Source organism: Schistocerca serialis, chromosome 2 (genome assembly GCF_023864345.2).
Source record: "Schistocerca serialis cubense isolate TAMUIC-IGC-003099 chromosome 2, iqSchSeri2.2, whole genome shotgun sequence".
NCBI lineage: Eukaryota > Metazoa > Arthropoda > Insecta > Orthoptera > Acrididae > Schistocerca > Schistocerca serialis.
In genome coordinates, this window is record NC_064639.1 from 1,050,946,887 (window position 1) to 1,051,018,975 (window position 72,089).

General features: G+C 44.2%; 2 non-coding genes across 2 annotated transcripts; one reads left to right on the forward strand and one right to left on the reverse strand.

Moving 5' to 3' along the window:
- The first annotated feature begins 33,209 nt into the window (after nt 1-33,209).
- Nucleotides 33,210-33,282, forward strand: Trnav-aac (transfer RNA valine (anticodon AAC)). Its single transcript has one exon. It is a non-coding gene; the product is annotated as a tRNA-Val (tRNA).
- Nucleotides 33,283-36,202: 2,920 nt separating this feature from the next.
- On the reverse strand, nt 36,203-36,277 carry Trnap-cgg (transfer RNA proline (anticodon CGG)). Its single transcript has one exon. It is a non-coding gene; the product is annotated as a tRNA-Pro (tRNA).
- Nucleotides 36,278-72,089: the final 35,812 nt, after the last annotated feature.

Here is a 72,089-nt window from a genome sequence, read left to right on the forward strand (position 1 = left end):
CATTTCGGAGGCGGAAATTCCACACTGCGCTTCTCCTGGGCGCCATGGGGTTGGTCTTTCAGTGACTAAAAAAAGGTAGCGAAAGTTTATACCCGCTTTTATGTTTGACATTAGAATGGCACGGTCTGAAACATACGCAAAGTAGCTCATACTAAAGACTTTTGATACGTTTTGCAATAAGGTCTAAAAACACTTTCAACGATTTTAATCCCATTGGCTTCAAAAACAGTCAGCTCCTGGTTCTTACGAGGTAATTTTTTTTAATACAGCTCAAATCTTTTTAACAACAATGGCGTGAAGAAAACATCGATGATGTTTTGTTTGTGCGGCGCTCAACTGAGCGGTCATCAGCGCCCGTACAAAGTTCCAATTTGTACACCGTCCAATTTGTACACAATCCAATCTAGCTACTGTCACGAATAATGATGAGGATGAAATAATGAGGACAACACAAACGCCCAGTCTCCGGGCAGAGAAAATCCCCAAGCCGGCCTGAAATCGAACCCGGGACCCCGTGATCCAGAGGCAGCAACGCTAGCCACTAGACCACGAGATGTGGACAGAAAACACGGAAGACGAAACAGACGAAATGGGAATTGTTGGAGCAGATGTGATGCAGTTCTAATATGTCATAAAATGAAGGATTTAATAACGAGCTCGCCAAATATGAAGCGTTAATCCTGCCTGAAAGTTATTAAGCCTGTACAAAATCTACTTAAAAATTTGCTACATGCCACAAGATTGAGGAGAAAAGTGAATGATGTAAATTTTTAAATTTTATTCCTGCTGTGGAATTCCAAGCAGGATTAAATTTTTCTTATATTGCTTGTAAAATATTCAAAACAACTAATACAGCAGAAATTGACAGAATACTAAAAATAGAAAGAAGAATAATTAGGACATGTATAAATAAACAGTATAAAATAAATGGACATTGGAGAATAGAATCAAATGAAACAGTATATAAGAAAGTAGAACCAGTCATGAGCACAATCAGAAAGAAACGCATCTCATTCTTTGGACATCTGATGAGAACTCCAGAAAACAGAATTAGTAAAAAATATAATAAAAAAATTGTGGAATAGCAAGAGTGACATTAAATGGACCACAGAAATTAAGGAAGATATAAAAGAACTTCAAATTACAGTAGATGACCTAAAAAACAAGACAGAGAAAACCAGAATGCTGCAAGACCCGCAAACCAAAAATGGAGTACAGGAAGAGTGGTCTCAGATGAAGAAAGAAAGAAAATATCTGAAAGAATGAAGAAATATTGGGCAGACAGAAGAGCAAAACACCTTTCATATAAGAATAGACTCTAATAATTATATTACCTAAATATCATATTAAGTTATTGTTGAACCAAATTGTATCCCTGTGTAACAACTTGTTTACAACTTTATATTTTTGACTAGAGTGGTCCAATGAAGGCCATAAAATAAATATTAATAATAATAATAATAAAATGTGAAGCAAAACCACCGGGAATATATAATAAAGGCAGCTTCTTCGTGGTCGCTGAATGTGAACGTGCGATTCTAAATCAAATTCAAGCCTTTTCGCATTATTCCGTCTCAGAATGAAAACACCGTACACGGTAGTTTAGCCTCTCGTGGAGGTCTGCTGATTAAGCGTACTACTCTTTGCATTATTTCGACGATGTTTCCACCACATAATGGTTCAAAAGGGTCTGGGCACTATGGGACATAACATCTGAGGTCATCAGTCCCCTAGAACTTAGAACTACCTAAACCTAACTAACCTAAGGACATCACGCACATCCATGCCAGAGGGAGGATTCGAACTCGCGACCGTTTCCACCACATTTCTTTGCTTCCCGTGCATTAGTCACTTGCCAGTGGAAGTGAGTGTGCGGCACTTTTGCCAGTGGAAGTGAGTGTGCGGCACTTACCAGGCACTAAACAGTCAGTGCTTTCCAGAAGCCAAGTTCCGACAGAGTTACTGGGAATCTTAAGCTCCACAGAAGAGTGCGCAGCCAAGTACTCTCGGCGCAACATCCCGATCTCGGATCCTGGATATCCCCTTCGCCTTCCCTGACTCAGGCGCAACCGCAATGCCTGCCTCCATAATAAGCGTGTTTCACTTCAGCTCTCGGGAACAGAACTGATAAACAGTTTCCTCACATCCGCGTTGGGCAATAGCTTACTATGAATCATCAGCAACATTGGTACAGTACCCGCGTAGGACGTGGGATGACACAGTGCATCTCCTCTCTCAATGCGAAGTCGGGCAATGGGTCTACGGGCGGGAGGGGGGGGGGGGGGGGAGAGTTAGGAATCGGCCATGACTTTTTTTTTTTTTTAATTGTCCAGGTGCGAGGGGGACACGCGCGCTGAGGGCTTCGTAAAAACATAAGTATCTATGTCGACAGTTCATCCATTCGGGGAATCGAGAATGCCCACCATTTTTGCCTGTTATCGACACTAATACTGGCGAGATAGCGTTTCCTGGGATTCAAAGACCTTCGAGTACGTTTTAATTGCCATAATATAGATGTGGCATAAAGTCGTGCAAAAGGCAGCCCATCATTGTTATAATAGGCTATAGTTCTGTGAGATCCCCTGCTATATCCGCAGGACCGGACAGCTAGTTTGATTTGTGGAAAGGTGCCAAAATGAGTGGCTGTCAGTTGCACTCTAACATACTACTTTATTCATTTGGCAAACATTACAAGAGTAAAGAAAACATTAGATACAGAGCAAGCCAAACATTAATTTTAGACCTTAATTCCCAGCTAAATGCGCCATTCAATCTCACGCCTCAAGGGCAAAACAACTTTAATTTTAAATCGGCTAGAGGCCATACATAAACAAACAACAAGGACAAATAAGAAAAGGCGGCACACCAAACGGCGCTCAGAAGTTTCCGAGGGTCGGCCAGCGATTCAGACACTAACGCTCGCTTAGGTGAGATAGGCAGTCGGCCCAACAATTCTGAATCCGACGGCAACCCAAATGACAGACAGTCAACGGACCAAGCGACAGGATAACTTCCGCTCCACCTGACCAGAACACAACAGGGATTTCAGTGGAACAACAAATGGTTCAAATGGCTCTGAGCACTATGGGACTCAACTGCTGAGGTCATTAGTCCTCTAGAACTTAGAACTAGTTAAACCGAACTAACCTAAGGACATCACAAACATCCATGCCCGAGGCAGGATTCGAACCTGCGACCGTAGCGGTCTTGCGCTTCCAGACTGCAGCGCCTTTAACCGCACGGCCAGTGGAACAACACAGAAGGTACTGGCGCCCACAACGAATTACACATTCAGTTGTCAAACAACACGCCGTGCTGGCCAGCCACAACACCACGAGGAAAATACACTCCCTGAATTTATGTCAACGGCCAGCGCAGGTAACCGGAACGTTAGCGGCCACAAGACAGAAGATTCCGCTGGTGCACTTCAGTTCAGAAATAATCAAGTTAAACTCCACAGGAGGGCGGCTATAATTTCGCCAACTTGAAAACACGCGTTGTTGCTCGTGGGAATGTCCCAACAGCCCACAACGAAATTCAAACGACATACTGTGAACGGGTCGACAGAAGCGTCCGATCCAACGCGTCGGCTTTGACCCGTGACGTAAGGGTGTTGTCGTGTGTGACATGACGGCGCGGAGTTTGGTTTGAGTGTGGCTGTCTCCAGTTCCGTTTTATCTTATTTTATTTACTTTTTTGATCTGTTCGTTCTATCTCGTGAGATTTTTTTAAATTTAAAAACACTTACTACTTATTTTAATTATGTTTCCTCGAATTTCTGTTTTAGTTAACTATATTTATCTTTCTGATCTGTTTGTTCTATCCCGTGAGATTTTTTTTTTAAAAAAGACAAAAAACACTAATCAACTACTGAAGCATATTTATCTTCTATGGGTTGCAGGGGTTACGACCCCTGGGGAGGTGGGTGGGTATTCATGCATGGCTGTCTTCACTCAAACGTTGTAGCTATGCAAGGCGTCTAAATTTGTTTATATTTAGTTTGCCCCCCACCCAAAACACCCCATTTCCCGCTCTTGTCCCGTTAGTGTCATTAGGGTTCTTGTGGAAAGTGTGTGTGTTTGTTTTTGTTTCCGCCATATTTGTGACGTCATGGGTCAAAGCAGACGGGTGGGATCGGACGCTTCCGTATTTCCCTGTGAACAAATGGAGCTGGCTGGTGGATTAAGTACGGTCTCAACTTTCGTGTCTGGGATCGGTGAGCCACGGACCTCGTAGCAATGGGAACAGCCCCTCACACTCCGACCGCTCGTGGACGCCGCCAGCGGCCCCGGCCAGACTTCGTCGCTGCTCCAAGCCAACCGACCAACAACCCACACACGGCACAGCCAGAAATTACAATCGCGAGGCCAAAGATAGTACAAGGGTGCGAATATCGATACACGCTGCTGCTGCGACTCATGAAGAGAGAGGATAATGCATAATCGCGATAATCGCGGGAGACTAATTACAGAATAGGAACGAAGGTTTAACGCAAAGCATAACACGAGCCAGCCACGGCTCATTCTGCATTCAGGCTGAATCTGCGATAAAGGTAAAAGTCGAACAGCAGGCACTGTCCATTCCGTTAACGGCTGTCTGACACAACTACATTAGCATCGGCAAACTTCAAAGTTTTAATTTCTTCTCCCTGAACTTTAATTCGCTTTCCAGTTTTCGTCCTGGCTTTCTTTGCTGTTTCCTCAATGTACATTGAATAACGTGAGGGATAAGCCACGACCTTGTTCCACGCCCTCTCAATAACTTCGTCTCTTTCATGTCCTTCGACTTTTATAACTGGAATCTGGTCCTTCTACAAGTTGTAGATGAGCTTTCGCTTCCTGTTTTTCTCCGTACTACCTTCAGAATTTCAAAGAGTATGTCCCAGTCAACACTGTCACAAGCAACATTTTCTAATATAGATATTAGAGACGCAGAGTCAAATCAGTAGTGATGAGCGTCAGTGCCATGGAAGGTGATGAACATAACGTAGAACTTGCTTGGTGACCACCGCTAAAAGTTCTACTATCACCTCTCCTAAGAGGGTCAGTATTTTCTATCGGGGAATCACAGGATGCGAGTCTGTGATGTTGTCCATACGCCTGCGTGTCTTCACCAATAATTATGGACCCATCTGGGAAATGCACTGCCGGAAAAAAATAGTACTTCTCGAAAGACGACGCCGGTTTTGATCCGATGACGGCATATGCCACTTGTGGGATAGTAGATGTACTGTTAACGGTTTCAGCGTCGTCCGCCAACAGACAGAGTAGTGGCATAGGTACCAGAGCGCCGTCTGTGTCTATGCTTTAACAGGGAATGCTCACAATCAGAAGGTCCAGTGTGGTGCGGACGTATGAAGCAAGCAGCCAACCATACCAAGGAGACGCACTCAACGAGATTGAAAGAGGTAAAACTGTGGTCTTCCGAGTGGAGGGATGGTCCTTTCACAGAACAGCCACACAAGTCGGACGTGCTGGGTCAGTCGTGCGACGAGTGGTCAAATGAACAGTCTCACACCCGTAGACGTGTTTCTGGACGTCCACGCAACACAGGCCCGCGCGAGGATTGTCTTATTGTAAGGGCAGCAGTGGCAGATCGTACATATACGTACTATATATACAGGGTGTTTCACTAAATGTGTTTGCCTCTGTAAGTTACGAAGTAATAGGCGACGGAAATATTTATTGCAGTAGGTCACCATAAGAAACGTTACACTGTCTGTGGAGCTATGAACACAGTTTATTGTGTTATTATCCAAAGAGTTACAGCAAAAATATACAATTTTTAAATGGAACAATCGTTGTTTCTATCATGCACTGGAATCAGTAACCCCAGCTGTGTATACATCAATTTAAATTACATTCCTATCACTTTTAGTTTGGCAGCTACAACCCATCAAAGTTTCAGGGGCAGATACTACACGCTGTAAATAATACATGGCTGTGTGGTGGGTGATGGATGTTCTGGCGGTAGGAAGTTGATTTAAATGAGATGCTCAAATGTGTGTCCATGTTCCTGAATGCACAATGCAATGCGCCTTCTAAAGGATCTGCGGACGAGATGTAACATCGCCGGTGTCACGGAGCAACATGCGTCCTCGATGCGCCGCTTTAGATCATCTGGGGATGTGGGCTCAGTGACATAAACACGATCCTTTAGATATCCTCACAAAAAGAAATCTAATGGTGTTAAATCGAGCGACCTTGCGGGCCATGAATGAGGACCATGGTGCCCCAACCATCTTCCTGCAAACCTGTTGTTTAGTTCTTCCGCAACAGCACGCGCAGAATGGGTTGGGTGACCATCGTGCTGCATCCACATATGAACTGTCGTGTGTAGACACACATGATCAAGGAATACAAGGACTACAAACGCGCGATATAACTCCCCCGTCAGTGTACCTGGGAAGTAGTATGGACCGATGATTTCATCCCCAAGGATTCGACACCATACAATAATAGACCACCTACGTTGACGGTCGAGAGGTCGTACCCACCGAGGATTGTCTGCGGCCCTGTAGTGCACGTTATGGCGATTAACTGCACCATAATATGTCAACGTGGACTCATAACAGAAAATCTTGTAAAGACTCCAGAGTGAAATTACTCATGGCCCATGCACAGAATGTAACTCTCGCACGGAAATCGTTCCCATGCAGCTCCTGGGTCAGTGACAGGCGGTACGTGTGAAACCTGTGGCCGTGTACTATACGCCACACAGATGTGAGACTGACACCAGTAACTGCAGCAACTGCTCGTAAGCTGGTGTACTGCAGCTAAAACAAACACCTCCGTCTCCTCACTTCTTGAAGTTCTTCGTCTGTTACTGCGGTGCATTACCAAGCTGCCTGTTTCCCGAAGTCGTTGTTCTGCACGTGAGAACGTAATGGCTGCCGGAGCTCTTCGCCTAGGATATCTCACGGCGTACGCCATGGCTGCTTCAGTGGCATCGTGTCGGCACTCGCCGAGCATCAGCAAGATGTCAACGTACTCGTTGTTAGTGTATGCCATCTTCCTCCGATGTCAGTAACTGTGGTATATTGAGCCCCGTTTGTTTGTATGGTTCGAACCGTCGGGTATACGGCCGTGTGTGGCGACAGTCGGTGGTCTAACAACGCATCGACGAAGCTTCTCGCTCCGTGACACCGGCGACGTTACAACTCGGCCGCACCGCATTTAGAATGCACATTGCGTTATGCGAAGCGTATGCTGTATCTGTCCCTGAAACTTTGAAGGATTGTAGCTCCCAAACTAAAGGCGATAGGAATGTAATTTAAATTGATGTATACACAGCTGGTGTTACTGATTCCAGCGCATGACAGAAACAACTATTGTTCCATTTAAAAAATTGTATCTTTCTCCTGTACTCTTTGGATAATATATAGAACAAAGGAGAAGTGCCGGCCAGAGTGGCCGAGCGGTTCTAGGCGCTACAATTTGGAACCGCGCGACCGCTTCGGTCGCAGGTTCGAATCCCGCCTCGGGCATGGCTTTGTGTGACGTGCTTAGGTTAGTTATGTTTAAGTAGTTCCAAGTTCTAGGGGACTGATGACCTCAGAAGTTAAGTCCCATAGTGCTCAGAGCCATTTTTAACAAAGGAGAAGTCCTTTGTATAATTTGGTTCTGCAAAAGTAAGTCCGCAACCACGTACCAATGTAAAACTGTGTCTGCATTATTTTCCGCCAGGTGTAATGGCTTGGATCAACTGAATCCGATACGATTTGCAGGCGTTTTCTAAGCACTCTGCAAGCAGCTGGCTGTGGAGTTCATAGGCACCACGAGACGCTGAATTTTGTGGACTTCTGAGAAACGTTTCGTTGATCCATCCATCCTGGTCCTCAGATGTTGATCGTCGCCCAGTGCGCACTTGCAGAACTCCATCGAGCAAAATACCTTCGCCGTTCGTCTGGAAGCCATGTTGCTGGAGATCACTGAAAAAAAGAAAAAAAACTTCTTGAGTTGCTGTTTCCATACACATAATCATGTAATACCTTACCTCAGTACAAACATTTTTACAGTCACTTGAGTAACACTGTATTTAGAAACAAAAAAAGTAACTCATTGCCCCATTGGAACCAGTAATCAAAACATGCTGTATCATTAAACGCCTTACAAGAGAAAATAATTTTATCTAAATATTTGATATGTATCTATGCTGTGGAAATCCAGTGTATGACAATAGATCGCTTTACACTCACTTCCAATTTGTTTGACATATATTATTTGTCAATGACTCTTTAACCTAACATAATTTGCCAGTAACCGTTCTATGTATAATAAATGAGACTGTAATTCCACAATCATCTAACATTTTTCATTTTCGTAATTTGTAATTTTTTATTGCAATGTAAACATGTTGGATGTTGCGAGTTCATGTCTTATATACAGTTATTAACGTCTAAAGTGCCATTAATGTGTGCAGTTCAAATAATTACTCTGGTGGGAAAAGCGCAGTTGATGTACAAAAATCAAAAACCTGTTTGCATAAAAAACATTTTAAAAAATATGACAAATGTGCAACTGCGATTTGTGTACTGCAGCTACATGTAAGTACACTTGAGAGGCACCCACATGCCTTGCTCATACTGTGGCATCAAGCAGTCAGGCCTGCAAGATGAGTGGTCTGCCAAGCGAGTGGATTCATTCTTATTTATCGAGTAACATGAGCTCTAGTACTCACAATTAAGTTACAAATTATTCTCCTGTTTGAATATTACGCAACGGGAACGGATAACGCACGTCTGACTATTAGCAATTTACACCACTCTGACTGTTCACTACGCACTGGCACATTTTCTTTCTTACCCAACGGCTTTGATCAACATGTGGCCATCACACTGAATATGAATGGCGCACACATTATAAATTCTGGATATCATGGCAACATACTATTCGAAGGAAAAAGCCACGAATCTTTTTCTTTTCACTATCTTTTTTTATTCCGATAAATTCTGTAACTTAAACACACCATTACATTTTCTACAACAATTACACACGAGAAACTCTGCCCAGTGGGCATGGCTTTACATTGGCGATTCTCTATCTTATGGTCTCGTAATTATCTAACACTACAGTGCACTTTCTGGATAGGATGGTGGATGTTTTGCTATTCTCACACTTCGACTCTCACACCCATCATCACGAAAATTTCCTCCAGACCGAGCGGTACAGAAAGGAACATGCATAACCCACTGCCTCTGAAACTATCTTGCTACTCTCCCATGCAAACCACACATACTTAAATTACATACACCACACTGGCAACATGGAATGCAACACAAGGAATAGTCACAACGTTGTAATCACATCACTTTCAGCTCTCCCACTTCAATTAGTATTCATCCCAGTTTCACACGTCACTGCCCCACTTCGTAACTTTTCTTTCCTACTACGACCTCTGGAGGATATATGCACGTCTTCCTGTGCAATGCAAGCCAAGTGGCGTTGCTGGATAGACGGCTGGCTCACCTTGCTTCTCTCTCAGAGTATTAGAGTTTGAATCTAGCGTCACACGGAAGCATAACACGCAAAGTAATATTAAGAACATATTCATCATACACGCGAGTCCTCAACTGATACCATGGACGAATACTTCTCTTTATCCTTTGTCTCATACACAGATTGAGACTCACTCAGTACTCACCACGTGGAAGTACTCGTCTCTAATTTCAAGTCCTGCACACGCCATTTCTTGCATATTTCCAACTTATAGTACACACGCTAGTAATTCAGCTTAACTTTAAGCACTCAGAAGTATTTCAACTTATTGCTACATGTGGTTTCATTGTGACCGTTGGTCACTTCCGAAGATTACTACGATCCCCTTAATATTACCTGCCTGTCATTTAATTCTCCCCCCAAAAGTTCCTGAAATAGAGAAATTATTATTCCCAGCTGCTCTTAAGTATTTCACATCCATACCATTCTCTCCACTCTTTTGTCTTTACGGAGCACACCTAAGACAGGTCTTACCAACGCAAGATCCAGCGCCAGAGTGCTGAAATATGGCCGTTCTTCAGGTCATCTCGCACCTCCTTCAAGGTGGAGGAGCACCTTGCTACCATATCGGTCAGCGACATTTCAGGCGCTCAAAGCTCAGGCAAATTTCATCTCTTTGGTTCCACAAAAGGTGACCAAAAGACCGTCCCAAAGATGATCATATATTGCACATTCACTATCTGCAGACCACCATACATTCACTCATTTTGCAGATCTCACCAAATTGGATGTAGGGATTTATTTTGTGGGAGTGCACATGTGATCAATTAAATAAATAAATTGTCATTCTTTCCTACACTGGTATCCGGCTTCGGTGTATTAAGTGAAATAGAGTTATTATTACAAAAAATATGTTGTTCAGACAAGAATAACGAAGAATGTTGTACCTATTTTCAATGTCGGGCGGTATTGTACCCTTTCACACTAATATTTTCAACACATGTTATTTCACCAACTCCACCAGTTCTTTCTGTTTTCGGTTATATCCGATCACTTTTTTCTTTTCTTTTTTTCAGTGTCAGTTTAACCAGACTGCTAAAACCGCTCAAAAATGACCGGTTTCTGAAACAAACGATTTTCGGTTTTTATTCCTACTATTCCTGTAATAACGTAGAAATCGAACAAACATTGAAATAGTTTGACACACTCAGTTGGAAGATCAATCATAATCATTAAATTAAATAGCCAAATAAAAGAAAACTTAGTCCTTCTACCATTTTCACTGCTTTTCTCGAAAAGTGAAGAACAGCAGTATTCTTCTATTGACTATTTTTTGAAACTTTCATCAAAAATCATGTTGTACCAGTAATAGGGAATCATACCACTATATGGACATTAAGAGTCGTCAACGCTAAAGGGTGAAAACTAAGGTTGTGTAGCTCTATTTTTCGTATTAATTTATGCGTTTTCAAGAGCTAAAAACAGATGAAGACATGTTGCGTAGACACGGGCAGCATACCAGTTGCATTAAATTTTTATTGTAAACCAAGAATGAACTACGAAGTTTTAAGTTTTCCCCTTACATTGTGTGGCAAGTTCATTTTGGCTCCACCATTTTCTAATTTTTTAAAGCAAATGGAGCATTGTACTTCATTTTAGGGATGGTGCCATTCTGTCAAACAGCTAATTTCCGACGAAGACAGTGAGAAACTAGCATAGAAGCGAGATGGAGCAAGTTTTGCCCACTGCATGTACATGCGTACCATCTCATAGGCCAACTCCACATGCTTAAGAGGTGTAAGGTTGTTGTTGTTGTGGTCTTCAGTCCTGAGACTGGTTTGATGCAGCTCTTCATGCTACTCTATCCTGTGCAAGCTTTTTCATCTCCCAGTACCTACTGCAACCTACATCCTTCTGAATCTGCTTAGTGTATTCATCTCTTGGTCTCCCTCTACGATTTTTACCCTCCACGCTGCCCTCCAATACTAAATTGGTGATCCCTTGATGCCTTAGAACATGTCCTACCAACCGATCCCTTCTTCTGGTCAAGTTGTGCCACAAACTTCTCTTCTCCCCAATCCTATTCAATACTTCCTCATTAGTTATGTGATGTACCCATGTAATCATCAGCATTCTTCTGTAGCACCACATTTCGAAAGCTTCTATTCTCTTCTTGTCCAAACTATTTATCGTCCATGTTTCACTTTCATACATGGCTACACTCCATACAAATACTTTCAGAAATGACTTCCTGACACTTAAATCTATACTCGATGTTAACAAATTTCTCTTCTTGAGAAACGCTTTCCTTGCCATTGCAAGTCTACATTTTATATCCTCTCTACATCGACCATCATCATTTATTTTGCTCCCCAAATAGCAAAACTCCTTTACTACTTTAAGTGTAAGGTGGCAGAATAAATGAAGGTCAATTTCGCACCTTACATGTTTTATATATCGCAACGGGAAGGTGAACATGACAATGCAAAAGGGATGACACTCAATTGACGGTATTAACACGCCCCTTCCATATAATGCATGTCAATGAGCAGAAGGTGAAAGCAGCGAGAGGAACGTTTTGTATAGCAGCCAGCGCGGGCAGAAGTAGTCGCACCCCGGCAGGCACTATGGAAAGCTCTTAAGTGGGGCGTCCCGTGGCGGGAGTCAGCGACCGGACAGGTGATGCATACTGCAGAGCGAGTAATGGACCGCCAGAAGTAGTACAGAAAGAAGCTTTAGAAAACTGCGTTTTGGAATTCCAAACGGATATGAACAAAACAGTGACGCAGTTGATCACATGAACAGTGAATGGTACACATGTGAGTGGGCACGAAACATCCGATTGGCGGAAACGAACTAGGAAAGAGTAAAGTACCAAGATTTCAATGCAGTTCAATGGTAGGGCCCTTGCAATTGGTAGAGAGAGTTTTCGCAAAATAAGAGCAACGCTCCTATTGATCGAAAAAAGTCTTGACGTGGGAGAACGAAATACCCAGGTGGGGAGAGAATTCAGCTATGAGAAAGATAAGAGCGAAATTTTCGGGAACTCATCTCTCAACTGGCGTCAAGTGCAGAACGGAGCGCATAACGCTCTGCACGACGCAGAGGAGGAATTTGAGTGAAGACTGCGTCCACTGTAGCTGACATTCAGCTAGATATTAGCTGAAGCGTCGTTGGCCTCCCACCGTCGAGAAACGAACCAGCCAGTTAGTTCATAGTCCTTGCGAGGACTGAGAGGGAATTTTAATATGCACGCTGCTCCAGTCATGCTCGTGCATATCGCCATATTCCAAGACAAGGGATAAGTGTATGGTTTCTTGCATCACGAGAAACATAGGGAAAATTTCTGCTGAAAGAAATCAGCAAAGGCTTCATTAGATTTTATAGGAATTTCAGCGGGCGAGAGCAGCCATGCAGATGACAGCTCATCGCAGCTAAGGTAAATACCGCGCACAGAGGCATAAACTTGTTGGTTCATCTGCTTGCGACCACTGCAAACTCGAGCGTCCTTGGGTAATCTTTTGCTCAATTTGTCACATCACTAACCATCCTCCGTAGACTTGATTGTCATCCGAAATAGTACCGAACTTTGAACCGGAATCGGATGATTTATCATAGTACTGGCCAACATCATGACGTAGTCGCAAGAATAACTTTGTAAAGAAAAGTCTAGTTAAAATTTGCCATTGTTGTGTTTAGGGTTATTTCACTTTCTGAGGACGAGATGCGTTCGTTTGACAACTGTCGTAACATTGTCACATTATAAACTGTGTTAATGAGTATATTTCTGTGATAAGTTTGCAACATAAAACAAAAGTTATTTACAGCTTACACAGTTGTTGTAGATCAGACGCGAACCTTGCTGAGGTACGTTACTGTCTCAGCAATGCTGTACCAATTCTTATGCCATGTGTTTGCCAAATGTTTCTGTCGGTATTGTTATTTAAAAAAGCGCTGATCGCTTTTTCCCATTTTCTAGAATAATGCAGCATTTTAAAGCAATGTTAAATTAACGAATAAAAATAGCTCGTTCTTCAGAAAAAATTCCTTTAATAACGAATATTTTTGACTCTGTTGCCGTGGCTAATTAGGTTCCTGTTTTTTATCTGCTAATTGATAAAAAATAAAAACACCATTAAAACCGAGACCAAAAAAATACCGAAATATACCGATTGTTCAAAACTAAAATAACTGTATGGGTTTTAACTGGTCGGTTTTTCCCATCCCTACCTCATGAAGACCAACAGCCGACACGTTATTATGTGACGTTCAAGTACTCTGAGGTGACGAAAGTCATGGCATACCTCCTAATATCCTGTCAGAACTCCGTTTGTCTGGAGTAGTACAGCAGCTCGACGTGGCATGGACTCGACCAAGTCGTTGGAAGTGCCTTGCAGATATACTGAACCATGCTGCCTCCATAGCCGTAAGCCGTCCATAATTTCGGAAGTGTTGCATGTGCAGAACTTTGTGCACGAACAGACCACGCGATTATCTCGCACAAATGTTCGATGGCATTCATAACGGGCGACCTGGGTGGCCAAATCATTTCAGAACTTCAAATTGTGGCCAGTGACAAGGTGCTCGATCATCCGTAAAAATGAAGTCCTTCAATAGCTACAGGTGGTCTCCAAGTAGCCGAACATAACCATTTCCCGACAATGACCAGTTCAGTTGGACCAAACGATCCAGTCCATTCTGCTTAAACACATCCCGACCATTATTGAGGCTCCACAGGCTTGCGCAAAGGGTTGTTGACAACGGAACCGTAGCTGCCACACTTGAAACCTACAGTCAGCTCTTACCAACTTAAATCGGGACTCTTTTGACCAGGTCAAGGTTTTCCAGACGTCTATGGTACAGCCGATATTGTCAAAGGCCCGGAAGGTGCGATGTCGTGCTATTAACAAAGGCACTCGCGTCGGCCGTCTGCTGCCCCAGCCTACTAACGCCAAATTCCGCCGGACTGTCCTAACGGAAACATTCGCCGTACGTACCACGTTGATTTCTGCGGTTATTTCACGTAGAGTTGCTTGTCTGTTGGCACTGACAACTCCATGCAAACGCCACAGCTCTCGGCCGTTAAGTGAAGGCCATCAGCCACTGCGTTGCCTGTGGTGAGAAGTAATGTCTGACATTTGGTATTCTCGGCACACTCTTGACACTGTGGATCTCGGAATATCGAATTCCCTAGCGATTTCCAGAAATGGAATGTCCCATGCATCTCGCTCCAACTACCACTCCGCGTCCATAGTTTGTTAATTCCCGACGTGGGGTCATAATCACTTCCGAAAACTTCTTACATGAATCTCCTGAGAACAAATGACAGTTCCGCTAATGCACTGCCCTTTTATACCTAGTGTACACGATACCACCGCCATTTGTATGTGTGTTTATCGCTGTCCGATGACTATAAAAAAATTGTTCCAAGAATGACGTCTTTTTATAAATTTGCAACGTTCCATTCCCTTGAAATGCCATATTTTCGTAACATGCGAGTTACAGTAAGAGCCGGCCGCGGTGGCCGTGCGGTTCTGGCGCTGCAGTCCAGAACCGCGAGGCTGCTATGGTCGCAGGTTCGAATCCTGCCTCGGGCATGGGTGTGTGTGATGTCCTTAGCTTAGTTAGGTTTAAGTAGTTCTAAGTTCTAGGGGACTTATGACCTAAGATGTTGAGTCCCATAGTGCTCAGAGCCATTTGAACCATTTTACAGTAAGAAATTATGGAATCCGATTTGGCTAAACATCCCACATGTAAAAAAGGTGGATGTCCAGTTGCATGACACTCTAAGGATGATTTCTGGAGAAATTAAACCCACTCCAACGCAATGGCTCCCAATATTAAGCCACATCCCGCCGCCACAAATGGTTCAAATGGCTCTGAGCACTATGGGACTCAACTGCTGAGGTCATTAGTCCCCTAGAACTTACAACTAGTTAAACCTAACTAACCTAAGGACATCACAAACATCCATGCCCGAGGCAGGATTCGAACCTGCGACCGTAGTGGTCTTGCGGTTCCAGACTGCAGCGCCTTTAACCGCACGGCCACTTCGGCCGGCCCGCCGCCACACCTGCGACGTACTGACGCCCTTGTACGTGAACACAAGAACAGCATGGGAAATCTAAGCCTGCCAATCCACCAAGACACTGAGGCTAAAACACTAATAGGCTTCGATATAGGAACCCGCCAACAAGAACAGCAAGGAACTGTGTCCAAGAAGGTTTCAGTATCACAAACGCATGGTCTGGAAAATGGAACGCATGGCAAAATCATAACATGCCTTGCATCACACAAAAAACACCTGGTTTTGACCCACCACATAAAACGTGGTCCACTCTAAATAGGATTCGAACTCGTCATGGCAGATGTGCTTACTTCCTGTATAACTGGGGTAAAATACCATACCCTCAGTGTGACTGCGGAGAAAGTCAGACCATCAGCCACATTGTTGAAGAGTGTTCCAGAAGAGCCTATAATGGGAGCTTCGACGACTTTCTGCTCGCAACTCAAGAGTCGATAGATTATATTAATAGACTTGATGTTTGTTTGTAATCCTTAAACTTTGTTATATTAGTAATGTTTGTTTGCAATTATTAACGTTTGGTATGTTAGTGATTTGTCTGTTTCTTCCTTATGTGTCTGTATTGCCATGTTGTTGTTGTTGTCTTCAGTCCTGAGATTGGTTTGATGCAGCTCTCCATGCTACATTATTCTGTGCAAGCTTCTTCATCTCCCAGTACTTACTGGAACCTACATCCTTCTGAATCTGCTTAGTACATTCATCTCTTGGTCTCCCTCTACGATTTTTACCCACCATGCTGCCCTCCAATGCTAAATTTGTGATCCCTTCATGCCTCAGAACATGTCCTACCAACGGGTCCCTTCTTCTTGTCAAGTTGTGCCACAAACTCCTCATCTCCCCAATTCTATTCAATACCTCCTCATTAGTTACGAGATCTACCCATCTAATCTTCAGCATTCTTCTGTAGCACCACATTTCGAAAGCTTCTATTCTCTTCTTGTCCAATCTATTTACCGTTCATGTTTCACTTCCATACATGGCTACACTCCATACAAATACTTTCAGAAACGACTTCCTCACACTTAAATCTATAGTCGATGTTAACAAATGTCTCTTCTGCAGAAACGCTTTTCTTTCCATTGCCGGTCTACATTTTATACCCTCTGTACTTCGACCATCATCAGTTATTTTGCTCCCCAAATAGCAAAACCCCTATACTACTTTAAGTGTCTCATTTCCTAATCTAATTCCCTCAGCATCACCCGACTTAATTCGACTACATTCCATTATCCTCGTTTTGCTTTTTTTGATGTTCATCTTATATCCTCCTTTCAAGACACTGTCCATTCTGTTCAACTGCTCTTCCAAGTCCTTTGCTGTCTCTAACAGAATTACAATGTCATCGGTGAACCTCAAAGTTTTTATTTCTTCTCCAGGGATTTTAATACCTACTCCGAATTTTTCTTTTGTTTCCTTTACTGCTTGCTCAATATACAGATTTAATAACACCGGGGATAGGCTACACCCTGCCTCAGTCCGTTCCCAACCACTGCTTCCCTTCCATGCCGCTCGACTCTTATAATTGCCATCTGGTTTCTGTACAAATTGTAAATGGTCTTTCGCTCCCCGTATTTTACCCCTACCACCTTCAGAATTTGAAAGAGAGTATTCCAGTCAACATTGTGAAAAGCTTTCTCTAAGTTTACAAATGCTAGAAACGTAGGTTTACCTTTCCTTCATCTATTTTTTATATAAGTCGTAGGGTCAGTATTGCCTCACGTGTTCCAACATTTCTACGGAATCCAAACTGATCTTCCCCGAGGTCGGCATCGACCAGTTTTTCCATTCGTCTGTAAAGAATTCGTGTTAGTATTTTGCAGCTGTGACTTATTAAACTGACAGTTCGGTAATTTTCACGTCTGTCAACGCATGCTTTCTTTGGGATTGGAATTATCATATTCTTCTTGAAGCCTGAGGGTATTTCGCCTGTCTCATACATCTTGCTCACTAGTTGGTAGAGTTCTCAACACAGGTAACACCATATCAGTTTTTTCTAACCTCGTCGGGTTTTGGAATACAGCGTCTGCAGCAAGAGGAGAGAGGAGCCGTTGCCGGAGCGTGTGACCCCTGGAGGTCGGCGTGGGTGACCTTGCGCAGGTCGAGGCCCGGCAAGCAGCCAGCGCTGAGCGGCCAGCAGGGGCGACGTCCGCGCGCCCCAACCGCGTCCTCCGTGACCGCTGCGCTCGCCTACCTACCTACCTGCCTCCCCTTACCTCACCTCACCACACCTCTCCAAACCTCACCAGACCTGCCGCCACTGACTCGCCTACTACTTGCATCTAAACCCCCCACACATCGACTCTCCTACATCACGCTCAACACAAAGGCAAGTAAGCACAGGGCGTTTCTAAAGCATTCGGACCATCATATGCTGCAACATGGTCACGCATAGAACAATCCTCCAGAAACTGTAGAATAAATTTCTTTTATTTTCGTTTACGATCACAAAATTGTTAGGCGCTTAGTGTATTCGCTCCGGTCAGCGATGGCCATCTTCAGATCTGCAGAAAAACATTGGAAAAAACACAAGTATTAGATTCTCTGCATCTTAAAACAAAAAAATAAGCCATAATGAAATGGTTCAAATGGCTCTGAGCACTATGGGACTCAACATCTTAGGTCATAAGTCCCCTAGAACTTACAACTACTTAAACCTAACTAACCTAAGGACATCACACACACCCATGCCCGAGGCAGGATTCGAACCTGCGACCGTAGCAGTCCTGCGGTTCCGGACTGCAGCGCCAGAACCGCTAGACCACCGCGGCCGGCCGCCATAATGAAAAGCATGACTGACATGTATGTGAAAATATGCGCTTAAAATAGGACGAGACGTACTAAGCCGTCTTAATATAATGAAGGCATAGTGGCCTCGCCACGAGATAGACACTTCCAATGTTATTTATAATCCGTCTTGATTGCATAAAATGTTTATTCAAATGTCCGGTTACGGTTCCTCAAGAACCATCTTCAGATCTGTAACGATAATGATACTAATTTACTATTTCACAAACGTAAATATTTTTTATTCTATCCAATCAACATCAAATGTACCAGAACGTACCTGCAATTTCGGTTACAGGAGTAACCTGTCCATAGGCAGCAACCTTCACACGCTGCGTCACATAAAATTGGTTGGCAGAATGCACGTCATTTATATTAATTATAAAACTATTACCGACAGGTGGCGTCTAGTACACCTGTTATATTACATATACACATACTGTATTAAGTAGATTTTTGTAATTTACTTTTCTCTCTAAAAATACTTAATTAAAATCTGTAGATGTCACGGTTGAAATCTGTGCTTGTCAATATTAAAATACACAGTAAAATTATCATTTTTTTACGTTCTAAAAACAAAGGGCGATTTCTTTAACCACGGCGCTGGTGTACACTTGTTTTCCTCCATGGTCTGCTTCCGTGGTTCTCTTGTAACCGAAATTGCAGGTACGTTCTGGTACATTCGATGTTGATTCAATAGGATGAAAAAGATTTGCATTTGTGAAATAGTAAATTAGTATCATTATAGTTACAAATCTGAAGATGGTTCTAGAGGAACCGAAACCGGTCATTCGAATAAACATTTTATGCAAACAAGAGGGATTATAAATAACATTGGAAAAACTAGTGATTGCGGTTATCCCATCAGACATTATGTCTGTTTTGGCAAAGATAGACACTTGTACTTTTGCGGTATTGTGCCGGCCACGACAGCAGAGGATGCAGATTACCTATTAAAGTTTGTTCTTTGAGGCATTTAGATTCTTTCCTATTTATTTTACCTTTTTTATATTATTCGATTAGCTCTGCAAACTTGTTCTTATGTGCACTGAGGTGTCAGAAGTCATGGGGCAGTGATATACACATATACAGATGGCGGTGGTATGGTATATACAAGGTATAAAAGGGCAGTTCATTGGCGGAGCTGTCGTTTGTACTCAGGTGATTCGTGCGAAAGGGTTTCCGGCGTGATTATGGCCGCACGGCGGAAATTGGAGCGCGGAATAGCTGTTGGAGCTAGAGCATGCGACATTCCATTTTTGTAAATCGTTATGGAATTCAATATTACGAGATCCACAGTGTCAAGAGTGTGCCGAGAAACCTAATTTCAGGCGTTCCTCCGACCATAGACAACGCAGCGGCCGACAGCCTTCGCTTAACGACCGAGAGCAGCGGCGTTAGCGCGGAGCTGTCAGTGCTAACAGACAAGCAACTCTACGTGAAATATCCGCAGAAATCAACGTGGGATGTACTGCGAACGTTTCCGTTAGGACAGTGCTTCGAAATTTGGTGTTAATGGGCTATGACAACAGACGACCGAATCGAGTGCCTTTGCTAATAGCACGACATCACCTGCTGCGCCTTTTCTGGCCTGACCCTGGACCACTGGAAACCTGTAGCCCAGTCATATGAGTCCTGATTTCAGTTGGTAAGAGTTGATGATAGGGTTCGAGTGTGGCGCAGACCCCACGAAGCCAAGGACCCAGGCTGTCAACGTCGTCGATCATTTACAGGGATACGGGTTAAGGTCTTATAGGACCAAACTGCAGAGGTCTTCGGTCCGTAAGCTCACACACTACATAACGCAACTTAAACTAACTTATGCTAAGGACGACACACATACACCCAAGCCCAACCTCCGCGGACCGCGCGGCTACCCCGGGCGGCTAGTCGAGTATTGATGTGAATTGATCGAGATGTTAGCTCTTACACGAAATGCTGCGCTGGAAACACTTTCACAATTATTCACGGCTACAGAGGCAGCACGGCTCAATATTTCTGGAGCCGACTTCCAACAAGTTGTTGAATCCAAGCCACGTCTAGTTGCTGCAGTACGACGGGCAAAAAGGAGGCCTGACGCGATATTAGGAGGTATCGCAACACTTTTGCCACCTCAGTATATATCACTATATCAGAATCGTTGTCGCTCATCCATAATATAAAAATGCAGTAAATGAAGCAGGCAAAAAGGAATACAAATGTCTCAAAAATGAGATCGACAGGAAGTGCAAAATGGCTAAGCAGGGATGGCTAGAGGACAAATGTAAGGATGTAGAGGCATATATCACTAGGGATAAGATAGATACTGCTTACAGGAAAATTAAAGAGAACTTTGGAGAAAGGAGAACCACTTGCATGAATATCAAGAGCTCAGATGGAAACCCAGTTCTAAGCAAAGAAGGGAAAGCAGAAAGGTGGAAGGAGTATATAGAGGGTCTATACAAGGGCGACGTACTTGAGGACAATATTACGTAAATGGAAGAGGATCTAGATGAAGATGAAATGGGAGATATGATACTGCGTGAAGAGTTTGACAGAGCACTGAAAGACCTGAGTCAAAACAAGGCCCCAGGAGTAGACAACATTCCATTAGAACTACCGACAGCCTTGGCAGAGCCAGTACTGACAAAACTCTACCATCTGCTGAGCAAGATGTATGAGACAGGCGAAATATCCTCAGATTTCAAGAAGAATATAATAATTCCAATCCAAAGAAAGCAGGTGTTGACAGATGTGAAAATTACCGAACTATTAGTTTAATAAGTCACAGCTGCAAAATACTAACGCGAATTCTTTACAGACGAGTGGAAAAACTGATAGAAGCCGACCTCGGGGAAGATCAGTTTGGATTCCGTAGAAATGTTGGAACACGTGAGGCAATACTGACCCTACGACTTATCTTAGAAGCTAGATTAAGGAAAAGCAAACCTACGTTTCTAGCATTTGTAGACTTAGAGAAAGCTTTTGACAATGTTGATTGGAATACTCTCTTTCAAATTCTAAAGATGGCAGGGGTATAATACAGGGAGCGAAAAGGCTATTTATAATTTGTACTGAAAGCAGATGGCAGTTATAAGAGTCGAGGGACATGAAAGGGAAGCAGTGGTTGGGAAGGGAGTGAGACAGGGTTGTAGCCTATCCCCGATGTTATTCAATCTGTATACTGAGCAAGCAATAAAGGAAACAAAAGAAAAATTTGGAGTAGGTATTAAAATCCATGGAGAAGAAATAAAAGCTTTGAGGTTCACCGATGACATTGTAATTCTGTCAGAGACAGCAAAGGACTTGGAAGAGCAGCTGAACGGAATGGACAGTGTCTTGAAAGGAGGGTACAAGATGAACATCAACAAAAGCAAAACGAGGATAATGGAACGCAGTCGAATTAAGTCGGGTGATGAGGAGGGAATTAGATTAGGAAATGAGTCACTTAAAGTAGTAAAGGAGATTTGCTATTTGGGGAGCAAAATAACTGACGATGGTCGAAGTAGAGAGGATATAAAATGTAGACTGGCAATGGCAAGGAAAGCGTTTCTGAATAAGAGAAATTTCTTAACATCGAGTATAGATATAAATGTCAGGAAGTCGTTTCTGAAAGTATTTGTATGGAGTGTAGCCATGTACGCAAGTGAAACATGGACGATAAATAGTTTGGACAAGAAGAGAATAGAAGCTTTCGGAATGTGGTGCTACAGAAGGATGCTGAAGATTAGATGGGTAGATCACATAACTAATGAGGAAGTATTGAATAGTATTGGGGAGAAGAGAAGTTTGTGGCACAACTTGCCTAGAAGAAGGGATCGGTTGGTAGGACATGTTCTGAGGCATCAAGGGATCACCAATTTAGTATTGGAGGGCAGCGTGGAGGGTAAAAATCGTAGAGGGAGACCAAGAGATGAATACACTAAGCAGATTCAGAAGGATGTAGGCTGCAATAGGTACTGGGAGATGAAGAAGCTTGCACAGGATAGAGTAGCATGGAGAGCTGCATCAAACCAGTCGCAGGACTGAAGACCACAACAACAACAACATCCATTTCCTTTCTAACAATTTAAATTTAATTTTAATTGTAGTCTTTTTTAAGTTGCATTTTATCATTGTACGAGGGTAATCCCAAAAGTAAGGTCTCCTATTTTTTTGTAAGTACATAGACCTGTTTATATCTACAATGGTTTACACCTGTTTACAGCATGAACATTTAGCTATTTTTCGATATAATCACCATTTCTGTCGATGCATTTTTGTAGACGCTGTGGCAGTTAGCAGCTTTCAAAGTTTTTTTTTCTTTTGTCCTTTGTTGCATATTTGATTTGTAGTGCATCAAAATGGTAACAGGCCAGGGTTTGTTGACAGATTTTCACTTTCAACACACACTTTCATAAGTGTAGAAGTAAATATCCTCGAAGTAGTGAAGCAACTTAAATCACTTAATAAAAGCAAGCGGTTCTAGACTGTATACCAATTAGGTTCCTTTCGGAGTATGCTGATGCATTACCTCCATACTTAACAATCATATACAACCGTTCGCTCCACGAAAGATCCGTACCCAAAGACCGGACAGTTGCACAGGTCACACCAATATTCAAGAAAGGTAGTAATCCACTAAATTACAGGCCCATATCGTTAACGTCGATATGCAGCAGGGTTTTAGAACATATATTGTGTTCGACCATTATGAATTACCTCGAAGAAAACGGTCTATTGAAACACAGTCAACATGGGTTTAGAAACCATCGTTCCTGTGAAACAGCCGGCCGGAGTGGCCGTGCGGTTCTAGGCGCTCCAGTCTGAAACCGAGCGACCGCTACGGTCGCAGGTTCGAATCCTGCCTCGGGCATGGATGTGTGTGATGTCCTTAGGTCAGTTAGGTTTAATTAGTTATGAGTTCTAGGCGACTGATGACCTCAGAAGTTAAGTCGCATAGCGCTCAGAGCCATTTGAACCATTTCCTGTGAAACACAACTATCTCTTTATTCACATGCAGTGTTGAGTGCTATTAACGAGAGATTTCAGGTCGATTCCATATTTCTGGATTTCCGGAAGGCTTTTGACACTGTACCACACAAGCGGCTCGTAGTGAAATTGCGTGCTTATGGAATATCGTCTCAGTTATGTCACTGGATTTGTGATTTCCTGTCAGAGTGGTCGAAGTGCGTAGTAACTGACGGAAAGTCATCGATTAAAACAGAAGTGATTTCTGGCGTTCTCCAAGGTAGCGTTATAGGCCCACTGCTGTTTCTTATCTATATAAACGATTTGGGAGACAATCCGAGCAGCCGTCTTCGGTTGTTTACAGATGACGCTGTCGTTTATCGACTAATAAAGTCATCAGAAGCCTAAAATAAACTGCAAAACGATTTATAAAAGATACCCTAAATAACGAAAAGTGTGAGGTCATCCACATGAGCGCCAAAAGAAACTCGTTAAACTTCGGTTACACGATAAATCAGTCCAATCTAAAAGCCGTAAATTCAACAAAATATCTAGGTATTACAATTACGAACAACTTAAATTGAAAGGAACACACAGAAAATGTTGTGGGGAAGGCTAACCAAAGACTGCGTTTCATTGGCAGGACACTCAGAAAATGTAACGGACCTACTAAGGAGACTGCCTACACTACGCTTGTCCGTCCTCTTTTAGAATACTGCTGCGCGGTGTGGGATCCTTACCAGATAGTACATCGAAAAAGTTCAAAGAAGGGCAGCACGTTTTGTATTATCGCGAAATATAGGAGAGAGTGTCACAGAAATGATACAGAATTTAGGCTGGAAATCATTAAAAGAAAGCCGTTTCTCGTTGCGACGGAATCTTCTCACGAAATTCCAATCATCAACTTTCTCCTCCGAATGAGAAAATATTTTGATGAAACTGACCTACAAAGGGAGGAACGATCATCACGATAAAATAAGGGAAATCAGAACTCGTACGGAAAGATGTAGGTGTTCATTCTTTCCGCGATCTATACGAGATTGGAATAATAGAGAATTGTGAAGGTGGTTCGATGAACCCTCTGCCAGGCACTTAAATGTGATTTGCAGAGTATCCGTGTAGATGAGAGGGCGTTATCTGGTTTGCAGACTCAAAATCTTCGACAACGGAAATAATGAACATCAGTGTGGGAGGATGTTATTGATGTTGTGGTCACCAGTCCATAGGCTGTTTTGATACTGCTCTCCATGCTACTCTCACCTGCGCAAGCCTCTTCATCCCCGAATAACTGCTGCAATCTATATTCTTCTGAATCTGATGACTGTATTCATCTCTTGGTCTCCCTCTACGATTTTTACCCGGCACGCTTTGCTTCAATATTAAATTGGTGATTCATTGATGCCTCAGAACGTGCCCTACCAACTGATCCGTTCTTCACGTCATGTTATGCCGCAAATTTCTAAATGGGAGGATACTCTGGTAAAATGAAGCATAACCAGTTGGTTGAAAAACCATAACGGGAAATGTTTACCTGGACATGCTCGCACAGCTCCTGCTACCACAGGTAGGAGACCTGCAGCCGTTCATCATCTTCCAGCATGGTGGTGCACATACACAATGGAGTTACGGAATGTGCTGAACGACGCATTTTCTGAGAGCTGGATGGGTCGTGACAGTCCCATCGGATGGCTCTCAAGATGTCATGCCGTTTTCGTTTTGTGGGATTACGTCAACCATCTCGCGTACAGGACACGTGTCAATAACGTTGCTATTGGTGCCCAAAACAACGACGCCATCAGGATTGTTGATGCTGCAGTGTTAACCCGTACATCGACAGAACTCTAATATCGCCTTGATGTCTACGAGTGTGACACACACATCTGGCATAGCAGAATAACCTTTGAGAGGTGCTACACGTTTTGCAAAGACCCTAGATGATCTACCTCTAATACGAGGTGCGTTCAGTAACTAATGCAACCCTTTTTTTCTGGAAAGAAGATTGGTTTTATTCAGGATTCGAATACGCCATATCATTCTCCATTCTTTTGGCTAAAAATCCTTTTCTTCAACATCATATCAGTTCAGTGCGACAGCGTTATGCGACACTACTGGGAGGGCTCGTATGCCCGAATGTTACCACTCTACTAGTCGATGTCGGAGCCAACATCGCGTTGCATGGATACCCTTCCCATCACCCACGTACTGCTTCCAGCCGAGTGCATCCTTCATTGGTCCAAACACACGGAAAATGAAAGGCGCGAGATCCGGGCTGTAGGACGGATGAGGAAGACCAGTCCAATGAAGTTTTGTCAGCTTCTCTCGAGTGCGCAGACTTCAAATGTCTCTAAGCACTATGGGACTTAACATCTGAGGTCATCAGTCCCCTAGAACTTAGAACTACTTAAACCTAACTAACTTAAGGACATCGCACACATCCATGCCCGAGGCAGGATTCGAACCTGCGGCCGTAGCGGTCGCACGGTTCCAGACTGTAGCGCCTAGAACCGCTCGGCCATTCCAGTGCGCAGACTTGTTCAAAAATGGTTCAAACGGCTCTGAACACTATGGGACTTAACTTCTGAGGTCATCAGTCTCCTAGAACTTAGAACCACTTAAACCTAACTAACCTAAGGACATCACACACATCCATGCCCAAGGCAATATTCGAGCCTGCGCAGACTTGGGTTAGGCCTTGCGTTGTCACTGGGAAGGAGGAGACCATTTGCATTTTTGTGACGACGAAGGCCCTGAAGCCGTTTCTCCAATTTCCTGATGAGAGCACATGCACTTCAGAGTTGATCGTTGCCTCATGAGGCTATCAACTAACCCCCACAGAGTGCCAAAAGGCCGTCGTTACTGGCTGAGGGTGCAGCTTTGAACTTTTTCTTCTGAGGAGTCATGGTCTATCCCCACTCCATGGATCGCCGTTTTGTTTTCTGATCGAAGTGATGAGCCCATGTTTCATCGCCTCGCTGATGTTTGACAAAAAATTGTCACGACCAGTGTCTTAACTCGAAAGTAATTCCGCGCAGATGGTCCTTTGTTGTCCAGCAGGCAAGCACCTTCGATTACCCCAACTGGTGGACGAGTGTGTCATCACAACCGACAGGGATGTCCAGTTGAACAGCGAGGTGTTTGATTGTGATCAGTTGAACATCTCAAATAAGAGTGTCCGTACGTTCGGACTTGCAGGAGTCACAGCTGTGTGCGGCCGGCCGCACGCGGGAAATCCGAAATCTTGTTGCGATGATGACAGACGGCCCGCCGAACGACTCACCGTGCTTTTGTTCACTACCAGGTCTCCGTATACATTCTGCAAGCGCCTATGAATATCTGCGATGTTCTGGTTTTCCTCCGATAGAAACTGAATTACATCTCCCTTCCTGCTACGTATCTCCGTTAAAGACGCCAGTCTGAGGACTACGCATAGCGCGACTACCCTCCGAAACTTCGTGAAACTATAGGGGCTGAAGCTAGAATATTCGACGATGTCCCACAGCAAATTTCGCATTTTTTCAATTGAATCTGGCTGAGATAAAAGATGTTGGATTACTTATTCTCTCTTCTCAGCGATCACTGGCCCTGTAGACCACGCGCTGCATCAACGGTCTGCTTCCATAGCCTTCTGTCTCTCGCAGCCTCTCTCCAACCTGCTCAAATTCCTAATGCTGCGATGTCCTTCTCTATATCATCTTTCCACCTTGTACGAGGTCGGCCCAATGATCTTGTTGCCTGGAGAGTTCCTTCAAATGCTTTCTTGGTGATTCTGTTGTTTTCCATTCTGGCCACATGTCCAGCCCATTGCAGTCTCCTACTTTTTAATTTCTGGATGATAGTGGGTTACTTCATTAACTGATAAATTTCATTGTTCTTTCGAATTCTCCATACGCCATTCTCCAACACAGGTCCCCAGATGTTTCTCATTACTTTTCTTTCGAAAACATTCAGTTTTTCTCTTTCATTTTTTGTAAGCGTCCAGCTTTCTGAACCGTACAATACTATTGGGCAGATAATAGTGTTGTATATCTTCATCTTTGTGGCGACTGACAAAGCTTTACTTTTGAGTGGGTTGCTTAGTGAGTACAGACATCTTGACCCTGAGGCTATTCTTTCATTTATATCCATTGTTATGATATTTTTACTGTTGAAATGTGATCCAAGGTATTTAAACTGGAGAACTTTTCTGAATTTAGAATGTTTGTCAATTTCAAGGTAAGGATTTGGGTTTATGACTCGACCTATTTCCATATATTCGGTTTTCTCTTGGTTAATGAAAAGCCCGATTTTGCTGGCACTGTGCCTGAGAGATCTGTACATGTCTTTCAGTTCTTCTTCAGTTTCACTCAGCAACACTATATCATCTGCATAAGCCAGGAGTTTTACTTCACTGTGTTCGAATCGAAGACCATTGTATATATGTAAACTACTCTCCCGAACCACTTTCTCTAATGCAGGGTTGAAGAGGACACATGAAAGAGCGTCTTCCTGTCGTAAGCCTGTTTTAATTGTAAAGGTGGGGGATACGGATCCTCTGAACTTAACTGCTGCCTGGGAGCCCCCCATGCACAGTTGTATCATCTATCGATTTTACTGGGTATAGTAAATTCTGGTAATGTGTTGTAGAGGTTACTTCTGTGGATGCTGTCGTAGGCTCGCTGGAAGTCAATGAAGAGACAATGGAGTTTTTTGTTAAATTCCCAGTATTTCTCAAAGATATGTCGTATAGTAAACAAATTACCAGTTGTGGAACGGTTTGTTCGAAATCCAGCCTTGGTAATCTTGAATAATGTTTTCTGTGTAAGGTTTAAGCTTTTCCAGAACGGTCATTGACAGTATTTTGTATGTTATGTTCAGCAAACTGATTCCTCTGCAATTTTCACGTTCCATTCTGTTTCCTTTCTTGTGTATGGGACAGCTTATTGCAGTTTTCCAAACTTCAGGAAGTGTTTCAGTTTTCCAGATCATTGTGATAAGGTTATAAATTTCTTTAACATCTCTGCTGATATCTGGTCCTCGCCTGCTGTCTTCTTTTTTTAAATTTTTTTATTTTTTATTTTTTTAATGGAGTTGATCACTTCCTGCTCTGTGATTCTACATTCGTCATGATTAATGGTGTCACTCTCAGACATTGCGTAATTGAAGGTTATGAGCGCCGTTCGTAAATACCTAGTTAGTTGTTTTTTTTGTTCCGAAATGATGGTGTGACTTAACAGACGTCGTGTATATCTTGCTAACCGCCCGCAGAGGGTCCTTACCACAGCTGCACTTACTTCGGTTTTGTCCCGGCCCTTCGCGTACGGATGTTGTCGCAGAGGCGACTTGAGCTGAGAGCAGCTTTTTCCTTCCCCCTGTGAGTGCTGTGAGTAGACGGGAGGGGAGCAGAGTGGAGTGGAGGTGTCGCAACGCTTGGCCGCGCCGAGCCAGGAGAAGTGGCGGGCCCGCCTGTGCTGTGTTCCCCCGGCACGCCACGCTTTCCCGCGGTTTCATTGTCAGGAGCGCGGGTTCACTCACCCAGGCGATGCGGGCTGCCTGCCACACGGCGCCGCACCGCTGCACCAGAGCAGCAACGTAGCGCTACTGCAGCTGCTGCCGGCTGAGTAGCTTCCTCACACCGTACCAGCTGGCCTTGGGCACTAGACATGGGCAAACTCGTTCATCCTTGGGAACTAGTTCACTGCTGATCGTTCTTTTTTGAGAACCGTTTATTTTCACTCGTTCACCGTTCATTTGTGCTTGGTATATAGTTCTTACGAAAAACTGAAAACTAGTAGTGTAGGTGACTGAAGGATGGAGGGCACCAAGAGGGGGCACTTGCCTCCCCCCTGGAGTACAGAGTTTTTATTCATTACACACTTTTAGAAGTAATTTCTGTGATTCTGCAGAACCTCTCGTTTAGCCAACCGTAGCCTTGTGTGGCTGATCGAAGGGAAATAATATAGGGTGGCGCACGGAAAATCGGCCCCGAGTACAGACTGCTCGACAATTACGGACGATGTGTTGCCCGTTACGAGCAGATACAACAAACAGACAAACGTCTAATAATTAGGCAGTGAAGAAATAACAAGCTAATGCAAGCAACAATTGCGAAACAATCGATGAAAATCGCATGAAAATCTCACGCGACGCGCATGGGCTATAGCTTATGCAGTCTTGTAAACCTGTTGGTGGCTGTTTCCCAACTTAATAGAACACAAGTGTCTTGTATAAAATTCTTCGTTTCGACTTCCACTACATAGCTATGCTACGTCGTAAACAATAATTGTTTACACCTTATATATACTTCACGTTGTCTCTTAGTTCGTAGGCAAAGTAGAGACTTTATGGAAGCATAAAAACGGGCCTGAGTTGCCGAGCGGCTCTAGGCGCTACCGTCTGGAACCGCGCGACCGCTACGGTCGCAGGTTCGAATCCGGCCTCGGGCATGGACGTGTGTGCTGTCCTTAGGTTAGGTAGGTGTAAGTAGTTCTAAGTTCTAGGGGACTGATGACCTTAGAAGCTAAGTCCCATAGTACTCAGAGCCATTTGAACATTTTTTTGGAAGCATAAAGTAAAATGTGGTTTTCTCATACTTGCGTAACACGCTACTAAAAATTAGGTTTTTATGTTGCATTATTAAAGTTAATGCAGCAATAAAAATTAAGTTCGCAGTAATAAAGTTTTTGGTTTGTAAACTCCTTCTGAACAAATGTTTTTCAGATAATAAGTAAATATGATTTTATGTCAATCTATGTCTTTTCAAATGAAGAGGCACCGCTTTTCCTACTGAGCCAAAATGACCCACAACCCATTTTTTTTTCAACGAAACCAAACTAGCAGGTAATGCAAATTAGAAACAACCAAACTTAAAAATAATTAGAGCCTTCCCAAATGTAATGTTTTCTACATGAAAGATACACGAAAATCGTTTTATATGAATTTTCTTACACTAAAAATTACGCAAATTATTCAAAGTTAGCTGCTAAATCAAGTCGATAAAACCAAAAAATATATGAATAACAAAAAAAAAAAATTATTTACAGTCGTGGACACTGAATAGCCAGAACCAAGTGCAAGAACAGTTTGGAACACATGTAAAAAGGCGAGCGCAGTGAACGAAACGAACAACTGGATGCTGAACCAACTAGGAGCAGTCGGCAGTTGAACTGAGACAGGTGATCATGCGAAGAATGACGAGTGCGGCCGAGGGAGACCGAGACTGAGACGAGCACGCGACCGAGTCTGGAACGAGAACTGCCGAAGTGACATCCGCGACCGAAGTGAACTATGAACCGATCGTTCCTCGTTCCCGGGAACTATAAGTAGTCCGCCGCGATCGAAGCGAACTATGAACCGATCGTTCCTTGGAATTCGTTCCTCGGTCCTTTCGTTCATCTTGGTGAACCGTTCCTTTGCGCCCGTTCGTTCGCGAACTACCCATCTCTATTGGACGCAACACCGAATACGTGCTCTGGACAATTATGTGCCTTGTAATGAAATGCTTCCCAGAGACATTTAAGTCTCTTTTTATTATCTACGATAATGATCGAAGCAGACGAAATGAATTAAAATTTGTGTTACAGCCGGGACTCGAACCCGGGTCTTCTTGCTTGCTAGGCAGAAATGCTAACAATTACACCACTGCAGTACTGCACGAACTACTGAAGCCGAGTGCACTCCCCAACACAAACTTCAATTCATTTTTCCTTTACATATTGTCACTACTGCCACGGTTCTCGAATAATGGCAAGTCCCCAGCATTGGACGTAATGGTACGTCCTTGATCTTATAATTAAATGTTTCCCCGACACATTTAAGTCTCTTTTTATTATCTACGATAATGATCGAAGCAGACGAAATGAATTAAAATTTGTGTTGAGGTTGAGGCTCGAACCTTTTTTTTATTTACAAAATAACAATTTTCGTTTTACAAATACAGTTTGCATTTTACTTGTTCCAATGAGACAATCCATTCTGTGCTTTTATTTTTCTGTTATTGTCCAGGTAATTATTTCATTTGGTGCTTTCTTTTCTATTTTTCGAGAGTCTGTCAGTCTGAGTTCGTTAGTTGTGGTGTGCGTACTGTAAGACCTTCGGTACACACACCATCAGATTATTTGACTTGTCGCTCTAACGAAGTAGGCGAGTGTCAGCAATTTGTCTCGTGGTCTTATCGTGGCGCGTTTGTCTTCTGCCGTTAGGTCAGACGATAGAAATGCCACTTGCACGCTTAGAGTAGCAGATTGACGGTGACCAACTTTAAACAGAACTTGATTAATTTTCACACACATTTATTAAAATAATAAAAAGCATAGACATTACGTAACTTGATTCTGGATGCTGTTTACAATTGACAGTCTGAAGTTCTTTTGGTCTTGGTACGTTAATCTTATTCTCACATATTCTGATACTTGACAAAGGGTCTATACATTTATCTTCATGGCTATGTACAGGAATATGATAATCTTCTTAGGTGCTGACTAATGCAGACTCGTGCAGACTGGTGCAGACAAATGCAGACTCGTACAGACTAATGCAGACTGACTAATCTGAGGTCTGTACACTCGTTATAATACCTCGAGCGTTCCTGTATCACTGCGTGAGTGTGATCCGCGAGGAGAAAAGGTTCTACGTTAGCAGCAATTTCATTTGCTGCGTTACATATTAATACGCGGATCGGCGGAAGCAGAATTTGGTCCGTCTCTAAGGCAGCGCCGTCTCATAGTGCGGAGACGGACGAGCACTGCGCCTGCGCTGTTGTGCTTAGTGGGGCGCGCTCTAGTGGGAAAGTTGTGTACGCACTGACTATGCAGAACTATGTACACAACATTAGTAATGTCTTACGCTGTTTATTATTTCAGTTTAGCTTTTTCTGAGTGTTGGTACACTACATTTGTACATGTGGCAGAAGGAATTTAGAATAAGCATTGGTTGCAAGATCTAGTTATTTACACAGAATAATTTAATAAATAAAAGTTATTTTAAGGAATTTTACTTATTACTAGTTGTGTTATTATTATTGTTATTATTTTTATATATTTTTTGAGTTGTGGATGTCCTCTATTCATTTTAAAATAATGTTGAATTTTTACTATCTTCTTATTAAATCTAGTGTTAGAAACCAAAAATGGGAGGCATTTTACGTTGGGTCTTGAAAACCAGACCATAGTGGGATATGCACTAGACATTAAATCAATTTGACAGAAATATTAACTAATGTATCAACTGACACCCGTTATTTGGTTGGCTCTGAGCACTATGGGACTTAACATCTATGGTCATCCGCCCCCTAGAACTTAGAACTACTTAAACCTAACTAACTTAAGGACAGCACACAACACCCAGTCATCACGAGGCAGAGAAAATCCCTGACCTCGCCGGGAATCGAACCCGGGAACCCGGGCGTGGGAAGCGAGAACGCTACCGCACGACCACGAGTTGCCGTTGTTTGGGGAGCAAAGTGGTATCCAAAGGAGAACACTCATGAAAAAAACTATCTTAACATATAAAACAAACCATGATAAAAAAAGGACATTACCATTATAGCGAATTATTAAAACTATTTTGTCAGATTGAGCAAAGAGCAATACACTAGGAAGCATTGGACGGTGCAATCGTAGTGCTAGTTTGACACAGGTGGTGAGAGAGAGTAAAGGAGACTGAACCTAGGTCTTCTTGCTCGCTAAGCAGAAATGCTAACCATTACACCACCGCAGTGCGATGGGCAACAATGCTGTACGAACTACCTAAGGGGCTCTCCAACATGCTTCGATCACTATCGTAGATAATAAAAAGAGACTTAAATGTCTCAGGGAAACGTTTAATTATAAGATCTATAAGATCACCAATGGAACAATGACGTCCCATTACGTCCAATACTGGGGTGCTTGCCAATATTGGAGAACCCTGGCAGTAGTGACAACATGTAAGGGAAAAATGAAGTTTGTGTTGGGAAGGGCATTGGCTTAGGTAGTTCGAGCAGCAATGTTAACCATCGTACTACGGTGGTGTAATGGTTAGCATTTTTGCCTAACAAGCAAGAAGACCCGGGTTCGAGTCCCGGCCGCAGAACGAATTTTAGCTTATTTCGTCTGCTTCGATAATTATTTGCCCAGTTAGTGGATTAAGGACGGAAAAGATCTACCGTGGTTTAGCAACGAAATTCGGAAAATGCTGTGCCAAAGGTTAGAAGAGACTCGTGCGTCTTTAAAAAGATTCTCCTTGCACGAAGCTTACAACAACTACCTCCGTCATATCTTACCGAATGATGTGGCCGAGAACCCGAGAAAATGCTGGTTCTGCCTAAAATCGCTAAGTGGGTCTAAAACTTCCATCCAGTCACCCCTTGACCTGTGTGGTGTCGCAGTTGAAGACTGCAAAACGAAATCCGAATTACTGAACTTCGCGTTTAAGAAATCGTTCACGCAGGGGAATCGTACAAACATACAGTTGCTTGATCACCGCGCAGAGTCCGGATGGGCGACATAGTAATAAGCATCCCTGCTGTAGAGTAACAACTGAAAGAGTGGAAGTCACCAGGACCGGTTTTACAAACAGTACTCTGCAGCCTTAGCCCCTTACTCGACTCGTATTGATCGTGAATCTCTCGCCCAGCGCTAAGTCCCAAGCGTATGGAAAAAACCGCAGATAACACATGTACATAAGAAGGCTAAAAGAACGGATCTACAAAATTACAGACCGATATCCTTAATATCGGATTGCTGTATAATTCTAGAACATATTCCGAGTTCGAAAATAATAAATTTCCTAGAAACCAGAAAGCTTATGCCCACGAATGTCGAAAAGCTTATGCCCACAAATTAGCACGGTTTTAGATGAGTGACAACAGGTACTTTCTATATTTCTAGATTTCCGAAAAGCATTTGACACTGTACCCCACTGCAGACTGTTACGAAGGTACGAGCTGACGGAATAGGCTCGCAGACATGTAAGTGGCTCGAAAACCTTTTAAGTAATAGAACCCAGTATGCTGTTCTCGACAGCGAGTGTTGTCACAGACAAGTGTATCGTCAGGTGTGCCCAAGTGATTTATAATAGGATAGATATTATTTTTTAAGCACATAAATGATCTGGTGGACAGGGTGGGCAGCAATCTGCAGTTGTTTGATGACGATGCTGTGATGTACGGGAAGTTTTCGAAGATGAATGCAGCAGGATGATACAAAATGACTTAGACAAAATTTCTAGTTACATGAAGATGGTATCTGTTCTTTCGGACATGGCCAGAAGAACAGATACCATCCTCATATAGTTATGACTAACCGGCGATTGACCTTCTTCTCCTGTGCTGGATGCTCACGCATTGTCCGAACTCTTACGGGACTCGGAAAGATTGTCTGCTGCGAGTAATGGGTGTAATGGGCAGGGGCACTACGAATGTAGTGTGTGGACATTAAGTTGGGAATTTGGGTCTCACGGGGAGCGTGCGAGGGATAAATCCCTGCAGTCGCACTATCCTCTGTGCCCTCGGTGGCTCAGATGGATGTAAACAGGAGATCTCTGGTTCGAGTCCCGGTCGGTGCACACATTTTCAACTATCCCCGTTGATGTATATCAACGCCTGTAGGCAGCTTAAGGTCTCGATTTAATTATCCTTTAAAATTTCTAGTTGGTGTGATGAATGGCAGCTAGCTCTAAAGGTAGGAAAGTTTATGTCAATGCAGATGAATAGGAAAAGCGAACCCGTAATGTTCGGATATAGCATTAATAGTGTACTACTTTTACACAGTCACGTCGTTCAAATATCTTGGCATAACGTTGCAAAGCGGTACGAAATGGAACGAGCATGTGAAGATTGTGGTGGAGGAGGCGATTGGTCGACTTCGGGGTACTGGAAGAACTTTTAGGAAACTCTGGTTGTTCTGTAAAACAGACCGCATACAGGAAGCTAATGTGGCCTATTCTTGAGTACTGCTCGAGTGTTTGGGATCCGCTCCAGATCGGATTAGAGGAAGACGTCGAAGCAATTCAGAGGTGAGCTGCTAGCTCTGTTACTTGTAGGTTCAAAAAACACGGAAGTGCTAAGGAGATGCTTCGGGAACTCAAATGGGAATCAGTTGGAGGGAAGGCGACGTTATTTTCGAGGAACACTACTGAGAAAATTTATACAGAATTGGCATTTGAAGCTGACTGCAGAACGATCCTACTTCTGTCACAAAAACAGAATACAAGAAATCAGGGCTCATACAGAGGCATATAGACAATCGTTTTTCGCTCACTCTATCTGCGAGTGGAGCAGGAAAGGAAAAGACTAGTGGCATTATATGTAGTACAGGGTACGCTCCGTCACGCACCGAACAATGGCTTGCGGAGCATGTACGTAGATCCAGAAGTAGCTGTAGATGTAGATCTACGGTTTGTTTTTAATGAGAATGGGGAAATGGCAGAGTACTACATCCACTACTACATGTTTACTCTGCAAACCACTGAGAAGGTGCATGTATACATCTACGAGGGCTATATTTTTCTTGCAAAGCCCGATTAGTTGTGAATGAAAACGGAAATCAAAAACGCTGTATTTGCATCATTTAGCCACACCTTCCAACTACTTCTTTACAAAGTTGGGCGCTGCAACTTAGACATTTGTCGTAGCATCCTATCAACTTGCCAATACCTTCGTCATAATGAGATTTTCACTCTACAGCGGAGTGTGCGCTGATATTAAACTTCATGGCAGATTAACACTGCGTGCCGGATCGAGAATCGAACTCGGGCAAGTGCTCTACCAACTGAGCTACCCAAGCACGACTGACGCCCTGTCCTCACAGCTTTAATTCCGCCAGTACCTCGTCTCCAACCTTCCACACTTAACAGAAGCTCTCCTGCAAACCTTGCAGAACTAGCACTCCTGAAAGAAAGGATATTGCGGAGACATGGCTTAACCACAGCCTGAGGGATGTTTCCAGAATGAGATTTTCACTCTGCAGCGGAGTGTGCGCTGATATGAAACTTCCTGGCAGATTAAAACTGTGTGCCGGACCGAGACTCGAACTCGGGACCTTTGCCTTCCGCGGGCAAGTGCTCTACCAACTGAGCTACCCAAGCACGACTGACGCCCCGTCCTCACAGCTTTACTTCTGGCAGTACCTTGTCTCCTTGTCGTAAGTTTGGGCCGGCCGCGGTGGTCTCGCGGTTAAGGCGCTCAGTCCGGAACCGCGCGACTGCTACGGTCGCAGGTTCGAATCCTGCCTCGGGCATGGATGTGTGTGATGTCCTTAGGTTAGTTAGGTTTAAGTAGTTCTAAGTTCTAGGGGACTGATGACCACAGAAGTTAAGTCCCATAGTGCTCAGAGCCATTTGAACCATTTTTCGTAAGTTTGAAAGGAAGGAGACGAGGTACTGGCGGAAGTAAAGCTGTGAGGATGGGGCGTCAGTCGTGCTTGGGTAGCTCAGTTGGTAGAGCACTAGCCCGCGGAAGGCAAACTCCCTAGTTCGAGTCTCGGTCCGGCACACAGTTTTAATCTGCCTGGAAGTTTTTTTACCTTCGTCATAGATGGGAGCCGCCTGGACGTCCCGCGAATTCCCGACGCTGGTCTGTAGCTCATTGTCTGCGCGAAAACGTTGCCCTCATAGCCAGCGGCTCATGTGAGCGTAGAGATGAAAATCAGAGGGAGCCTAGTCTGACCTGTACAGTGGGTGACCAAATACTTCGCATCGAAAGCGCTGCAGGAGGGTTTTTGTTGCAGCTGCAGTGTGCGACCACGACTGTCATGAAGAAGGAATTTGCTGTTACGCATGACAGTTACATTATGTGGCCTTCATTAAGGCAGGCGCACGTCGTTAGCATGAAGACAGCGGGAGACTGTTGTTCTGGACGTCTGTATATGCTCTCAGTGTGCTCAGAAATGAGAAGTGCCATTTGATGCGATCGACGAGCATGCTAGAAACGCTGTGCGATACATCTGCGCAATGTTTCATCGGATTTTCACTGTGGTTTTAATTTCGCGATCGTCGGACCTTGAGAAAAAAATATGGCCCAGTTACATCCATAGCCTGCTAACCTCTGTGAAGTGAGGTACATCCCACTGTAACAGTTATTAGGGCATCTTCCCCTTTCAGTAGCCTATAGAGCACAGGAAAAATGATTACCGTGCGCCTTGTAATCAATCTAATCATCTCCTCACGACCTGCAAGGAAGTGATACGTAGGGGGCTGTAGTTTGTTTCCAGATTCATCATTTAAAGCTGTGTCTTGAAACTTTATAGGTAGGCTTCATCATGATAGTTTGCGTCTGTCTTGAAGTGTCTACCCGTTTGGTTTTTTCACCATCTCTGTAACACTCTCCCACGGAGTAGACAAGCCTGTGATCACTCGCGATGTCGTCTCTGCATACGTTCAATATCCTCTGCTGGTCCTACTTGGTACAGGTCCCTACAAAGTGTTACATCTAAGTATTTGTATAAGTTAATCGATTCGAATCGCGACTCATTGAATACTGTAGGAATATGATATTATTTCCTTTCGTTTAGTGTAGTGCATAATTTTACGTTTTTGAGCAATTAACGTAATTCCCTATCTTTGCACCACGTTGAAATCTTATCATGGTCAGACTGAATATCTGTGCAGCTTTTTTAGGTCATTATATGAGTACAGATAACCTGATGATCTGCAGAATATCTGTCCGCAGCTCGTGGTCGTGCGGTAGCGTTCTCGCTTCCCACGCCCGGGTTCCCGGGTTCGATTCTACATCTACATCTACATCTATACTCCGCGAGCCACCTTACGGTGTGTGGCGGAGGGTACTTATTGTACCACTATCTGATCCCCCCTTCCCTGTTCCATTCACGAATTGTGCGTGGGAAGAACGACTGCTTGTAAGTCTCCGTATTTGCTCTAATTTCTCGGATCTTTTCGTTGTGATCATTACGCGAGATATATGTGGGCGGTAGTAATATGTTGCCCATCTCTTCCCGGAATGTACTCTCTCGTAATTTCGATAATAAACCTCTCCGTATTCCGTAACGCCTTTCTTGAAGTGTCCGCCACTGGAGCTTGTTCAGCATCTCCGTAACGCTCTCGCGCTGACTAAATGTCCCCATGACGAATCGCGCTGCTTTTCGCTGGATCATGTCTATCTCTTCTATTAATCCAACCTGGTAAGGGTCCCATACTGATGAGCAATACTCAAGAATCGGACGAACAAGCGTTTTGTAAGCTACTTCTTTCGTCGATGAGTCACATTTTCTTAGAATTCTTCCTATGAATCTCAACCTGGCGCCTGCTTTTCCCACTATTTGTTTTATGTGATCATTCCACTTCAGATCGCTCCGGATAGTAACTCCTAAGTATTTTACGGTCGTTACCGCTTCCAATGATTTACCACCTATGGCATAATCGTACTGGAATGGATTTCTGCCCCTATGTATGCGCATTATATTACATTTATCTACGTTTAGGGAAAGCTGCCAGCTGTCGCACCATGCATTAATCCTCTGCAGGTCCTCCTGGAGTACGTACGAGTCTTCTGATGTTGCTACTTTCTTGTAGACAACCGTGTCATCTGCAAATAGCCTCACGGAGCTACCGATGTTGTCAACTAAGTCATTTATGTATATTGTAAACAATAAAGGTCCTATCACGCTTCCCTGCGGTACTCCCGAAATTACCTCTACATCTGCAGATTTTGAACCGTTAAGAATGACATGTTGTGTTCTTTCTTCTAGGAAATCCTGAATCCAGTCACAAACCTGGTCCGATATTCTGTAAGCTCGTATTTTTTTCACTAAACGTAAGTGCGGAACCGTATCAAATGCCTTCCTGAAGTCCAGGAATACGGCATCAATCTGCTCGCCAGTGTCTACGGCACTGTGAATTTCTTGGGGAAATAGGGCGAGCTGAGTTTCACATGATCTCTGTTTGCGGAATCCATGTTGGTTATGATGAAGGAGATTTGTATTATCTAAGAACGTCATAATACGAGAACACAAAACATGTTCCATTATTCTACAACAGATTGACGTAAGCGAAATAGGCCTATAATTATTCGCATCTGATTTATGACCCTTCTTGAAAATGGGAACGACCTGCGCTTTCTTCCAGTCGCTAGGTACTTTACGTTCTTCCAGCGATCTACGATAAATTGCTGACAGAAAGGGGGCAAGTTCTTTAGCATAATCACTGTAGAATCTTAAGGGTATCTCGTCTGGTCCGGATGCTTTTCCGCTACTGAGTGATAGCAGTTGCTTTTCAATTCCGATATCGTTTATTTCAATATTTTCCATTTTGGCGTCCGTGCGACGGCTGAAGTCAGGGACCGTGTTACGATTTTCCGCAGGGGTCAGGGATTTTCTCTGTCTCGTGATGACTGGGTGCTGTGTGATGTCCTTAGGTTAGTTAGGTTTAAGCAGTTCTAAGTTCTAGGGGACTGATGACCATAGCTGTTAAGTCCCATAGTGCTCAGAGCCATTTTTTGCAGAATATTTGAGTTTACTATAAATATTGTCGGCAACGTAATGAAAATACAACACCTCTCTCTCTCTCTCTCTCTCTCTCTCTCTCTCTCTCTCTCCTTCCGAGCAGATCTCGGGAGACGCAAAGGTACGACCGAGCGCCGTGTCATCCTCAGCCTAGAGGCGTCAATGGATGCAGATATCGAAGGGCGTGTGGTCAGTACACCGATCTCCCGGTCGTTGTCAGATTTCATGACCGTAGCCGCTACTTCCCAATCAAATAGCTCTTCAATTTGCCTCACTAGGGCTGAATGCACCCCGCTTGCCAACAGCGACCGACAGATCGGACGGTCACCCACCCAAGTGCTAGCCACGCCCGACTGCGCTTAACTTCTGGAATCTGACGTGAACCGGTGTAACTACTGGGGCAAGGCCGTTGGCAAAAATATAACATAAGTGGCACAAATCTCAATTCATTCACTTAGTAATTACTACTATGCGTAACTTAAAATGGAAATATCATGTAGACAATGTTGTATGGAAAGCGAACGGAAGATTCCGTTATTGACACAACACTTTTAAGATGCAGCAGGTCTGTTAAAGAGACTGCCTGCACTACGCCTGTCGATCCTCTTTGGGAGTATTGCTGCGCGGTATGGGAACTATATCAGACAGAACTCGCGGAGAACATCGAAAAAGTTGAAAGAAGCACAACTCGTTTTGTGTTATCGTGAAAAGGGGAAAGAGTGCCAAGGATGTGATACACGATTTCGGGTGGAAATCATTAAAACAAAAGTGTTAACTAGAGGAAGATCTTTTCACGAAATTTAATTCACCAATTTCCTCCTCCAAGTGCAAAAATATCTTGTTTGCACCCCTCTACATAAGGAGAAATGATCATTGCAATAAAATAAGAGAAAATAGTGTTCGCACGGAAAGATTTATTTGTTCGTTTTTCCCGCGCGCTGTTAGAGAGTGGAATCAGATAGATGTAGAGCAGAAAGCGTCCCAACATACCTTCTGAGCCGTGCTCACTCCTAACTATGCGTTTTCTTGAACTTGGCTCCCGCCGTTGTTGCGGTTATGCCGCGGTTCTTCCTCCTTCTACGTGTGGCAGCAGAGATATGTATCGATATTTGCATCGTGTACCATCTTTGGTCCTGTGCGTATAGTTTCCGTCTAGGGGGTGTGCAAGCAGTCGGTCGGTTGGTGCGGACCAGGGAGGATATCTCCGTGCGGCACAGCGGCTGGGTCTGCTGGCAGTCCCTGCGCAGTGTCGGAGCGTGTGTGGAGCTGTCCGATCGCTACGAGCTGCGTGGTTCACCGACCCAGGACGTCAAAGTTGAGTAGTGGTTTCAAGTACCCAAGCCACGTCCATTCATGTTGTGCTTTCGTTTCGGTGGTTCGCTGTTGGGGAGCTTTTCCTGTGAGCAACACCGAATGTTTGTAGTGGTGAAATCGAGCCGCCATGCGGTGGAATTAACTATATTGGTTCACTGCAATTCAAGTGCACCAGCGGAATTTTCTGCCTTTTGCCGTTAGTGTTCTGGTTACCTGCCCTGGCCACTGACGTAAATTCAGGCAGTGTTCTTTTTTGGTGGAGTTAACTGTATTAGCTTATTTCAAATTCAAGTGTACCAGCGGAATGTTCTGCCTTGCGGCCGTTAGTGTTCCAGTTACTTGCCCTGGCCACTAAGGTAATTTCAGACAGCGTCCTTTTATCACCTGTTGTCGATGTCCAACATGGTGTGTAGTTTTGACAGCTTAATACATATTTCATTGTGGATAATCATGTCTGTAACAGTTTGGTCTTTGAGTTTTCATGTACTGATTGGTGGCTAGCAAGTCGTTTGGTCGGTCGATGCGTGACTGTCTCTTGGTTGGGTTACCGACGGATCAAGTGTAGTTGGGCCCACCACCTGTCTCACCAAGTGAACGTTAATGTTTCGAGGCGTCTGAGTGCCGTTGTCTATACTGTCCTTTTCATGGGTGTTTAATGGTCTGTTGGTAATCTATTATAGCCAATGCTTTAAAGGAAAAAGTCTTTTTATTTTGTATTGTGTAAATCAAGGGCCTTCAGCTCGTATAGGTAATTTCGAATTCTGGCAAGTGGATATTTTGCTGAAAGTTTCTGTTGTTATGCTAGCATTTCATTTAGTACGCTGTCATCCACTTAAAACTTAAAGGTTTAAGCTATTTGTTGAATTTTGGAAAATCAACTGTGGGCCTTCAGCCTCTTAAACACTTATTCTCAAAATTCCCCTTAAGCGGAAATATTGTGGCCTTCTGCCTTAAAATATTATGGTAATATATTTCAAAATTTCAAAATTTAATTGTGGCCTTCACCAATTAGTATTGCACCTTGTTTATGTTTGTTCTATCCACTTTTGCCTTGAGGCTTTCAGTCTAGCTGTGATATATACATATACACACTCCTGGAAATTGAAATAAGAACACCGTGAATTCATTGTCCCAGGAAGGGGAAACTTTATTGACACATTCCTGGGGTCAGATACATCACATGATTACACTGACAGAACCACAGGCACATAGGCACAGGCAACAGAGCATGCACAATGTCGGCACTAGTACAGTGTATATCCACCTTTCGCAGCAATGCAGGCTGCTATTCTCCCATGGAGACGATCGTAGAGATGCTGGATGTAGTCCTGTGGAACGGCTTGCCATGCCATTTCCACCTGGCGCCTCATTTGGACCAGCGTTCGTGCTGGACGTGCAGACCGCGTGAGACGACGCTTCATCCAGTCCCAAACATGCTCAATGGGGGGACAGATCCGGAGATCTTGCTGGCTAGGGTAGTTGACTTACACCTTCTAGAGCACGTTGGGTGGCACGGGATACATGCGGACGTGCATTGTCCTGTTGGAACAGCAAGTTCCCTTGCCGGTCTAGGAATGGTAGAACGATGGGTTCGATGACGGTTTGGATGTACCGTGCACTATTCAGTGTCCCATCGACGATCACCAGTGGTGTACGGCCAGTGTAGGAGATCGCTCCCCACACCATGATGCCGGGTGTTGGCCCTGTGTGCCTCGGTCGTATGCAGTCCTGATTGTGGCGCTCACCTGCACGGCGCCAAACACGCATACGACCATCATTGGCACCAATGCAGAAGCGACTCTCATCGCTGAAGACGACACGTCTCCATTCGTCCCTCCATTCACGCCTGTCGCGACACCACTGGAGGCGGGCTGCACGATGTTGGGGCGTGAGCGGAAGACGGCCTAACAATGTGCGGGACCGTAGCCCAGCTTCATGGAGACGGTTGCGAATGGTCCTCGCCGATACCCCAGGAGCAACAGTGTCCCTAATTTGCTGGGAAGTGGCGGTGCGGTCCCCTACGGCACTGCGTAGGATCCTACGGTCTTGGCGTGCATCCGTGCGTCGCTGCGGTCCGGCCCCAGGTCGACGGGCATGTGCATCTTCCGCCGACCACTGGCGACAACATCGATGTACTGTGGAGACCTCACGCCCCACGTGTTGAGCAATTCGGCGGTACGTCCACCCGGCCTCCCGCATGCCCACTATACGCCCTCGCTCAAAGTCCGTCAACTGCACATACGGTTCACGTCCACGCTGTCGCGGCATGCTGCCAGTGTTAAAGACTGCGATGGAGCTCCGTATGCCACGGCAAACTGGCTGACACTGACGGCGGCGGTGCACAAATGCTGCGCAGCTAGCGCCATTCGACGGCCAACACCGCGGTTCCTGGTGTGTCCGCTGTGCCGTGCGTGTGATCATTGCTTGTACAGCCCCCTCCCAGTGTCCGGAGCAAGTATGGTGGGTCTGACACACCGGTGTCAATGTGTTCTTTTTTCCATTTCCAGGAGCGTATTTTAATTATTTTATTTACCATTTTAACTGCGTGTCTTCAGTCATTTGAAATTTATCTTGTTGATTTTTATGATTTTTTTTGTTTGGAGGCCTTCACCCGTGAAAGAATTGGATTTTGAAAGTCGTCGTTGTAAAGGTTCAGCTATGTGCCGTTTTGGTTTAAATGTGTTATTAAATTACAATAAATTACAATTTTAACACCGCCGCAAGCCGGTCCCAAGCCCGGGCCCATCTAAAAACAAGAGGATGGGGAAGTGTGGAGGGGGAGGAGTAACAACCTCGTAAAAAAACCAGGGTCCGTCCGGCTCCAGATGGTAGCACCCTGTCATAGGGCCCCTGCCTAGGGTTACTAGGTGAAACCCAGCCAACGGTCTCAATGGCGGAAGAGGAACAATTTCCCAACGGCAGAGAGAGCGGAAGAGCTAACTCCAGGGCTTACTACCTTGGTTTTAATTTCGGATTCGGGGCAACCCGATCCCCCAATTTATTATCCAACAATTACTGCAAAGCATGATGGGAACGTCGTCAAAGATAGACACTACTCCAAGAGGTAGACCGAATGGCAAATCCTCCGTTGTTCGTAGAAACAATGCAAAGGGGTCAAAGGATTTTGGAGGACCCCAACCAACATGTATGCAGCCCTCAACACTGAAATTTAAGAAAGCAACTATGTTTGCAACCCTAAATGTAAACTCTCTAATTAAAGTAGGAAAATTGAAATTATTGATTGAAAAGCTGAACCAGAAAGAAATTTTAATATGTGCATTACAAGAAACAAGGTTTTTAGATGAAACTGCTTTAGATTTTGAAAACTATCGTTTATTTAAAGGAAAACCAGGTAAAATCTTAATGAAACAAATGCCATACCTGGGAACAGCATTTCTGGTACATCACTCAATTTTAGATTCAGTTACTAACTTCTACTCGAGTTCTGAGAGACTATCCATTCTTGAGATTAAATGTAAAAACAAAGGATACTCTATAATCAACTGTCATGCACCCATAAACCAGGACAACAAAAATAACCCGGAGAAAGTTGAAGAATTTTGGGAGATACTTGAAATGGAACTGGATAGATGCTCAAAGAAGAACATAAAAATGTTAGTAGGCGATTTTAACGCACAAATAGGAAGGGAGAAAAAATACCATGGAACAGTAGGCCTCTTCCCAGGTCACAAAAGAACTTCAAAAAATGGAGAAAGGCTTATAGAGGTATGTAGGCATTTCAACTTGAAAATAATGACAACACATTTCAAAAAGCTGAGCCGAAAAACTAAAACATGGAGATCACCAAATCCACTTCTCGGAGAATTCCAAATTGACCATGTGGCTATCTCACTTCATTGTCAAGAAGAAATTCAAAACACTAAAGTGCTGAAAAGCCTTGATGTTGATTCAGACCACTATTTGACTACGATTAAATTCAGACCACTCCCATTTCGAAAAGAGAAGAAAACCTTTTACAAAATTCCAAAATATAACACAGAAACTTTAAAAAATGAAGAAATTAAACAACGGTTTCAAAGAGCATTGCACAAAGATAGCGATGGCATATCCACAATAAATAAGGAAGCGGGATGGGAGGAGATCAAAAACGAAATAGTTGAAATAGCAAAAGAAAATTGTCTCGTGAAAAGAGTAAGAAGACATCCATGGTGGGACAATGAATGTGATGAGAACCTGGAGAAGAGACAGAAATTGTGGCAGAAATGGAACTCTACAAAAGATCCTCAAGATCTTGACAATTTTAAAATCCAGAGAAGAGAAACAGCCAAGCTTTTCCGTAATAAAAAAAGAAGACAATTTCAGGATAACCTAGAACAGATTGAGGAAGACTTTAAAAGAAATAATTCTAGAGATTTCTACAAAACTTTTAGAAAACAGCTAACCAAATACCAATCCCCAAATTTATGTTTTAAAGATGAAGAGAACAAGCTAGGTTTGACAAACAAGACTAATTGTGAAATATTAGCAAAATATTTCGAGAATCTACTAAATTGTGAACCACCCAAAGATAAAATGAGTTTTGAAAACCACCGAAATACTAATACCGAGTCAAAACCTCCAGACGCTGAAGAAATAAAACACATAATACACAGTCTAAAAAACAATAAAGCCCCAGGTGAAGACTCCATAGTACCAGAAATCCCAAAAATAATGGATACCAACCTCCCACAAGTTTTGGAACATATGTTTAAGAAGATCTGGGACGAAGAAAGAATTCCTGAAGACTGGCAGTGTGCCCTGATACACCCACTACACAAAAAGCGGGGTAAGATGAATGTTAATAATTATAGAGGGATCTCGCTACTACCAGTAGGATACAAAATTTTGTCAAGGAAATTACTTCAAATCGTGGAGCCAGTTCTGGATAAAAAAATAGGTGAATATCAAGCAGGTTTTAGACAAGGTAGATCCTGTGTTGAACAAATATTTAACCTGAAAACACTAATTCGTTACAGAATCTCAAGAGGCCAGAGATTTGCAATAGTATTTGTAGATTTCAAAAAAGCATACGACTCGGTAGATAGAGAAACATTACTGAAAGTATTGGAAGAATTTGGGGTCGATAAGAAAACAATTCAAATTATCAAACAGACGCTAACAAACAGTAAGGCCAAAGTTAAATTTATGGGTGAAATTTCAAGGAAGTTCGAAATTAAAACAGGTGTTAGACAAGGTGATGGTTTATCCCCAATCCTCTTCAACTGCGTACTGGAAAAGATATTGAGAATATGGAAAGAAGAACTCAAAGGCACCAAGAATGACATCAGAATTGGAACAAAAAAAGAAAAAATAGAAGTGGACTGTTTAGCTTTTGCAGACGATCTGGCAATAGTTACAGAAAACGAAGAAATAGCTCAGAACTACCTGGAGAAACTACAAGAAGTTTCGGCCAGAGCTGGACTGCAGATTTCATTTGAAAAAACCGTGTATATGTCTAATCATAGAAATAACAAGAAAAATCTTATTACTAAATACGGCAATATTAAGAGAGTAGAAAAATTTAAGTATTTAGGTGAAATAATTCAAGTGAATGGTTTAGACAAGAGTGCAAACCAGACGAGAGCAAGGAAAATGGAATTTGCTTTTCAAAAAACCAAAGACATATATAACAAAAAAAACATTTCGATTCAAGCTAAATTAAGACATTATAAAACTGTCATTAGACCAGAATGCCTGTATGCATCGGAGTGCCTAACTCTTAACAAAAAGGGGGAAATAGAAAACATGGAAAAGAAAGAAAGGAAAATTTTGAGAAAAATATTAGGACCGAGAAAGATTGGAGAAGAGTACAAGCTAAAGAGTAATAAGGAAATATACAAAACTATTGAGAAAGTGAGTGAGGCAATGCGTAAACGCAGACTAACGTTTTATGGTCACCTGTCGAGGATGGATGGAAACAGACTAACAAGAAAAGTGTTTGAACATAGTAACAGGAACGAAAAAACCAACAATAAATGGATACAGATGGTGAAAAAGGATTTGGCCTATTTTAATGTCACCCGTGAGTCAATCAGGGACAGGGAAAAGTTTAGACAAATAGTGAACGAAATTAAGTGTTTTCCAGAAGAAACGAAACTAAAGAATAATAACAGGAAATGGTCGGAAGAGCGGAGGAGGAACCACTCGAAAATGATGAGGAAATATTGGGAAGAGAGAAAAAAAGATCAAAAAGCCGGGCAAGTGAATTGTTGAACGTGGTCCAAAGATGGCCGAAATCGAAAGAAGAAGAAGAAATTACAATTTTGAAGTGAAACTGACCACCACCTTATTTGGCCCTTCCCACAATCCTAATCACCTATTCTGCCCTACGGGTTTTAGCGGGTGTATCACCTTCGTGGGACACACCCGAAGTTTTCTCTCTATGATTATCCATCCAAGATATGTACTCTGTCCTCCCCACCAAAAAATCCTGGATGCAACCACATATTTCGTTTGATACATTAGACGATCGTACTTTCAATTATAAGCGTAGATGTGGTAGTTAGTCAACTGATGTTAGGAAACCAAAAAATATGGCATCCACCTGACTGTCTTGCACGGGGATGAATACGTCATGTGAGAAAAGTGCGAGTTGGGATATTCCATAGATTACTTAAAGGAGGGGCTAATTCAGCAGCAAATTTGGTATGAAATGTGACAGCGATTCCATCAGACCCCGGAGATTTGTTCAGGTTTTGCGATTTCAGCTGTTTCTGAACACCAATGACACGGATATCTATGCCATTCATCTTTGTCAACCCGCGAGAGTGTAATTGGAGCAACCGTAGAAGATTCTTCCTGTTCCAATGGCGTATGGAGCGAGCATATTTTGCGTGATGTAAATGGTATAATCTAGTCTCCACTGTTCCTACGGAAGCGTTACGTGGATGGGTGAAGCTTATGTCTAGACGCTTCACTGAATACTGTTTTTTGAAACGTTGTAAGTAGACTTTCACGGGGTAATTGGCGTCCGCCAGTCCAGGTTTTTCAATATTTCCGTGACGCTCTCCCGCGAGGCAAACACATGTGTGACCATTCGTTCCGCTCTTCTTTCTATACGTTCAACATCACCTTTTTGTCCTATTTGTCATAGGTACCGCACACTTCAGCAATGATCTAAGACGAAATGCGCAAGTGATTTGTAAGAAATCTCCTTTGAAGACAGACTGCGCTCTTCCCGTATCGTGCCAATGGATCGAAATCTGCTGCTTGTCTTGTCTACGACAAAGGCTGTGTAATCATTTAATTTACACACACGAAAAAAGTTTTGCGTCACCTAGATTCCGAGAGTTCCGGAACCTAAACAGAAAGTTGGAATAGAGACCAACGTAAACATTTCAGCCCTTTTTACTGCTCATGAAAACCACACATTGCATGTTGTACCACCATACAGTGAGACCTTCAGAGGTGGTGGTCCGTATAGCTCTACACACCGGTACCTCTAATACCCAGTAGCACGTCCTCTTGCACTGATGCGTGCCTGTATTCGTCGTGGCATACTATCCACAAGTTCATCAAGGCACTGTTTGTCCAGATTGTCCCACTCCTCAACGGCGATTCGGCGTAGATCCCTCAGAGTGGTTGGTGGGTTACGTCATCCATAAACAGCCATTTTCAATATACCCCAGGCATGTTCGATAGGGTTCATATCTAGAGAACATGCTGGCCACTCTAGGCGAGCGATGTCGTTATCCTGAAGGAAGTCATTTACAACGTGTGGATGACTGGGGCGCGAATTGTCGTCCACGAAGACGAATGCCGCACCAATATGCTGCCGATAAGGTTGCACTACCGGGCGGAGGATGGCATTCACGTATCGTACAGCCGTTACGGCCCCTTCCATGAGCACCAGAGGCATACATCAGCCCCACATAATGCCATCCCAAAACAGCAGGGAACCTCCACTTTGCTGCCCTCTCTGGACAGTATGTCTAAAGCGTTCAACCTGACCGGGTTGCCTCCAAACACGTCTCCGACGATTGCCTGGTTGAAAGCATATGCGACACTAATCGGTGAAGGCAACGTGATGCCAATCCTGAGTGGTTCATTAGGCATGTTGTCGGGCCCATCTGTACCGCGCTGCATCGTGTCGTGGTTGCAAAGATAGACCTCGCCATGGACGTCGGGAGTGGAGTAGCGCACCATGCAGCCTACTGCGCACAGTTTGAGTCGTAACACGACGTCGTGTGGCTGCACGAAAAGCATTATTCAACATGGTGGCGTTGCTGTCAGGGTTCCTCCGAGCCATAATCCGTAGATAGCGGTCATCAACTGCAGTAGCACTTGGGAGGCCTGAGCGAGGCATGTCATCGACGGTTCCTGCCTCTCTGCATCTCCTCCATGTCCGAACAACATCGCTTTGGTTCAGTCCGAGACGCCTGGACACCTTCCCTTGTTGATAGCTCTTCCTGGCACAAAGTAACAGTGCAGACACGATCGAACCGCGGTATTGACATGGTTGAACTGCAGACAACACGGGCCATATACCTCGTTCCTTGTTGAATGACTGTAACTGATCGGCTGTTGGACCTCCTCCGTCTAATAGGCGCTGCTCATGCGTGGTTGTTTACATCTTTGGGCGGATTTAGTGACATCTCTATCAGTCAAAGGGACTGTATCTGCGATACGATATTCACAGTCAACGTATATCTTCAGGAGTTCTGGGGACCGGGGTGACGCAGACCTTTTTTTGATTTGTGTATAACCCTGCAAATTGTTTCACTAAGGCGTTTGTACAAGACAACCGATTCCATTTGCGAGTTATTGACGCTCTAATCCTATAATAATTCCTGTGATTTGTGAAGTTCAAACATTCACATTTTTGTTTATTTATAGCAAGTTGCCAACCTTTGCACCATTTTGAAATTTTATAGACATCTGACTGGATATTTGAGCAGTTTCAGCCCAATTCTTTATGGGCCTACACATCTGAGCAATATTCAGGGGTGAGTCATACGAGAGGTATGTATGTAATTCCCTTGTAGACTGATTGCGTTTTCTTAGTATCCTACAAATGAAGAGAAGTCTGCCACCTACTTTAGCTACGACTGAGTGATCGTTGCATTTCCTACTCCTACAAATTGTCACATGCAATTATATAAATGAGTTGACGGATTCAACTTGTGGCTAATTGATGTTGCAGTCAAATGACAGTGACCTTTCATAGGTCATCAGGAATCTGTAAGCTCTAAGAAATGGAAGTTAGTTGGATATTTATCACCCATTGTAATAGAAGATATGGAGTATCAAATAAGAAAACGTTTCCTAATGTTCGGCAAATGTAGTAATGTTTGTGATATTCAGTTGTCACCTGAAGATGTCCTAAGAGGCCGAAAGCTGGTTCGTGAAAGAATAAATATTATTTTGTAGAGCAATAGGAAGTGTTTTCCTATTTTATATTATTGTCATGTTCTACGATAAACTAATAAAATTCTGTTCATGTTAAAAAGATATCCAACTTTAGATACTTTTAAGAATACTGGTAGGGTAAAAATATTGTAGGTAATTAGATCAGGCCATCTTCTTCGGCCATTTCAGCGACAAAGTACAGAGTGTGAAAGTCACTGCAGTGTGCAATAGTTAAACTGCCCAGCCGTGACGCCGGCCGGTGTGACAGAGCGGTTCTGGGCGCTTCAGTCTGGAACCGCGCGACCGCTATGGTCGCAGGTTCGAATCCTGCCTCGGGCATGGATGTGTGTGATGTTCTTAGGTTAGTTAGGTTTAAGTAGTTCTAAGTTCTAGGTGACTGATGACCTCAGATGTCAAGTCCCATAGTGCTCAAACATTTGAACCCAGTCGTGACACAGTGTGCAACTGCCTGGAATTACATTTGTGGAAACGTTAGTGCTCAGTAAGACGATCGTGGCTTGAGTAATCCAAAACCAGCTAACACCTAAGCCCTTAAGCGGAACATAGGCTTGCAGAGTGTTCGACTTTCTCCGTGTACCTACCGTGTTGAAACTAACACGCTGAAGTCGTTCAACATGTGCCTGTACTATGAGAATTTTTATACTGGAGGTTGAATTAGATAAATCAATAACTGTAATAACTGACATTCGTATTGTAATAACATACATCGTTGTTTATTTTGAACTGTAGTGAATTACTTACAGCGAACTTCATGAGGGAATAAAACACTGTGACGCAGCAGCCAGAATGCCCAACTCCATTAAGAGATGTCTACAAGATAATCGGGGGTGGGCACCACATATTATTCTAATAGCACGTTTAATCGCAATGAAGACTTTCTTTCTTAAACATGAGTTACCCCAGAAAATTATTGCATATGATATTGTTGAATGAAAATATGCAAAATATGTCGACTTTTTTATGTCCGGCATGGCCGTGGGAGACAGGTAGTTTTTTTTTATGCGTTCCCTTTCCCCCACCCTCCCACCCCCACGAATTACTCTCAGAGTAGCACTTGCAACCAACGTCCTTAATTATGTGCTGGATGTATTCCAATCTCTGTCTTCCTCTAAGGTTTTTACCCTCTATAGCTGCCTCTAGTACCTGATGTCTTAACAGATGTCTTATCATCCTGTCCCTCCTGTCCCTTTTCCTCTCCGATTCTGCGCAGAACCTCTTATTCTTTACTTTATTAGTCCGCTTAAATTTCAATTTTCTTGTATAGCACTACATCTCAGACGTTTCTATTCTCCTCTAGTTTTCCCATAATCCATGTTTCACTACCATAGAATTATGTGCTCCAAAAGTTAATTCTCAGAATTTTTTCCTCAAATTAAGGCCTATATTTGATACTAGTAGACTTCTCTTGGCCAGGAAAGAACCTTTTCCAATGCTAGTCTGCATCTGATGTCCTCCTTGCTCCGTCCGTCAAGGGTTATTTTGCTGAATAGGTAGTAGAATTTTTTAACTTCACCTAAGCCGTGACCATTAATCCTAATGTTAAATTTCTCTCTTTCTCATTTCTGCTAATTCTAATTACTTTGGTCTTTCTTCGATTTACTCTCAGTTCATATTCTGTACTCAGCAGACTATTCATTTCATTCAACAGATCCTGTAGTTCTTCATTTTCACTCAGGATAGCAAGGCCTTCAGCAAATCTTACCACTGATATCCTTTCATCTTGAATTTTAATTTCGCTCTTGAACCTTTCATTTATTTCCATCATTGCTTCTTCGATGTGTAGATTGAACAGAAAGACTACTGTGACTTGTGGAATATATACAGGGTACATAATAGCAAATGGCGTAAACGCATACAGTTGAAAGCACCCAATACTAGGAGCAAAAAAGTCTCAGTAAACAAAGGCTCTAAAATGTATCCCTCTGAGCTATTAGCGCTGCGTCACCTTCGATACTTTGAAATCAATCTCTTCTATTGCAAGCTCTTTGATCTTCATATTTTGAAAGAAGGTAGCGTGGACCAAAACAAGAGAAAATGGTCTAGAAAAAATGGGCTCTAAAATGTAGGCATTAAAGAGTTACGAGCACTTGTTTACGGAAGAGATGTGTTAGACAGTAGTGGCCATAGCTCTTGCACGATGCATTTTAGAGTCCATGTTTACTAGACATTGTTTCTGTTTTGGTCCATACCACGTGCATTGCCATGTAAAAGATGCATATTGTGCCGGTTCCGAGAGAGGCTTTTTCTGCTACTTTCCAATGCCTCGGATGGATGGATGGATGGATAAATAGCTGGAACGATTCTGGATTTGGTATTCATCATCGCCATCAAGAAGGGCCAGAGTCCAGCAATTCTGCCTGCGAATCCACCTACCAACATGCAGTTGCCACCACGTTGCGCAATCACTGTAACGTAATACTATAATGATGTACGGTGAAGGATCAGCTTACTGGATGTTTTAGTGTGCACAAATATAAGGTAATTTATAACTGAGTTTATGTACCTACCTTAATTTTTTCCTTATCATAACACCTCTCAGGTTCCTCTCCGTTTGAACTAAAGTAATTACCGAGTGTCCCTACTGAAAGAACATTAAAGACCAGTGTTTTGCTAATTAATGCCTCTTGAAATTAGTAAAAAGAAAGTTAAAGTTAATGTGGTAAGAGTGAGTTAAAGTAAATGTTGTTTGCTGAAAATAATTTTCCTATTAAAACTGCTTATTAAAGTGCTGTTGCCAACTGCAAAATTAAAAGTTCTGAAAACTGAGGCTTATAAAGTTTTGCTTAGCAAATGACCACCTTGCTATCTGTAGTAAATTCTAAAAGGTGAGTCAGTTTCTTGCAATTTTGCCAACATTGTGTTTCGCTGTAGTAAAAGTGGAAAACTGCAGTAGTAGGAAATTATATGTTCATGATTGCTAAGTGTTTGTCTCTCTTGTGTATTGGAAGTGCATATTAATAGTAAAACTGGATCAACAGTTTGTCTATTGTGTTAATGTTCGGTAACAAGTAACGGAAAGACCATTAATTATGAAAATCATAATTTCTTTCTTCAAATGATAGTGAGAAGCAACCTCTCAGTGGATTCCAATTAACTTTCATTTTAAATAGGAAAGTATTTAACTGAGAGAGGCTTAACCCATATCCAATTAATGATTCTGCGGTGAATATAAATAGTAACGTTATAAAGACCATTCAGTTTGAATAAGCCCTGTAAGTAATAGTGTGTTTCGTTATCTATTATAATTTTACAAATAGTTTGTGCTGCTCTAGCTGTTTGTTCCAACCTTAACGTTAACATATGCAGGTGTCAGAGTTCATTGCACTCGCGTGTGGCCAAGTCTAGGTTGTGTTTGTCCGTTAAAGTTACGCATACCTACTTTCTTAAATGAGAACGTTAATCTTTCTCTTGCCTACTTAGGCTGGCGACCGTCTTCCGTTTTCTTTAAACAGTGTAGATAGGCAAAAATCTTGTTTGTTACTTTTCGAATATTTACGTAATTCTGACTTTCATTTCCCGATAAGCCACCTCCGTTAGGTACAACACGGTCAACATAACAAAATTCCTCTCAGAGGGTAACACTGCTCTGTTGCTTTATACCATAATTGCTTTAACAAAATAGTTTTATTTAACAACCTGTTTACAGCTTTAAGGTTATGGTACAGCAGTAGCAGACAGGAGTGTTATTACGTGGCTTTTCCGTGACAGGACTATTTGTTCTGCTGGGGCATACTACGTAATAAACCAAACTTGGTATTTCATAGTATAAGCAATGTAAATGCTGTTGCAGTGTTATAGCTTCCAATGTGCGTTCACCGCGATGTCGCCAAATACGGATGCGACCATCATGATGCTCTAAACAGAACCTGGATTCATCCGAAAAAATGACGTTTTGCCATTCGTGCACCCAGGTTCGTCGTTCAGTACACCATCGCAGGCGCTCCTGTCTGTGATGCAGCGTCAAGGGTAACCGCAGCCATGGTCTCAGAGCTGGTAGTCCATGCTGCTGCAGACGTCATCGAACTGTTCGTGCAGATGGTTGTTCCCATCTGTTGACTCAGGTATCGACACATGGCTGCACGATCCGTTACAGCCATGCGGATAAGATGGCTGTCATCTCGACTGCTAGTGATACGAGGTCGTTCGGATCCAGCACGGCGTTCCGTATTACCCTCCTGAACCCACCGATTCCATATTCTGCTAACAGTCATTGGATCTCGACCAACGCGAGCAGCAATGTCGCGATACGATAAACCGCAATCGCGATAGGCTACAATTCGACCTTTATCAAAGTCGGAAACGTGAAGGTACGCATTTCTCCACCTTACACGAGGCATCACAACAACGTTTCACCAGGCAACGTCGGTCAACTGCTGTTTGTGTATGAGAAATCGGTTGGAAACTTTCCTCATGTCGGCATCTACCCTTGTGTGAATACTCTGAAAAGCTAATCATTTGCATATCACAGCATCTTCTTGCTGTCGGTTAAATTTCGCGTCTGTAGCATGTTGTAGTGTAGCAATTATAATGGCCAGTAGTGTAGATGTAAAAGAAGTTCTCAGTTTCTTTAGCCTACCCGTGTATGTCCCATCCCTCTTAGAAGGCTGAGTTTCGACATGGCTGCGAATGTGCTCGTCTGCGATGTGTGTGGGGAAAGCAGAGCAAGGCGGCGCACGGCTCTGCGCGTGACTAGCGTGCCAGCGCCGCTGCTGATACAGCTCGTCCCTGAACGCTTCGTAAACGCACCCTAAAAACGACACGTCGACATTTACAGCTAAGTCCAATGTCACCACGAGGACGCGTGACATTTATCAGCCTTCTGTGAGTGACAGTTACCTAAAATATGGTAAGCACTGTGGTACCACATGTAGGAGCCGAAGGCTGCGAGAACCGTGTCAGGTTTAATACATGTTCACAACGTCGTACGTCTAGTGGGACGACATTAGAAGAAAATATTTTCATTCAGGAAACTGAAATCTCCATTGAAAGATAAATTCCCAAAGTGTTTACTACAATTTTAATTTGTAGCAATGAGTCGGACTCAACATCGATGCGAAAACGTTTGTTGGTGTTAACACTATGCCGTCCGGCGACACCACAGTGGTGTCGTACGCGAAATAGCGGTCAACGGTCGGCGACATCACAGTGGTGTCGTCCGCATAGTATTCCTCAGTGGCCGGCGACAGCAAAGTGGTTCCAATGGCTCTGAGCACTATGGGACTTAACATCTGTGGTCATCAGTCCCCTGGAACTTAGAACTACTTAAACCTAACTGACCTAAGGACACCACACAACACCCAGTCATCACGAGGCAGAGAAAATCCCTGACCCCGCCGGGAATCGAACCCGGGAACCCGGGCGCCGGAAGCGAGAACGCTACCGCACGACCACGAGCTGCGGACCGGCGACAGCACAGTGGTGTCGTGAGCATAGTACCATGGAGTGGCCGGTGACAACACATTAGTATCTTCTGCATTCTGTTGGTGTTTTGTTTAGGTAACAATAAGTTACGCACATCAACAGCTTTTTTTTTATATAAGTAGTTGTGCCCTTTCATCATGGCGGACGAAAGAGACAACAGGATTGTTTACGATGAATGCGCGGATGTCTTGTCTGACGTTCCGGACGACTTGGGAAGAAGACATTGGATATAAAAAAAAAATGAAAGTGAAGCAGAAACGTAGGAACATAGTGAAATACGTCCAAGAAGAATTCGACGAACGCTACGGTTGCCAACTGATTCGGCTGAATCAGACGAAGAAGGCAGACTTTGATTTACCGAGGACCAGTAATAAATTTGAAGCATCCCCGGGTGCAAACATATTTCCCAAAGATACAAGAGCGCCGAGGGTACCGTAGAATTAAGTATTGGGAACGATCTATTTGAATATATTAGCAACGAAACCAACAAGTAGTACAGTCAAAATTGCAATAGAAGGAAACTGGATTAGAAAAATGTCAAATTTGTCGACGTTACGGGACCCGAACTTAGAAAATGGTTTGGGCTTGCCCTCCCTATGAGAATTGTAAAAAAAGCAAGGATCGATGATTAATCGTCAACGAATCTGTTGATAGACACACCGATATATTCGCAAAACTATGTCCCGCAACCGATTCAGACAGATATTATCATTTTTACATTTTTCCTACAGCAACAATAAACCGGATAATGCCGACCGGCTTGTCAAAGTGCAATTCGCAACTGATTATTTTTCCAAAAAGTTTAAAGAAACGTTTAATGTAAGTCAAGACATCTCAACTGATGAAGGAATGATACCGTGGCGTGGACGATTAAATTTTGAAGTTTACAGTCCGTCGAAAATTACGAAATACGCATACTCATTCGGATACCGTGTGATTCGATTACGGGATACATTCCCTCATTCAAGATATATTATGGCGCTGGGAGGCTTTTAGCAAAACAGTGATGGAAGTATTGACACCTTCTGATGGAAAGTGGCATCACCTCTGCATGGATAATTCTTATAACAGTGTAGAACTTGCAGAGAAGTTACTTGAAAAGAAAATTCGAGTTTGTGGAATGATACGGCAAAATAGACGATTTTCGGAAAATTAAAGCTCGCAAAAGTCAATGTGTTTGAAGCTTGTCATCAACGGAAAGGTGACAAGCGGCCGGCGACAAGCCAAGTATTCCGAATTAGCGCTGCCGGCGCCAAGCGAATAAATTTGTTACGACGCGTGCGGGCGGCAAAGTGTTAACGGGTAGGTACAGGAAGAAAAAAGAAAGGAAGATTAAAGTTTAACGTCCCGTCGACAGCGAGATCATTAGAGACGGAGCGCAAGGTCTTGTTACGAAAGGAAGTGGTAGGAAATCGGCAATGCCCTTTTCAATGGAACTATCCCGGTTGGTTGGTTGTTTTGGGGAAGGAGACCAGACAGCGAGGTCATCGGTCTCATCGGATTAGGGAAGGACGGGGGAGGAAGTCGGCCATGCCCTTTGAAAGGAACCATCCCGGCATTTTCCTGGAGAGATTTAGGGAAGTCACGGAAAAGCTGGGTGCCTGGACGGGAATATGAACCGTTTTCCTCTCAGTGCGGGTCCATTGTACTAACCACTGTGCCACCTCGCAGAGGCCGAGTAATACAGCAGTAGGAAACAGGAGAGGATAACATAGCGATTAATGATGTTGAACTGCATACTGACGATGCAAGACGAACTGGTGAATTCTGCATGAAGAAAATTCTTTGCTAGATTCCTCGTGACAACCTAGATTTCGAGCTAACGCCAGAAGGGTGAAATAAGTCAAAAATCGGGTAGGACATACATGGATACATGAGGATTCGTAAATAACCAGCTGCAGGTAGTTGATGATTCATAATCTTCATTTCATTTTTGCTGTTACAACTGGCTCTGCCGTTTTATGATTCAAAGGCGGGTCGTTATATTCTAAACACACTACATTTATTTCAGAATGATCCTGAATGTTAAGCATCTACAGCTAAGTTCTACAGCTTTGTTAACAAAAAATATCGAAATGAAAGAAAACAAGAGAGTGAAGTAGAAGCGAAAGAATAACCCACCACTACAGGATCGTCTGTCCCCGTTCTGTTACAACGGTAATCAACACTCTTAGAATTGCCCAGGATTGCTGAGCACGCAGGCCTCTACATTTATTTTTATCCCTATACTAAACCACTGACAAATGATCCTCCTTGGTTCCGCGCGCACTCGAGCCTTCGCATTATTATTTGGGTGCCTATTTCTAAATTATTTAATATGCAATTTAAACAATTGTACTCTCGGAATGAACACATTACCTCAGTAACTAGCCCATTCATCAGTATTATCCCTTTCGAACTCATCGCCATCTCAAGCCGGCCGGAGTGGCCGAGTGGTTCTATGCGCTACAGTCTGGAACCGCGCAACCACTACGGTCGCAGATTCGAACCCTGCCTCGGGCATGGATGTGTGTGATGTCCTTAGGTTAGTCAGGTTTAAGTAGTTCTAAGTTCTAGGGGACTGCTGACGTCAGATGTTAAGTCCCACAGTGCTCAGAGCCATTTGAACCATCGCCATCTGTCTCCGAACTTAGCATGTCCAATGAGCTTAACTCCTCATTGTTCCATTGACGAAATACTTCTCAAAGTGATTCTGCTACTAATGTTCTTCTTGTGCACATAAGATCCGAACCTGTTTGATCTTGACCCTTTTGGTTACCCGATATATTGCCCGTACTTCAGCACTGATAACCCTATGTTCGCTATTGACTCGTCAGAGAGCTGTAGCCTGTCTCCCTCTTCTGCGTAGGTGCACCAGCTAAGAATCATGTCCTCTAATGAAGTGCACCATTTCTTTACTTGGGTCATCCTGGCGTGATCAGAGTCTCCCTCTGACACTTGGGAAAAGGTTATACATACATCTACTAGTGGTCGTATCGTTCCAGTTGCTGCCATTAATCTGTTCTCCGTACCCAGAGTTGGACATTGCTATTGAAGTTTACCCTTGTTCACTTGCACTCGCTCGAAACTGCCTTCCCGAGCGGTTCTAGGCGCTTCAGTCTGTAACTGCGCGTCCGCTACGGTCGCAGGTTCGAATCCTGCCTCGTACTTGAATGTCGGATGGGGCAGATCCCCCATCATTACCAGTATAACCTCGACAGGTGTCCTACCGAAGGATGCAGTAAGCTTGAGGAGTACGCTCTTTTGCCCTCGTCTAAGGATGGATCAGAAATTCTCAAATTGTAATCGATACACCCGTACACTGGCTGTGAAGCAGGTTCTGAGGTTCGCACTAACGACATTCATGGCACCGGCTTACAAAAAAGTGTGTATAAACTGCTCTACTTTTTCTGTGGATAGTTCAAAGTTCGTCATAAAATTCCTTATTTCATCCAACTGGACTCTGAGATATCGGCTGACCTTGCCGTCTGATATGGAGATGTTATTAATTTGGTTCGAGGGGCTTCATTTCTGAGGTAGTTTACCCCTGAATAGATTGTAGGTTATTTTCTGTGCTGTTGTGGCTAGTTTATTATTCTAACGCCACCAGCGCGTCCGTTCGAGCACACCACCAGTCCGTTATCCCAGCTTCACCAGAGAGTCCGTAGATATCAACACCAGGACGCCAGGACGCCAGCGACATTGACCTCCTCAGCGAGGAAAAACAGAAGGTGAACAGTAGTTAGGTCCCAGAAGATAGGAGCCCCGATGACAGGATCATGTAGCCTTTTGCTTCCTTTTTAAATATTTTTTGTTTCCTTGCGTTCCATTCAATAATACGCCCATAACGATAATCTATGAAGCTGTTGTACATACACCTTGGGACCTATCCCGAAACGCTTGAACATCAGGGGCCATCACACATTGTCGAACGTGGCTACGGTGTCAATCATGATTGCTTTACGTACCTACTTCTGCAGCCACCGACAGTTTCAAGGGCTCCATTGGTTGCGAGGTCATCTGGCTTTCCGGAAACCATTATGCCAATAAGTTCCAGGAGGTGCCTGTGGACCTACAACCAGTCGCACAACAGGCGCTGCTGGACCTTAGTCAGAGCGCTCATCAGGAATATTGGTACGTAGCTCTTGAGAACAGTCGGATCCTCGTATTTATACCCTTGCTTAGTACTACAGCTAGTGACACTTTCCAGCTCACGTGGTTCCTTCCCCGTACTAAAGCCTCGTTCAAGAGAGAGGTTAAGTACGACACCAAAAGTGGTCCTATCCGCTCTACAACTACGGATGTATTAGGTCCGGACGTGGAGCTCTATTGTTCTTTAATTCCGTAATTGCAACTGCTGCTTCCTCTTGCGCTTAAGTGGCTACCACAGTTGGCTCGTTATAATCCAGTTCTAATGCTTCTCTGAACCTTGCATGATACGTCGTTGTCTGCGTTAGTGTCATCGTCAGACAGAAGTGAACCAAGCACACTGCAGAGTCCCTCCAACACGTTGGCATATTGCCATCTGCTCTTCCAATGGTAGCGTTCTCGTTTCCCGCGCCCGGGTTCCCGGGTTCGATTCCCGGCGGGGTCAGGGATTTTCTCTGCCTCGTGATGACTGGGTGTTGTGTGATGTTCTTAGGTTAGTTAGGTTTAAGTAGTTCTAAGTTCTAGGGGACTGATGACCATAGATGTTAAGTCCCATAGTGCTCAGAGCCATTTTTTTTTCTTCCAATGGTGGGCAGAACTGATGGACATCTTTCTACGCAAACAACTTGCAGGATTGCCAATACACATCTAATTGATTTATTTTCCCATACATTTTCCCCTACTGTGCCAATTCTATCTTTTTACTTTTTTCTTTTTGTCAGAACTGTTATATACTATTCTTTTGCTCTTCTGGACGGAAGTAGCGCTTTAACACGCTGCATGAGAATCTGCGGAGATTTTTAAAGTCAACAAATTGGTGTACAGTTTGGTGATCACAGCTGAACGTGGAAAATTATCCCACTCTCATCTGGTATATCCTACTGAAATATATATATTTACGAGATTTAAACCGTCTACTGTCTTTCACCACTCTTAGCGCGCATAAGCGACCTTACATACCACACACCCCCCAGGGGGTCCACAACTCTTTCGTGGATACGTGCGTGGCGAGCACGGGGCCCCGAGCCATTGCAGCCTTCTTTCTCTCCCGGGCTGCATTTCCTTTCCCTTCCCCTCCTTTCCCCTCCATACCCCTTTCCCCTCGCCCTCTCCTCTCCCTCTATTGGTGTCCTTGCTTATGTTGGCCCCCGCTATCCTCCTGGTTCTGTTGGTTTTACACTCCGGCTTTGTTGCGTAATCATCTCCTCCTTTTGGCATTCCTTGGTCCCCCTCTGGGGTTTGACCTCCATTCCAAAATTTCTCTTCCGTAGTGTGAGCCATTTGGGGAAGAGCACCTTACCTAGTGTCTCCGACGTGTGCCCTACTAGTACATTCCACCTTTTCTTTTACGTCGTTGTCTGATGCTAGGGTGCACAGCCAGCACGGTAGCCAGCCCGTGCGGTGGGGTCGCTATGTACCCTTTTGGTTGAGCCCCCTGAACACACAGGGATCACACTTCTGATACCTGAGCTGTGACCTCCTCATGCATGCCTTGGAGTGGTTGCTCGTCATCCTGGAGCATCGGAACTCCCGGCAATGGCCGCCGTGCCAGACGGCCCTTGCTGTGGCTGGGTGGCGCCCGTGAGGAGAGCCCCTGATTGGAGTGGGTGGTATCAGGGCGGACGCTATGCAGATGAAACGCATACGGGTCCAAAACTCTGGCCGCTCTTCTGCAGCCGTCTCTCTGCGTGGTACTGATTCCTCAAGTGCTGCTTCTCTTGCCCCTTCGGCCTTCCCTTCCGTGGCTACCCCCTGGGAGGAGGGTCAGGCCCGTCGTCTAGGGGCAAAACCTTTCCCCCGTTATCTAGTTTGCACCAGGACTGATGGAGATACTTTCACCAGTGTCAAACCTTTATTCTTTGTGGAACACATTGAAGACAAGTTCGGCGAAGTGGACTCCCTGAGCAAGATGCGGTCGGGTTCGTTACTGATAAAAACTGCTTCGGCTGCCCAATCTGCGGCCCTTCGTGCCTGTACCCATCTTGGCAGAATTCCCGTGTCCATTACCCCTCACCAGTCTCTAAATATGGTACAAGGTGTGATTTTTCACAGAGACCTCATCCTTCAAACTGATGAGGAACTTCGGGACAATCTCGGACGGCGGGGTGTTCACTTTGTTCGGCGTGTTCAGAAGGGTCCTAAAGATAATCGTATTGATACTGGTGCCTTTATCCTGGCCTTTGAAGGGGATGCCCTTCCTGAGAAAGTTAAGATTATGGTCTATCGCTGTGATGTGAAGCCGTACATCCCACCTCCTATGCGGTGTTTTAAGTGCTTGCGTTTTGGCCACATGTCTTCTCGCTGTACCCAGGACCCTCTCTGTGGTGACTGGACGTCCACCCCATGAGGGGAGTCCCTGTGTTCCCCCTCCTGTATGTGTAAATTGTCATGGTAGTCATTCTCCACGTTCAGCAGATTGCCCAGTCTATAAGAAAGAAAAAAAGATACAGGAGTATAAGTCTCTTGATCGTTTAAGCTACACAGAGGCCCGTAAGAAATATGCACGATTGCACCCTGTGTCCATGACATCTAGTTACGCCTTGGTTACATCTTCATCCCTTCCTCCCCCTTCCTTACCCCCATCCCGGACCCCTCTCCTTCCCCCCTCCCCTGCGGCTCCCACACCTTCTCCTCTGGGCGCCGCTCCCCCTCCCCAGCCGGAGAAGTGTCCCACTCCTTCGGCGTCTGCCGGTCAAGGGCGCCTCTCCCGGGATGCCCCTTCCCGGCACCTTCCAGGTCAAAGGTCTGCTGCAGCGCGGCGACCGCGAGAGCCGCGGTCTATCGGCCCCCAGGTCGCCCGGTCTCTTTCTGTTCCTGATCTTGCTGCAGCTGGCTCCATTATGCCACACAGCCCTCCTCGATCTCAGCCTGAAAAGAAGAAGAAACATAAGTCCCGGGACAAAGAGCCTCTGGTGTCACCGGAGGTCCCTTCCCCGGCTTCACACCCGGATTCTGACCTGTCGTTTATGGATGTCGCCCCCTCCTTGTCGGTGACGGGTGGGGACCCGGCGGTATGACTGGATTTAGCGTGTTCAGCCCTCATTTAAACCATCGTTCTGTGGTTCTCCAATGGAATTGTAATGGCTACTATCGTCACCTTCCGGAATTGAAATCCCTTCTTTCGTCCTACTCAGCAGCTTGTGTGGTTCTCCAGGAATCTCATTTTACTGATGCTCACTCACCGACCCTCCGTGGGTTCCGTGTTTTCTGTCGAAATCGGGTCGGACCCTTGCGGGCTGAGGGTGGCGTTTGTACGTTGGTCCGTACAGACATTGCTAGCACGTGGATTCCTCTCCAAACTACATTGGAAGCGGTTGCTGTTAGGGTCCACTTAGGCTCTGCAGTCACAGTATGCAATCTTTATCTCCCTCCTGACAGGACTCTTACACCTGCAGCCTTAACCACCCATCTTCAGCAACTTCCTCCTCCCTTCCTCCTCCTTGGGGATTTTAATGCTCATCATCCTTTGTGGGGCAGTGCCTTTCCATCTAGACGAGGTCTTCTTATAGACCAATTTATTGCAGACCACGACCTGTGCCTTCTTAATGATGGCTCCCCTACTCATTTCAGTGCTGGTCATGGTACCTTTTCTGCCATTGATCTTTCTCTTTCTTCTCCCTCTCTCCTCCCTTCATTACACTGGTCGCCACACGACGACCTTTGTGATAGTGACCATTTCCCGTTTATTATCACGCTCCCTTCCCGCTCCCCGATGGACAGGTTACCTCGTTGGTCTTTCCACCGCGCCGATTGGCCTCTATATACTGCACAGGTCGAGTTTTCTCCCTCTTTGTCGGGTTGTATTGATGACGTCCTACGTGACGTGTCTGACGCGATTGTTCGCGCTGCTAACCTTGCTGTCCCACGCTCATCTGGACAATTTCGTCGTCGGCAAGTCCCGTGGTGGAGTACGGCCATTGCCATTGCCATCCGTGATCGCCGTCGACCTTTGCAACACTTTAAGAGGCACCCATCTGTAGCCAGCCTTTCTACCTTTAAGCGCCTTCGCGCTAAAGCCCGTTATTTAATCAAACAGAGCAAGCGGATATGTTGGGAACGATTCGTTTCTTCCCTTGGTTCCACTGTCCCTCTGTCACGGGTATGGGCTACACTTCGCTCTCTCCAAGGTTGCCATCGGCAGTCCACCCTCCCAGGCCTTCACCTCCCAGATGGCATTTGTACGGACCCATTAGTTCTCGCAGAACATCTTGCGACCCATTTTGCAGTGGCATCAGCGTCGGCCTCCTATCCAGCTGCTTTCCTTCATCAAAAACAGCAGGCTGAAGCTGTCACCTTATGTTTCACCACTTGTGAGTCAGAATCTTACAACGAACCTTTCACTGAATGGGAATTTCTTTCTGCTCTATCTTCTTCTCATGATACGGCCCCTGGCCCAGATTCCATTCATAACCAGCTGCTTCAACATCTCAGTGCTCCACAACGGCACCATCTTCTTCGGGTGTTTAACTGTATCTGGCTCCAGGGTGACTTCCCTTCTCAGTGGAGGGATAGCATTGTGGTTCCTGTCCTTAAGCGTGGTCAGAACCCCCTATCTGTTGACAGCTATCGGCCAATTAGTTTGACCAATGTTGGTTGTAAGTTACTTGAACGGCTGGTAGCCCGTCGGCTCACTTGGGTCCTCGAATCTCGGGATCTATTGTCCCCTTACCAGTGTGGCTTTCGAGAGGGACGATCTCCAATCGATCATTTGCTTCGCTTGGAATCCGCAGTTCGGCAGGCTTTTTCCCAGCGCCGCCATTTGGTTGCAGTGTTTTTTGACCTTCGCAAGGCCTATGACACGGCCTGGCGCCATCACATCTTACTAACCCTTCATCAGTGGGGTCTTCAGGGCCCACTCCCGATTTTTATCCGCCAGTTCCTGATCCATCGGTCATTCAGAGTTCGAGTTGGTACTGCTTTTAGTTCTCCACGGACCCAGGAGACGGGCATCCCACAGGGTTCTGTCTTGAGTGTCCTTCTTTTCCTCATTGCTATCGATGGACTTGTGGCCTCTGTCGGTCCCTTGGTTGCCCCTGCCCTGTATGTGGATGATTTCTGCATTTGGGTTAGTTCCTCCTCGATGCCATCTGCAGAACGGCAGCTCCAGGTGGCTATACGGCGTGCCTCTGCATGGACCCTCTCACACGGGTTTCAATTCTCTCCTTTAAAATCGCGGGTGGTCCACTTCTGTCGCCGTACTAGGTGCACCCTGATCCAGAGCTCTATCTCGCTGCACAAAGATTGCCTGTGGTTCCACAGTTTCGTTTCCTAGGTCTTCTTTTCGACAACAAGCTCACTTGGCTGCTCCATATCAGACTCCTGAAGGTAGGTTGTTTCCGTAAACTCAATGTCCTTCGCTTCCTTGCCCACTCCTCCTGGGGTGCAGACCATTCCCTCCTCCTCCGTCTTTATCGTGCTCTAGTTCTGTCACGTTTGGACTATGGTTGTCAAGTTTATGGTTCAGCTGCTCCTTCCACGCCGCACGTGCTGGATCCAGTCCACCATCGTGGTATCCGTTTGGCCACCGGTGCCTTCCCTACTAGCCCTGTTGATAGCCTCCTGGTTGAAGCTGGGATCCCCCCCCCTTTCTGTTCGGCGGTCCCAGCTTCTGGTGTCTTATGCCCTTACTATCCGTTCTTCTCCCGCTCATCCTTCCTATTCTATCCTATTCCCAGACCATGGACGTCGCCCGCCTGACTCCCGCCCTCGGGCGGGTTTACCGGTTGGGCTGCGCCTTGCGTCTCTTAACCGTGATTTTCGGCTTCCTTCTTTGTCCTGTCTTCCTCGCTCCCTCCCCTCCACCCCTCCTTGGTTAGTTCCTCGGCCTCGAATTCGGATGGATCTCCGCTGCGGTCCGAAAGATTCCATCCCCCCGGTGGTGTTCCGTTCCTTTTTCCGCCAAATTTTATGGGAGTTTCGGGATGCTGTTGTTTTTTACACTGATGGCTCTAAATCTGCTGATCATGTTGGGTATGCCTTCACGTCCTTTGTTGGAACGGAAAATCATCTACTGCCACCCTCATGTGGGGTGTTTACTGCGGAATTGATGGCAATTTCCCGGGCCCTTACCTTTATTAAACAATCCCAACACAATCGCGTTTTGTTATGTACGGACTCGATGAGTGGCCTTCTTGCTATTGACCGGTGTTTTTCGCGCCATCCCTTGGTCTCTGCCATCCATGACCATCTCGCTGATCTTCACCGTGCTGCTTGTTCCATTGACTTCCTATGGGTCCCGGGCCATGTGGGTATCCCGGGTAATGAGCTCGCTGATCGTTTGGCTGGGGGAGCAGTTACTTACCCCCCGTTTTCTGTAACCCCTCCTGCAGCGGATTTACGGCTTCACATCAAGTCTCACTTTGCACAGTCATGGGCCAATTCTTGGGAGGCTACTCCACTGTCTAATAAACTTCGTGCCATTAAGGTGAATCCAGGCCCATGGCGTTCTTCCTTTAGCCTCTCCCGCAAGGACTCGACCACACTGTGTCGTCTCCGCATTGGCCATACCAGGCTGACCCATGGTTTCCTTTTGCGTGATGAGCCACCCCCGCTATGTGGTTGTGGAGCCTTCCAGTCAGTGGCCCACATTTTGGTTGAATGCCCCCTTCTTTTGGCTCTGCGTGCTAAGTACAGACTCCCCCACACTTTACCTTTGATGCTGGCTGACGATTCCCGGATGGTCTCTCTGGTTCTAGGTTTCCTCCGGGAGAGTGGTTTTTATTCTCAGTTTTAAAGTTTTTAATCTCCCTCTGGTGTTGGGGCAGGGCGGTGAGTGTTTGGGTGTCTCCCACTGTAGGCAGTGTTCAGAGATTCCCGATTCACCTCCCTGACCGGAATCCTCTTTTCTTTCCCTTTTACTCTGTTTTTACCCCTTCTTTTTAAGGCTTGGTTAGTTTTTCTATTCCCATACGTACTTTCTGCATTATAGCAGTTGTACCTTTTAAGTCACAGGTGGTCTTGCCTATGCTGCTTCAGCATAGTGGTGGGTTCGTTCTCTTGCCAACTTCCCTCATTAGTTTTTACTAATGACAACGTGACTGCCCTTTTACGTTTCCCCTTTATCCGTTTTATTTTTCTGACTATACTGAGATGTCCCGTTAGCAGAATGGAGTCTATTTGAAACAAGGGACTGATGACCTTGCTGTTTGGTCCCTTTAACCTCAACCAACCAACCAACCAACCAACTACATACCACACAGATTTTTTTAAGGTATCGTCAGAAGACACAGAACACCGCAAGTGAACCTAGTTAAGCTGCAAAATATTAATTCAAATAATGAGATGTACTAAAATTTCAGTATATATGTTGCTGTGGTGGCTTTCAGTCCGAAGACTTGTCTGATCAGCTCTCCACGCTGCTCTACCCTGCTCAAGCTGAAACGTCCCCTTTTTAAATATTATACAAGACTGTGCTTAAACTGACACACAATATTTTTAGTGCAACGCAATCTGACTTTCAAAAATCCCTACAAAAGAATGGCCCTTACTAACATTAACCTATACCTTTCACAAATCACTTACCTCACCAAAAATCTTCGTTACTCAAACTACTGCAATACAGCGAGCGCCACTACTGCCAACTAAATAAAAGATTCAAACTACGGAAGGCACTAACTACTGATAGGCATAGTTAGCAAATGAAAGATTTTAATAGAGAACAAACAATGTGTTTACCTTAATAGCGGCTCACCTCCCAACTGCGCAACGCTACGCGCTGTTAACATCCAGCTGCCCAACACTACAATGGCAGACAACAATGCAAACTAGCCACAGACTGCACACAGCACAGCCAGTGATCTTCATACAGAGCGCTACGTGGCGTTACCAATAAGAAACCCTAAACAGCCTACTTACAAAGCCTTTTTATCTCCAAAAAACTACTGCAGTCTTCATCCATTTAAAGTACTATATTCTCTTCCCCCCCTCCCCCTGTCGCCAAATTCACACACTCCCCTCAATTACGAAGTTGACGAGTACTTCGTGCCCCAGTGCAAGTATTATCAACTGAACCCTTCTTTTAATAAAGTTGTGCCTCAAATTACGACCTATGTTTGATACCACTACAATTATTTTCACCTGTGCTAGTCTGCTTTTTATGTTCTTCTTGCCTCGTCCGTCATGAGTTTTTTGTTTACAAGGTAGTAGAATAACAACTTCGATTTAGTGATCACCAGCTTTGATGTTAATTTTCTCGCTATTTTCATTTCTGCTGCTTCTCATTACTTCCGTCTTTTTCCAGTTTACTGTCAGCCCATATTCTGTACTCATTAGACTGTTCATTCCACTCGATGGATCCTATAAACTCTTCTTCTCTTTCATTCACGATAGCAATGTCATCAGCGAATCTTGTCATTGGTAACCTTCCACAATGAATTTTATTCCCTCCCGTGAACCTTTTTATTTCCGTCATTGCTTCTTTGATATACGTATGTAACAATAGGGGCGAAAGACTGAGTCGCTGTCTTACATCCTTTAAAACACGAGCATTTCGTTCTTGGTCTTCCAGTCTTTTTGTTCCCTCTTTGCTCTTGAACATATTGTATATTACTCGTCTTTATCTTTAGCGTACTCTCTTTTTTCAGAATTTCGAACATCTTGCACCATTTCACACAGTCCATCGTTTTTCCTAGGTCGATAAATCCTGATTTTTCTTCAGTCTTGTTTCCATTATCAAGCACAACGTCAAAATGCAACGTCAGAACTGCGTCTCTGGTGCCTTTACCTTCCCTAAAGCCAAACTAATCGTCATCTAACAGACCTTAAGTTTTCTTTTCCGTTCTTCTGTGTACAGTTCTTGCCAGCAGCTTAGTTCTCGCACTTACCTGGCCTTGCTATCTTTGGATTTTTATGAATGATATTTTTCCGGACGTCTGATGGTACGTTGCCAATGTCATAGGTTCTACACAACAACTTTAATAGTCATTTGGTGGCCACTTCCCCCCAATGATTTTAGAAATTCTGACGGAGTGTTAGCTACACCTTCTGATTTATTTGATGTCAAGTCTTGCAGAGCTCTTTCAAATTCTGACTATAAAACTGGATCTCCTATCTCCTTCTTATAGACTCCAGTTTCTTGTTCTATCACTTCATCAGACACGTCGTCCCCCTCATAGAGACTTAACTACTCTTTCCACCTATCCGTTCTCTCCTCTGCCGCGCGGGATTAGCCGAGCGGTCTGGTGCGCTGCAGTCATGGACTGTGCGGCTGGTCCTGGCGGAGGTTAGAGTCCTCCCTCGGGCATGGGTGTGTGTGTTTGCCTTTAGGATTATTTATGTTAAGTAGTGTGTAAGCTTAGGGACTGATGACCTTAGCAGTTAAGTCCCATAAGATTGCACACACATTTCATTTCGTTCTCTCCTCCGTAGCTAACAGTGAAATTCCCATTGGACTCTTAATATTACCACTCTTGCTTTTAATTTCACCGGAAGTTGTTTTGCCTTTTCTCTATACTGAGTCAGTCCTTCCGACGATCATTTCTTTTACGATTTCTTCACATCTCTCCTGCAGCCATTTCGCCTTGCTTTCCTGCACTTCCCATTTCATTGCCTTGGGATTAACATTGCTGTATTTCTGTCTTTCCCAGAAATCTTTTGTACTTCCTTCTTTCGTCGATCAATTTCTTCAGTTACCCTTTTTTTTGCAGTTACCTTCCTTGTACCTATTGTTCGTTTGTAGTTCCTTCTCTAGATTATCGCACAGATGACAAAATGGTAGATATCGAAATAGATGACAGAGGGATAGAAAAACAATTAAATCGCTCAAAAGAGGAAAGGCCGCTGGACCTGATGGGATATCATTTGTATTTTACACAGAATACGCGCAGGAACTTGCCCGCCTTCTTGCAGCGGTGTACCGTGGGTCTCTTAAAAGAGCGTAGCGTTCCAAAAGATTGGAGAAGGGCACAGGTCATCGCCGTTTTCAAGAAGGGACGTCGATCAGATGTGCAGAAGTATAGACCTATATCTCTAACGTCGATCAGTTGTAGAATTTTGGAACACGTATTACGTTCGAGTTTAATGACTTTTCTGGAGACTAGAAATCTACTCTGTAGGAATCAGCATGGGTTTCGAAAAAGACGATCGTGTGAAACCCAGCTCGCGCTATTCGTCCACGAGACTCAGAGGGCCATAGACACGGGTTCCCAGGTAGATGCGGTGTTTCTTGACTTCCGCAAGGCGTTTGATGCAGTTCCCCACAGTCGTTTAATGAACAAAGTAAGAGCATATCGACTATCAGACCAATTGTGTGACTGGATTGAAGAGTTCCTAGATAGCAGAACGCAGCATGTCATTCTCAGTGGAGAGAAGTCTTCCGAAGTAAGAGTGATGTCAGGTGTGCCGCAGGACCCTTGCTATTCAAAATATACATAAATGACCTTGTGGATGATATCACAAGTTCACTGAAGATTTTTGCGGATGATGCTGTAGTATATCGAGAGGTTGTAAAAATGGAAAATTGAACTGAAAAGCAAGAGGATCTGCAACGAACTGACGCATGGTGCAGGGAACGGCAATTGAATCTCAATGTAGACAAGTGTAATGTGCTGTGAATACACAGAAAGTGTAGTTACAATACAGCAGGTCAGCAACTGGAAGCAGTTAATTCCACAAATTCTCTGGAAGTAGGCATTAGGAGTGATTTAAAATGGAATGACCATATAAAATTAAACGTCGGTAAAACAGATGCCAGACTGAGATTCATTGGAAGAATCCTAAGGAAATGCAGTCCGAAAACAAAGGAAGTAGGTTACAGTACACTTGTTCGCCCACTGCTTGAATACTGCTCACCGGTGTGGGATCCGTACCAGATAGGATTGATAGAAGGGATAGAGAAGATCCAACGGAGAGCAGCGCGCTTCGTTACAGGATCATTTAGTAATCGCGAAAGCGTTACGGAAATGATACATAAACTCCAATGGAAGGCTCTGCAAGAGAGACGCTCAGTAGCTCGGTACGGGCTTTTGTTGAAGTTTCGATAACATACCTTCACCGAGGATTCAAGCAGTGTATTGCTCCCTCCTACGTATATCTCGCGAAGAGACCATGAGGATAAGATCAGAGAGATTAGAGGCCACACAGAGGCATGCCGGCAATCTTTCTTTCCACGAACAATACGAGACTGGAATAGAAGGGAGAACCGATAGAGGTACTCAAGGTACCCTCCGCCACACACCATCGGGTGGCCTGCGAAGTATAGATGTAGATGCAGATATAGATGATCCCTCTTCTTAGAAATGTCCATTCCTCCTCAATTGAACTGCCTACTTTGATATTCCTTGTCGCATGGGACTACAAACTTTTCATTGTCGAAAGGAAAATATAGTTTCACAAGAGTGTATCTTTTACTTGGGTCCACATATAAACTTTGGGTTGTTTCTAGAATTACGTTAAGGACATAAGTTTTCATTTATATTTGACAGGTGTTCAGTGAGGCTTCCACCGGATGCACGACAAACACTCAGATAGTATTCAAACTGATCTCATACTTTTTCGAGACTGTTTAGAGGTAGTGTACTCACTGCCCTCACAATGCGGTGTCGCTGTGCACCCGAAGTTGTAGGAATTGCAGAGACCTGGACGGAGCCTATGGTAAAACCCTCACAAAAAAGCTAACAGGCGATCTTCGAGGCCAACGGTGCAATGAGAGATCAATGCGCACCTTCAGTCCGATTCCTCAAAAAAATGGTTCAAATGGCTCTGAGCACTAAGGGACTTAGCTTCTCATGTCATCAGTCCCCTAGAATTTAGAACTACCTAAACCTAACTAACCTAAGGACAACACACCCATCCATGCCCGAGGCAGATTCGAACCTGCGACGTAGCGGTCGCGCGGTTCCAGACTGAAGCGCCAAGAATCGCTCGGCAACTTCGGCCGGCTTCGATTCATCGTTGAAGCAACTGATTCTTAACAAACGTTCTTAAACACAGGTGCCAGTGAGGCAATGTTCAGTCCAGTTGTAAAATGAAATTTTCGATATATTCTCGCAACTGCAGAAAAAGCCAGATCTGGAACGTATCCACGTACATCATTACTGCAACCGTCTTTTCCAGAAAAGTCTTCTCAAGAAACGTCGCAAAACATATGAGGCTTCGAGAGTCTGCCACTTGCTCGAATGTGTTAGGTGGCTGCGTAGCGGCTGGTCACGTTTCCATTTAAGTGGAAAGTAGTCAGATCACGCGACACTAAATTTGAAAACAAATTGTTATCTT